Source organism: Salvelinus fontinalis, chromosome 15 (genome assembly GCF_029448725.1).
Source record: "Salvelinus fontinalis isolate EN_2023a chromosome 15, ASM2944872v1, whole genome shotgun sequence".
NCBI lineage: Eukaryota > Metazoa > Chordata > Actinopteri > Salmoniformes > Salmonidae > Salvelinus > Salvelinus fontinalis.
Genome location: NC_074679.1, coordinates 24,362,540 through 24,434,628, shown reverse-complemented (window position 1 = coordinate 24,434,628; position 72,089 = coordinate 24,362,540). Strand labels below are relative to the sequence as shown.

The 72,089-nt window shown below is 42.1% G+C and overlaps 4 protein-coding genes across 5 annotated transcripts in view; 3 read left to right on the top strand and 1 right to left on the bottom strand.

Annotated features, from left to right (window-relative positions):
* The first annotated feature begins 14,086 nt into the window (after positions 1-14,086).
* ppp1r14d (protein phosphatase 1 regulatory inhibitor subunit 14D) lies at positions 14,087-31,399 on the top strand. The gene is made up of 4 exons (XM_055863031.1): positions 14,087-14,547; positions 30,181-30,261; positions 30,737-30,769; positions 30,969-31,399. Exons 1-4 carry the CDS (start codon positions 14,359-14,361, stop codon positions 31,035-31,037), a joined length of 372 nt encoding a protein of 123 aa, XP_055719006.1. The 5' UTR covers positions 14,087-14,358; the 3' UTR covers positions 31,038-31,399.
* Positions 31,400-33,574: 2,175 nt separating this feature from the next.
* zfyve19 (zinc finger, FYVE domain containing 19) lies at positions 33,575-37,026 on the bottom strand. The gene is made up of 11 exons (XM_055863029.1): positions 36,775-37,026; positions 36,516-36,637; positions 36,355-36,408; positions 36,098-36,261; positions 35,868-36,010; positions 35,619-35,724; positions 35,231-35,458; positions 34,933-35,009; positions 34,573-34,674; positions 34,297-34,460; positions 33,575-34,163 (listed from the first exon to the last, which is right to left on the bottom strand). Exons 1-11 carry the CDS (start codon positions 36,826-36,828, stop codon positions 34,088-34,090), a joined length of 1,290 nt encoding a protein of 429 aa, XP_055719004.1. The 5' UTR covers positions 36,829-37,026; the 3' UTR covers positions 33,575-34,087.
* A 37-nt stretch (positions 37,027-37,063) lies between these two features.
* On the top strand, positions 37,064-43,477 carry bub1bb (BUB1 mitotic checkpoint serine/threonine kinase Bb). The gene is made up of 9 exons (XM_055863030.1): positions 37,064-37,412; positions 37,679-37,847; positions 38,080-38,139; positions 38,267-38,411; positions 38,516-38,712; positions 38,819-38,985; positions 39,109-39,305; positions 39,379-39,476; positions 39,704-43,477. The coding sequence occupies exons 2-9, from the start codon at positions 37,705-37,707 to the stop codon at positions 39,963-39,965; spliced, it is 1,269 nt and encodes a 422-aa protein (XP_055719005.1). The 5' UTR covers positions 37,064-37,412; positions 37,679-37,704; the 3' UTR covers positions 39,966-43,477.
* Positions 43,478-58,302: 14,825 nt separating this feature from the next.
* LOC129811593 (serine/threonine-protein kinase PAK 6-like) overlaps positions 58,303-72,089 on the top strand; it is a 35,988-nt gene continuing 22,201 nt past the window's right edge. For both annotated transcript variants that reach the window (XM_055863026.1, XM_055863027.1), the window contains exon 1: positions 58,303-58,762. The gene's annotated coding sequence lies outside the window, so the exon portion shown is untranslated. The remainder of the gene's footprint in view (positions 58,763-72,089) is intronic.

The window sequence follows — 72,089 nt, the reverse complement described above, 5'->3', positions numbered from 1 at the left end:
GTGTGAACCTGCTTTCATCTGTGAAGAGCACAGGGCGCCAGTGGCGAATTTGCCAATCTTGGTGTTCTCTGGCAAATGCCAAACGTCCTGCACGGTGTTGGGCTGTAAGCACAACCCCCACCTGTGGACGTCGGGCCCTCATACCACCCTCATGGAGTCTGTTTCTGACCGTTTGAGCAGACACATGCACATTTGTGGCCTGCTGGAGGTCATTTTGCAGGGCTCTGTCAGTGCTCCACCTGCTCCTCCTTGCACAAAGGCGGAGGTAGCGGTCCTGCTGCTGGGTTGTTGCCCTCCTACGGCCTCCTCCACGTCTCCTGATGTACTGGCCTGTCTCCTGGTAGCACCTCCATGCTCTGGACACTACGCTGACAGACATAGCAAACCTTCTTGCCACAGCTCACATTGATGTGCCATCCTGCACTACCTGAGCCACTTGTGTGGGTTGTAGACTCCGTCTCATGCTACCACTAGAGTGAAAGCACCGCCAGCATTCAAAAGTGACCAAAACATCAGCCAGGAAGCATAGGATCTGAGAAGTGGTCTGTGGTCACCACCTTGCAGAACCACTCCTTTATTTGGGGTGTCTTGCTAATTGCCTATAATTTCCACCTTTTGTCTATTCCATTTGCACAACAGCATGTGAAATGTATTGTCAATCAGTGTTGCTTCCTAAGTGGACAGTTTGATTTCACAGAAGTGTGATTGACTTGGAGTTACATTGTGTTGTTTAAGTGTTCCCTTTATTTTTTTGAGCAGTGTATATTTTGGCCTAGGACAGTTGTACTAAGCTTATATTAAGTAATATTCTTCTATGTGGCTTTACAGCAAATACTGTAAGTAACATGACAGTATTTTGATTGTTTTGGCCCATCCCTTGACACTAGGTGGCGCCCAAAGGCTTGCATTTGAAAATACTGCAAATACAACTGTGAGTGAACAGTTACTGTGCAGGTGGCATTGTGGTTTCTTTAACCTTTATTACTGTAAAACAAAAACTATCTTCTCTTCAGTAAGGGCATTACAATACAAAGTACCACTTTCAAATGAGAGCACTGTAACAAATGTTAGTCAGCTATTTTCGTCCTTCTAACGTAGTCAACACTGCTAGCTAGCCAGCAGCTAGCAGCTAGCCAACGTCTACCGTCTACCGAATAGCAGCACTGTAGAAACTATTACATTACAACGGAACGACTTGATTAGTGTAGTGTTAGCTAGCTACATAGTTGTCGTTGCTGTCTTTGTATCCAAGGTAATTGTGTAGCTTAGAGTAATTATCGTAATTACCGAGGTTAGCTAGCCAGCTATTTTCGTCCTAACGTAGGCAACACTGCTAGCTAGCCAGCAGCTAGCCAACGTCTACCGTCTACCGATTTGCAGCACTGTAGAAACTATTACATTACAACGGAACGACTTGATTAGTGTAGTGTTAGCTAGCTACATAGTTGTCTTTGCTGTCTTTGTATCCAAGATAATTGTGTAGTTTAGAGTAATTGTCAAGGTTACCTAGCCAGTTACCGAGGCTACCTAGCCAGCTACACTTTCAAACTAAGTCAACAACGCAGCCACTGCTAGCTAGCCTACTCCACCAGCCAGCAGCACTGTATCATTTTAGTCAATAAGATTTTTTGCAATGTAAGCTTAACTTTCTGAACATTCGAGACGTGTAGTCCACTTGTCATTCCAATCTCCTTTGCATTAGCGTAGCCTCTTCTGTAGCCTGTCAACTATGTGTCTGTCTAACCCTCTTCTCTCCTCTCTGCACAGACCATACAAATGCTTCACACCGCGTGGCCGCCGCCACTCTAACCTGGTGGTCCCAGCGCGCACGACCCACGTGGAGTTCCAGGTCTCCGGCAGCCTCTGGAACTGCCGATCTGCGGCCAACAAGGCAGAGTTCATCTCAGCCTACGCTTCCCTCCAGTCCCTCGACTTCTTGGCACTGACGGAAACATGGATTACCACAGATAACACTGCTACTCCTACTGCTCTCTCCTCGTCTGCCCACGTGTTCTCGCACACCCCGAGAGCTTCTGGTCAGCGGGGTGGTGGCACTGGGATCCTCATCTCTCCCAAGTGGACATTCTCTCTTTCTCCCCTGACCCATCTGTCTATCGCCTCCTTTGAATTCCATGCTGTCACAGTTACCAGCCCTTTCAAGCTTAACATCCTTATCATTTATCGCCCCCCAGGTTCCCTTGGAGAGTTCATCAATGAGCTTGACGCCTTGATAAGTTCCTTTCCTGAGGATGGCTCACCTCTCACAGTTCTGGGTGACTTTAACCTCCCCACGTCTACCTTTGACTCATTCCTCTCTGCCTCCTTCTTTCCACTCCTCTCCTCTTTTGACCTCACCCTCTCACCTCCCCCCCTACTCACAAGGCAGGCAATACGCTTGACCTCATCTTTACTAGATGCTGTTCTTCCACTAATCTCATTGCAACTCCCCTCCAAGTCTCCGACCACTACCTTGTATCCTTTTCCCTCTCGCTCTCATCCAACACTTCCCACACTGCCCCTACTCGGATGGTATCGCGCCGTCCCAACCTTCACTCTCTCTCCCCCGCTACTCTCTCCTCTTCCATCCTATCATCTCTTCCCTCTGCTCAAACCTTCTCCAACCTATCTCCTGATTCTGCCTCCTCAACCCTCCTCTCCTCCCTTTCTGCATCCTTTAACTCTCTATGTCCCCTATCCTCCAGGCCGGCTCGGTCCTCCCCTCCTGCTCCGTGGCTCGACGACTCATTGCGAGCTCACAGAACAGGGCTCCGGGCAGCCGAGCGGAAATGGAGGAAAACTCGCCTCCCTGCGGACCTGGCATCCTTTCACTCCCTCCTCTCTACATTCTCCTCTTCTGTCTCTGCTGCTAAAGCCACTTTCTACCACTCTAAATTCCAAGCATCTGCCTCTAACCCTAGGAAGCTCTTTGCCACCTTCTCCTCCCTCCTGAATCCTCCTCCCCCTCCCCCCTCCTCCTCCCTCTCTGCGGATGACTTCGTCAACCATTTTGAAAAGAAGGTCGACGACATCCGATCCTCGTTTGCTAAGTCAAACGACACCGCTGGTTCTGCTCACACTGCCCTACCCTGTGCTTTGACCTCTTTCTCCCCTCTCTCTCCAGATGAAATCTCGCGTCTTGTGACGGCCGGCCGCCCAACAACCTGCCCGCTTGACCCTATCCCCTCCTCTCTTCTCCAGGCCATTTCCGGAGACCTTCTCCCTTACCTCACCTCGCTCATCAACTCATCCTTGACCGCTGGCTACGTCCCTTCCGCATTCAAGAGAGCGAGAGTTGCACCCCTGCTGAAAAAACCTACACTCGATCCCTCCGATGTCAACAACTACAGACCAGTATCCCTTCTTTCTTTTCTCTCCAAAACTCTTGAACGTGCCGTCCTTGGCCAGCTCTCCTGCTATCTCTCTCAGAATGACCTTCTTGATCCAAATCCGTCAGGTTTCAAGACTAGTCATTCAACTGAGACTGCTCTTCTCTGTGTCACGGAGGCGCTCCGCACTGCTAAAGCTAACTCTCTCTCCTCTGCTCTCATCCTTCTAGACTTATCGGCTGCCTTTGATACAGTGAACCATCAGATCCTCCTCTCCACCCTCTCCGAGTTGGGCATCTCCGGCGCGGCCCACGCTTGGATTGCGTCCTACCTGACAGGTCGCTCCTACCAGGTGGCGTGGCGAGAATCTGTCTCCGCACCACGTGCTCTCACCACTGGTGTCCCCCAGGGCTCTGTTCTAGGCCCTCTCCTATTCTCGCTATACACCAAGTCACTTGGCTCTGTCATATCCTCACATGGTCTCTCCTATCATTGCTATGCAGACGACAAACAATTAATCTTCTCCTTTCCCCCTTCTGACCAGGTGGCGAATCGCATCTCTGCATGTCTGGCAGACATATCAGTGTGGATGACGGATCACCACCTCAAGCTGAACCTCGGCAAGACGGAGCTGCTCTTCCTCCCGGGGAAGGACTGCCCGTTCCATGATCTCGCCATCACGGTTGACAACTCCACTGTGTCCTCCTCCCAGAGTGCTAAGAACCTTGGCGTGATCCTGGACAACACGCTGTCGTTCTCAACTAACATCAAGGCGGTGACCCGTTCCTGTAGGTTCATGCTCTACAACATTCGCAGAGTACGACCCTGCCTCACACAGGAAGCGGCGCAGGTCCTAATCCAGGCACTTGTCATCTCCCGTCTGGACTACTGCAACTCGCTGTTGGCTGGGCTCCCTGCCTGTGCCATTAAACCCCTACAACTCATCCAGAACGCCGCAGCCCGTCTGGTGTTCAACCTTCCCAAGTTCTCTCACGTCACCCCGCTCCTCCGCTCTCTCCACTGGCTTCCAGTTGAAGCTCGCATCCGCTACAAGACCATGGTGCTTGCCTACGGAGCTGTGAGGGGAACGGCACCTCCGTACCTTCAGGCTCTGATCAGGCCCTACACCCAAACAAGGGCACTGCGTTCATCCACATCTGGCCTGCTCGCCTCCCTACCTCTGAGGAAGTACAGCTCCCGCTCAGCCCAGTCAAAACTGTTCGCTGCTCTGGCACCCCAATGGTGGAACAAACTCCCCCACGACGCCAGGTCAGCGGAGTCAATCACCACCTTCCGGAAACACCTGAAACACCACCTCTTTAAGGAATACCTAGGATAGGATAAAGTAATCCTTCTAACCCCCCCCCCCCCTTAAAAGAGTTAGATGCACTATTGTAAAGTGGTTGTTCCACTGGATATCATAAGGTGAATGCACCAACTTGTAAGTCGCTCTGGATAAGAGCGTCTGCTAAATGACTTAAATGTAAATGTAATGTAAAATGTAAATGTAAATTGGGAACCACACAAACCACCAACCTAGAAATCTATAAACTAGATAACCCCCCCAGTCAAGCTCTGACCTAAACACCGTGACACTGTTGATGAGTCTACAATACGTAAAACACTAAGCAAGAATGGTGTTCATGGGAGGACACCACAGAAGAAGCCACTGCTGTCCAAAAAAAACATTGCTGCACGTCTGAAGTTCACAAAAGAGCATCTGGATGTTCCACAGCGCTACTGTCAAAATATTCTGTGGACAGATGAAACTACAGTTGAGTTGTTTGGAAATAACACTATGTGTGGAGAAAAAAAGGCACAGCACACCATCATTAAAACCTCATCACAACTGTAAAGTATGGCGAAGGGAGCATCATGGTTTGGGGCTGCTTTGCTGCCTCACGGACAGGACAGCTTGCTATCATCGGAAGGAAGGAAAAATGAATTCCCAAGTCTATCATGACATTTTGCAGGAGAATGTAAGGCTATCTGTCCGCCAATTGAAGCGCAACAGAAGTAGGTTGATGCAATAGGACAATGACCCAAAACCCAGAAGTAAATCAACAACAGAATGGCTTGAACAGAAGAAAATACGCCTGACCTCAACCCGACTGAGATGCTGTGGCATGACCTCAAGAGAGCAGTTCACACCAGACATCCCAAGAATATTGCTGAATTGAAGCAGTTTTGTAAAGAGGAATGGTTCAAAATTCCTCCTGACCGTTGTGCAGGTCTGATCCGCAACTACAGAAAACATTTGGTTGAGGTTATTGCTGCCAAAGCAGGGTCAACCAGTTATTAAAACCAAGGGTTCACATAATTTTCCCACCCTGCACTGGGAATGTTTACACGGTGTGTTCAATAAAGACATGAACACTTATAATTGTTTGTGTGTTATTAGTTTAATCAGACTGTGTTTGTCTATTGTTGTGACTTAGATGAAGATAAGATAACATTTTAGGACCAATTTATGCAGAAGTCCAGGTAATTACAAAGGGTTCACATACTTTTTCTTGCCGCTGTATACATATATTTTTTATCATATTATCATATTTGTATATGTTTTATCATACTTTTATTGTGTAATAGATCATTTTTCAGGTTAAAGCCAAAGGTCATAGCTTTCTGGGGGGGAACACTACTACATCAATACAATATTGCCCCTTTGATAAATTGATGACTTAAGCCCTAGTGAAATAGTGCAAAACAGCTTTCAGCTCAAATCTGTCGTTCTGACCCTGAACAAGGCAGGCACTGTTCCCCGGTAGGCCGTCATTGTAAATAAGAATTTGTTCTTAAATTACTTGCCTAGTTAAATAAAGGTTAAATAAAAAATTAAGAAGTCCTGGATGCAATCAATGATGAAACACAGTCTGGCTTCATAAGAAACAAACATATCTCTAACGATATCAGACTAGTAGATATACGTTATTTTATTTTTAGATATTTATAAAGCATTTGAACCAGTAGAGCATCAGTTCTTCTTCTACTCCCTTATTAAGAATTTCTGTAACTTTTTCTGCAGGGCTATTAAGAGTCTATATGAATGGTAACAGCTCTATCAAACTCAAACATGACACCTCACCTAGATTTGAGTTGAAAAGAGGAATTAGGCAAGGTTGTCCTATCTCACCGTATCTATTTTTATCAGTCAACCAACTTCTAACAAATTCTATGAATAATAGTCCTGTACAAGGTATTTCCATAGCTAGTAAAGAAATTATTATTAGCCATCTGGCTGGCGATGCTACACTTTTTCTGTAAGACGCTAGTCAGATTCCCAATGTGATAGACAAGATGCTTTGGAAAATAACTTTATGTCTTAAAATGAATACATGCGAACTCATGGCTGTCAAAGATTGTGTGACACCCTCATATTATTGTATTCCAGTGGAAGAAGAACTTGCATTATTTAGGCATAACCATTACTAAGGATCAGAAGTCTAGAGGCTTACTAAATGTTAACCCTGTTATTCAAAAAACCCAGAAGAAGCTAAATCAATTGCTACACTGGGACTTATCTTTAAAAGGAAGAGTCCTAATAACCAAGGCTGAGGGTATCTCTAAACTAACATACACTGCTCTATCTTTTTAATCTTGACAATAAAGTAAGCAAAGAGATAGACCAGATGCTTTTCAACTTTCTGTTGAGAAACAGTACCCATTACGTTAGGGAAACTGTTGTAATTAACACTTATGAGTATGGTGTGCTTAATTTTCTGGACTGTTCTACCTTTAATAATACTATTGAGATCAATTGGATAACACAATTCCTAAGAACACCCACTTCTATGTGGAAATGTCATGTCTTCTCTACTTTTGGTGGCCTCAACTTCATGTTGGTTTGCAATTATAATATTGACAGTTCCAGTGAAACTCTCTGCTTTTCATTGGCAGGTTTTCTTGTCATGGTCCTTAATTTATAAGCATAATTTCTCTAAACACAGATATTAGCCTATATCTGGAATAATCAGGACATATTGTACATGTTCCAAAACAATATCCTATTGGTGAGCCAACTTGTAAATGCAGAGGGTCTTTTACTTATATATGAGGAATTCTTACCACTTTACAAGATCCTTGTAACACCTAAAGATTTTGCAGTCATTTTATATACCATTCACTCAGGTGATGCTTTATTATTCAGAAACATGTCGAGACCTGACCCTCAGAATGTACTTTTGATTACCCCTGTTGACTCATCAGTAGGAACGATATGTATTTATTTTGGTCCATACAACAACAATAGAACTACACGTGACCTGTTTCAACATGATGTTGTATCTATCTATACCTTATGTCTGTCACACGGGACTAGGTGTGTGAGGAAGAATCAGGCGCAGAGAGTGCCACAGGGAAAAGTGCACTTTAATACGGCACAAAAGCAAGCCCACAACACAGGGCGCGGAAATAAATGGACCACCCAAAACACAGGGTACCAGGTCTAGAACACGAACACACCTAAATAACGCACACACGTAACACAAGAATACAGGAAACAATCACCCACAAAACACAATAGAAAACAGGTTACCTAAATATGGCTCCCAATCAGAGACAACGACTGACACCTGCCTCTGATTGAGAACCATACTAGGCCAAACACATAGAAATATAACATACAGAACAAAACATAGAAAAACAACAGAGAATGCCCACCCCAACTCACGCCCTGACCAAACTAAAATAAAGACATAAAAAAGGAACTAAGGTCAGAACGTGACAGTGTCATGCCTTATTGGAATCGTTTTTTGATAATATCTGTTGGAAAAAATATTGGATGTTGCCTCCCACATACCTACCTATTAACAAAATTAATAATAATTAAAATTATTCATAAATATTATCCTGCCAACCACTACATTAAGAATTTAAAAAAAGCCAAACTCAAATTGTACCTTCTGTAAGGACCACCCAGAAACAGTGTTATTATATCTTTGGCATTGTATTCATGTAAAGTGGCTATTCCCAAGGGGTATGCGCAATGTTGTCGGTAGTACTCCAAATAAAACTGTGATTCACATTTTCAAAAAGTCCATTTAGATTTTTCAACTGGGCTATACGTTTGGGGGATGTTTTTTTCTCGCCTGAGTAGCCTCGTTTCACTACCCAAAATAAAATTAAACCATCTAGTGTTCAGGGAAATAACAACTAAATGTCAAATACAGGTAGCCTAGTCAAATAATTAACATCCAATCACATCTCTTGCGGGAAACCTTCACTCTTGCGCAGACATTTAGAAATGAAACATGCCAATTTGAAAGATAAGCCATGGGAGTTTTTTGAACGAGAATTAAGACGACTTTCGAGTAGTAAGACATGTATGAAAGCAACATATACCATTATTAAGAAGAGGCTAGAAGCGTCTTATATGGTGAGCTACCGAGTGGCTAGGACAGGCAAGCCCCATACTATCGTAGTGGACTTAATTCTTCCTGCTGCCACGGATATGGCTGGGACAATGCTGGGGGAAAAGGCACAAAAAAACTATACAGGTGTGTTGGTATCTGTACTGATGGCACAAAAGCCATGACAGGGAGACATAGTGGAGTGGTAACGCGCGTACTTGGGTACACTGCAGCATCCACCGAGAGGCTCTTGCTGCCAAGGGAATGCCTGACAGCTTGAAAAACGTTTTGGACACAGTGAAAATGGTTATCTTTGTTCAAGCAAGGCCCCTGAACTCTCGTGTATTTTCTGCATTACGCAATGATATGGGCAGCGACCATGTAACGCTTTTACAACATACAGAAGAAGTCCGCTGGTTATCAAGGGGCAAAGTATTGACAACATTTTTTAAATTGAGAGACAAGCTTAAATTTTCTTTACTGACCATAATTTTCACTTGTCTGACCGCTTGCATGATGATGAGTTTCTCACACGACTGGACTATCTGGGTGAAGTTTTTCTCGCCTGAATGATTTGAATCTAGGATTACAGGGACTCTCCGCAACTATATTCAATGTGCGGGACAAAATTGAGGCTATGATTAAGAAGTTGGAGCTCTTCTCTGTCTGCATTAACAAGGACAACACACAGGTGTCATTGTATGTCTGTCACGCCCTGACCATAGTTTGCTTTGTATGTTTTATGTTTTGTTTGGTCAGGGTGTGATCTGAGTGGGCATTCTATGTTGTATGTCTGGTTTGTCTATTTCTATGTGTTTGGCCTGATATGGTTCTCAATCAGAGGCAGGTGTTTTTCGTTGCCTCTGATTGGGAACCATATTTAGGTAGCCTGTTTTGTCTTTTGGTTTGTGGGTGTTTGTCTTCCGTGTCAGTGTTTGTCGCCACACGGTACTGTTTCGTTTGTTCATCGTTTATTGTTTTGTTTAGTGGAAGCCTGGTGCGTGGTGTTGGCACTGATGGTACTGGGCTGGCACGAGGAGGTGGCACCGGATAGACCGGACCGTGAAGGCGCACAGGAGGTCTCGAGTACCGAGCATGCCCAACCTTACCTGGTTGAATGCTCCCCGTAGCCAGGCCAGTGCGGCGAGGTGGAATAGCCCACACTGGGCTGTGCTGGCGAACCGGGGACACCATGCGTAAGGCTGGTGCCATGTACACCGGCCCGAGGAGACGCACTGGAGACCAGATGCGCTGAGCCGGCTTCATGACACCTGGCTCGATGCCCACTCTAGCCCGGCCGATATGAGGAGCTGGAATGTACCGCACCGGGCTATGCACACGCACCGGGGACACCGTGCGCTTCACCGCATAACACGGTGCCTGCCCGGTACGACGCTCTCCACGGTAAGCACGGGGAGTTGTTGTTGGCTCAGGTCTCCTACCTGGCTTAACACCACTCCTCGTGTGCCACCCCCCAAAAACATTTTGGGGCTGCCTCTCGGGCTTCCTTGCCAGCCGTGTTCCATCGTAACGCCGGTTCCCTTTAGCTGCTGCCTCCGCTCTCCTGGCTGCCTCCACCTGTTCCCATGGGAGGCGATCCCTTCCAGCCAGGATCTCCTCCCATGTGTAGCAACCCTTGCCATCCAGAATGTCCTCCCATGTCCATTCCTCCTTATAGCGCTGCTCCTGCTGCTGCTGCCTGTTACTACGCTGCTTGGTCCTTTTTTGGTGGGTGTTTCTGTAACGATCGTCTTCGGGAGAAAGAGAGGAGGACCAAAGTGCAGCGTGGTAAGTGTTCATGTTGATGTTTAATACAAACTCAGAACACTAAACAAAACCATAAACGATGAACAAACGAAACAGTACCGTGTGGCGACAAACACTGACACGGAAGACAAACACCCACAAACCAAAAGACAAAACAGGCTACCTAAATATGGTTCCCAATCAGAGACAATGACAAACACCTGCCTCTGATTGAGAACCATATCAGGCCAAACGACAAACCCAACATAGAAACACAAAACATAGATAACCCACCCAACTCACGCCCTGACCACACTAAAACAAAGAAAATACAAAAGAACTATGGTCAGAACATGACACCTGTTTTGTCATTGTGGGTTGTGGGTGATTGTCTATGTGTAGTGTTTGTGTCAGCACGATTGTTCATTAGCTTCACGGTTGTCACTTTGTTGTTTTGTAGTGTTCAGTTTTCCATTAAAATGACGAACACTTACCACGCTGCGCATTGGTCCTCCGATCCTTCTCGCTTCTCCTCGTCAGATGAGGAGGAGGACAGCCGTGACAATGTCATTGTATCATTTTTTGATGAACATGTAAGGTTTTATATGTAAGATGGCTAAATAAAGAGCAAAATTATTGATTATTATTATATTATTATTTGTGCCCTGGTCCTATTTAAATTTTTCTATTATTTTTATTTTACCTTTAGTTTTTTCTCATTGAGATAATATCTCTTTTCCAAGAGAGACCTGGTCCAATAGCAGCAGGGGGAACAACGTTTCAGACAAAACAACTTACATACACTAACACAACATTAAACAAAACTATTAACACTGAATCAAGTGCTCTCAGGGTAGTGGCTGAGGCCTGCATATATATAACATCACTACATTGTACCAGCTCCTTCCTAGCCTCAAAAGAAAAACAAGCCTTATGCAACTTTGTAATAAAATCCTATTCTCAGCTTGAGCTTCCTTATCAAGTTCTCTACATGCACAGTGAAGCTCATCTTATCATCAACCCACACACCCAAATACTTTGTACACTTTTCACTTGCTTTATAGTATGTCCAGCCAATGTAGCAATGACATGATTTGTAACATGCCTGGCATTTGAAAATACCATGCATTTTGTTTTACCCGAATTTAGAATCAGCTTTAAATCATACAGATTATGTTGTATGATGTTAAATGCTCTTTGGGCATTTTCAAAAGCTAAAGATAAACTACTACCACTTGAATAAAGAACAGTATCATCTGCATAAAACTGAACATCCGCTGTTTCAATAAGATCCCCAATATTGTTGATATACAAAATGAACAACAGTGGGCCCAAAATAGAACCTTGCGGAACACCTGAGCACACCTCTATGGACTCAGATTTACAACCATCCTCCATTACACGTTGTGAGAGCTCTTTGTCACTTCCCACGAGCCTGGTTTGTCACTTCCCACAAACTCATTCTTATGTTTAATAAATGTATCGTATAGTGTTTGTGTGGCAGACTTACAATGATGGCAAAAAACAACATTTGAGAGTGCGCTGACCCTGGTGCTGACCCTGGTGCTGGAGGGGGTACACAGCGGGAGGTTGAATGTTTGAAGGGGTACGGGACTACAAAAGGTTTGGGAACCACTGATATAAAGAATCTGTGGCAAGACATCAGTTGATTTACAATTGATCATATTTATGAAGATTTTATCCTATTATGGAGAGATGATGTAATACTTGGATTCTTTACCTACGATATAAATAATTTGAAACAATTTCATGTAATTCATTATTTTGGCCAAATTTCATATTCACAAATGTAAATTTACAAACAATACACCCATTTTTCTTACCTAACAAAATAAAATGTAAAACCGAAGATGTGAACAAGGTGTGAATGGAAGTATACTTAATATTTATAATAAGCTAGTAAGAATACTTTGACTTTATTACAAATTTTGCTATGATAACATTATATTTCAGTCAAAATGTTCTCACTTTTACCAAATGCTATCTGTTTATATCCACAAGATGGCAGTGTCAGACAGAAGATTATCCAGATCATCTGAATGATCAGTTTTTTGTGTGTGTTCTGAAATATTGTTGTCAGAATGTCAATGACTCATGGGCCCCTACTGTCTTATTCCTCTTTACATGAAGCTGATGCTGCATAGTGACTCCTGTACTGAGTCATTGCTGCTGCCTGAAACAAGTAATGTGAAAGTCAATAACCTTTTAAGACACATGAACACATGCACGCTTTATGTTTGTTATTGGCAAAGTGTTATGAGTAACTCACCGTTATATCCACACGTCTAGTAAACCAGTAAAAACACAAGAGCAGCAGGTGTACATACTACCTCAACTAACCAGTGCCCCCACACATTGACTCTGTACCGGTACCCTGTATATATTGTTATTTTTTACTGCTGCTCTTTAATTAGTTGTTACTTTTATCTCTTATTCTTATCTATATCTTTTTTTAAACTGCACTGTTGGTTAGGGGCTCGTAAGTAAGCATTTCACTGTAAGGTCTACACCTGTTGTATTCGGCGCATGTGACTAATAAAATTTGATTTGACTTAACTCCTTTACTAGCTCATACTGGCTTACACACTAGTTGCAGTATAAAGAGAACCAATCAAGAGCCACGTTCATGTGAGATTCAGCACTTATTTGAGGTGTGTCTAAAATGAGTTGACGGCCAGCCTTGGTCCCCTGATCCATTGGTCCCTAGCCCCAGTCCCCTTTCAGCCAGCCTGGCAATGCAGAACCAGGTTGCAGTGGATGTGATGAATGAATTTGTTTGCCTGGATAGGTGAGCTGCCAGAGGAGCTCAATAATTCAGTGTTTGTAACAGACTGTGCATCAGCAAGTGAACACATAACGCTACGGCTGATTGATACACTGCCAAAACAAAAAGCAGCATCTCATTGTTAATATTGTAATAGGATCTATGGAAACTCTACGGTGTACCCTTGTTAGCCCTCTAGTCTCAATTGTACTCGTTTGGCACAGAAAGGACAACTACGTAGTTTTGATCTTGACGAATTTAGTTGCTGGTGATATTTGACCTTGTCAAATGAAATGTGTTAGTTCAGAGCCTTATCACTGGGTTTTGGGTTTTACCCTCTGAGTGATCATTAATAGCATTTACCGGCTCTCTATTTCTTTCATCCATCATTGATGGAGGTGTAACTGAGGATGCCAATTTGGCTTCAAGGCTGATTAAACGTACATCTGATAATAGCTGTTATAAATGACATGGAGGGGAGCTAATGAACACTGGATGAAGTCTGGATCACCTGTCTGGGAGACCCAGGTATTGTGAAAAGTGTGGATAAACAGGGGCCCATAGTTTGAACACATGCTGTGATGTAGAGATGATAAACCACAGAGTAATACAGTCACTTCCTGATTAGGACACATGGGGAAATTTGAAACCAAAAATCATTTGTTAGAATTTGGGTCAATAATTAATTTCTGGAATACAAAATTATGAAAATAGAATTATTGCTAACAGCTACCATACTCCTAGCTTTGGTTCCCCCCTCAACCCTTAGTCTTTATCAATCTGTAATTGACCTATGCTCTCCCACTTGAGAGAGAAGGATAGCAAACACACCCAGACACACACCTACTGAGACACACACACACACAGAGGAGTATTTCATTACCATCCTCCACAGGCAGCGAGCTTGCAAGGTAGGGTGTGAGGGAGGGAGAGAGAGGGAAGGAGAGAACTAGAGAGAGAGAGACGAGCAGACAGAGATAGACAGAGCAAGCAGGCAAGATAGATAGGTAGGAGAGCTAGAGCAAGAGAAGAAGAAAAAGAGCGAGCACACAAGACAGCGAAGAGAGAGGGTGGGAGTGAGAGCACCAGAGACAGAGGGAGAGATAGAACGAGAGAGACGGCTCTGTGTTTCCTCAGCTGTTTTCCCGAGGCCATGGCAGGCATGGCGTCGGAGCCAGGCACCCAGTCCAGGGTGATGTTCCAGTCTGCAGACAAAACAGAGGAGCCTCCACATCGCAAACTGGGCAAGCTGACCGTCAAATACAACCGCAAGGACCTGCAGAGGAGGCTGGATATCGAGGAGTGGATCGACAATCAGCTGCACCTGCTCTTTGACTGTGAGGTAGGTCGTGCAAGGCTGCTACAGGCACAGTTAGCTAGGTCCCCGGGGCTGTATGGGTAGAGCGCAGGGGAGGTACGGAGCAGAACAGGTGCCTGAGGAGGGTTACACAACATGTGAAGAAAAAAGAGAGGGAGAGTGGAGTGTCTGAACAGAGGTGTGGCTGTGTGTGCATTGATCCAGGCTTCAGCAAATTATTTTCCCACACTGCTTTGGTGTTAAGCACAGAATATAGAGCTCTGATTGGTAGTTTTCTTGGGGGTTGTGTAACAAACTAGTGATAAGATACGCATTATATTACCATCATATTAGGATGATTATACATCATATTAAATGATTGTATACCCTTTCCTGATCGCTGAATGGACATACATACAGCATTCAAGAGATAACCAAACATTATGTAACATAAAAATAGTCATTGGCTGATACAATAACCCTTTTCCTTATTAATGAACACTACACAGACAGTACTATTGTGGCAGCAGCCTCTGTCCTCAGAAGATGAGCATCAACCCCCCTGTGACATGGGTTCAGACAGGGAGGCAAATCCCTGTTGCCTCTGGCCAGTTTGCTATCAGAACACATCTAAGAACTTGAGGTTTACAGCCTAGATCTTGACAGGGAGGCTGCCTATATAACTACTTAAGGCCAGAACTGCACACCACAAACGGAGACACTGTGCATTTGCATAATTGATTTAATAGATTATGACTGGGAGCCCTGTGTGGAGATCGTAGGACCCCCGTGTCATAACTGCACTGCTATTCGGAGGCTGCAACAATTTGCTGGGAATGCCATGGCAACAGAAGTCTGGCTCCCACATGAAGAGGAATGGCACAGCGGTGTCAGAGGGATGTCTTCAGGAGCATGGGCGTCCACCTGATGGTGGAAAAAGTACTAAATCGTCATACTTGAGTAAAAGTAAAGATACCTTTAATAGAAAATTAGTCAAGTAAAAGTGAAAATCACCAGGTAAAATACAACTTGAGTAAAAGTCTGGAAGTATCTGGTTTTAAATGTGCTTAAGTACAGTGGTAGAAAAAGTTCTCAATTGTCATACATTAAATTACAGATATTAAAGGCCCAGTGCAGTCAAAACGTGATATTCATGTGTTTTAGAAATATTTCCACAATATGAGGTTGGAATAATACTGTGAAATTGTGAAAATTATGATTATGTCCTTTTCGTGTAAAAGCTGTTTGAAAAGACCACCTGAAATGTCAACCTATTTTGGTGGGACTTCACCAGGTGGTAAATTAGTTAATTCGTTTCAAACCTCTCTGCCAATGACAGGTAGTTTTCAGTTTTCCCCTCCCCACTCAGACCACTCTCAGACCATCCTAGCTAAATTCTGGCTTGAGAAATTACTATTTGCTAAGAAGCTATTTTTGTTTATTTTGGAGCATTTTAATTTAAAACAATCACAGGAAGGTACCTAACTGTTGTCCAGAAAGGATTTGATATTGAGATAAAAAATGGCTGCATTGGACCTTTAAGCCAGCCAGACAGGACAAATGTATATATTTTTAGGAACAGACAGTGGCACACTCCAACACCGAGACATAATTTAGAAATGCAGTATTTGTGTTTAGTGAGTCCGCCATATCAGAGGCAGTAGGGATGACAACGTGTTATATTGATAGGTGTGTGAATTTGACCATATTTCTGTCCTGCCTGAGCATTCAAAGTATTTTTGGGTGTCATGGAAAATGTATGGGAGTAAAAAGTACATATTTTCTTTAGGAATGTAATGGAGTAAAAGTAAAAGTTGTCAATATAAATAGTAAAGTACAGACACCCTAAAAAAACGACTTAAGTTGTACTTTAAAATATTTTTACTTAAGTACTTTGCACCACTGTAACAGCCTCTGTTTGAAGCTGGATTGGGGTAGGTGGGGGTGGAGGAGGGTGATGTTTCTCATTTTACTGTCCTGATTGAGGAGAAACTGGAAGAGAAACTTGGGCTGGGGCTGTGAGTGACCACAGATGGTCTGAGTGCCTCCAACCAAAACATTCTCCTCCACTAACAAAAAATATTTCTGCATATGGCTTACTGACACTTCAGGGCATGAGAGAGCATCACATGTGAATGGTGTCCTTGTGAAAGTTTTAGTTCCTGAGAATAGCTATATGTAGGGCTAAGAGTTTTTCCTGACCATACTACTTGACCTGGAAAAACCTATAGTCTAGCTCGGGCACAGTTTTTCCTGGTCAGGTCATGTGGTCTGGAAAAACTCAGGGTCCTAGCTATAAAATTGAGATAAGAGGAGGAGAGTCACGGTAATGTAGTGACCTGGTGAGTTTATGATGAGGTCTAAATGAACACAGACAGCAGCATATCCTCAGTAGCAACACGTTTCCAAATAAATGCATCGAAAATGTATAGTTAGAGGGCAGCGACTGTGGCCTGTGGGCCAGGGCATCAGGTTCAACAAGATCCCATTCAACACATCATTCAATATACTACCCACCACTGCGACCTGTGTGCTACCCATCACTTGCTTCAGGTTATCTATAAGTCTTTGCTAGGTATAGCTCTGCCTTATCTCAGCTCACTGGTCACCATAGCAACACCCACCATTAGCAGGCGCTCCAGCAGGTATGTTTCACTGGTCACCCCCAAAGGTCAACACCTCATTTGGCCGCCTTTCCTTACAGTTCTCTGCTGCCAATGACTGGAACAAATTGCAAAAGTCACTGAAGTTGGAGATTTATATCTCCCTCACTAACTTTAAGCGTCAGCTGTCAGAGCAGCTTACCGATCGCTGCAGCTCTACACAGCCCATCTGTAAATAGCCCATCCAACCAACTACCTACCTCATCCCCATATTTGTTTTGGTTTTTCTGCTCTTTTGCACACCAGTATTTCTGCTTGCACATCCTCATCTGCACATCTATCACTCCAGTGTAAATTGATAAATTGTAATTACTTCGCCACTATTGGCCTATTTATTGCCTTACCTCCTTACTTCATTTGCACACACTGTATACAGATTTTTCTATTGTGTTATTGACTGTACGTTTGTTTATCCCATGTGTAACTCTGTGTTGTTGTTTTAGTCGCACTGCTTTGCTTTATCTTGGCCAGGTCGCAGTTGTAAATGAGAACTTGTTCTCAACTGGCCTGCCTGGTTAAATAAAATACATTTTAAAACACTGATATGGGAGGGAGAGACATTTATTACAGCCAGTCTGCACAGGAGGTTGGTGGCACCTTAATTGGGGAGGACTGGCTCATGGTAATGGCTGGAGTGGAATAGGTGGAATGGTATCAAATAGATCAAACACGTGGTTTCCGTGTTTGATGCCATTCTATTTGTTCCGTTCCAGCCATTATTGTGAGCCGTGCATTATTCCAGCCTCCACTGCCATTCTGGTGGCAGACACCCAGAGTCTCCACCAGATCTGGCCAGTAGAGAGCCCATGCATGTGAGCTAAGCCTGGGTGATTTTAATAAAACCCCTGTAATAGCGTTTGGCATTTTGTAAGGTTTGCATTACCCTTATTCCTAAATATATATATATTGTATTTGAGAGTCTTCAAAGTAGCCAACCTTTGCCTTGATGACAGCTTTGCACACTCTTGGCATTCTTTCAACCAGCTTCATGAGGAATGCATTTCAATTAACAGGTGTTCCTTGCTCTTTGTTTCTGGCCATTTTGAGCCTGTAATCGAACCCACAAATGCTGATGCTCCAGATTTTGAACGGTAGTATATATATATATGCACAAAGATCCCTGAAATGCGTCATGGTATACTGTTGTGGAATCTCTATGAAGTCAGTCTTGCTATTTATAATTTTCATGCCAATGTATAGAGTTATTCTTATTATTATCATAAGTATCACGTACAGCAGATGTTTTGAACATATAATCAGTACAAGACTAATGTTATTAGGTTTAACTGTTTGAGTTCCAGACTGTGCTAATTAGTCTGGGGGAATCCCTGAGAGAGAAGGCCCTTCATGACGGAGGGATGGGATCCCTGCATGATTGATGAGATGATAACAGACAGTAGCAGTAACAGTACCTCGACAGTACTCCTTTGTTATTGTAGTTATGGGGCCTGCCATATGAAACAGACCTGTTGTCTGGTAGATACAGTCTTTGTGGGTTTCTATTTCAATTGTAGCACAGCCCTGTATGGATAAAACAACATTTAAACAGTATGACTAGGGCCAGCAAGGTTTCCTGGGCAGGTCACGCAGTCAGAAAAAAACTCATGGCCCTAAGTATGTCCTACCTCTATGAGGATTTAAGGAGCTATTGTTTTCATGTCGGATTTCAGTGGTGTCTTGACAAACTCCAGTCTATCTGAGGTGGATTAGTTGTTTGGTAGACACCACCGACTGGTGTGGCCGGGGGAGACATGGTTGGTCCATGTGCTTTGGCTAATGGCATTCATTTCGCATGAACTCAGGGGAAGGCAGGTTTCGCTGTGGTTGGGTACTCTGACTCTTCCGTGTAGAAGCATTTACTGTCACCCCCCTGTATCATTACAGAGTTATTTAGAGACATCTCTAATGTATACAAGTAGCCAGCTGGTTGGGTCTGAGTGGCACTGAACCATATTGCTGACTTCACACCTTTAAAATATATATATATATTTTTTACTTTGTTTATTGGATTTTTAACACCAGCATTTACAAATAATTGCACTTGTAAGTTATTTGGTAGTAATATAAAACAACAAATCAAAGACAACAATACAGCAAAACAAAGAGTGAAACAGAAATATAACAACACAAAAAACTAAGACAAAAATATATATATTTTGATACAGTTGTTACAGGACAACTGGCACAGTCCTCCTTAACATCCCAGATACCGTGTATACACATACTAGGCCTCTTACATCACTGATTTATAAATATACATCACTCTGGAACTGCAGGGAAATGTAGTCATTTAACATATGAAAAAGGGAGCCCACATTGCATAGAATTTGTCTATAGATCCATTGAGTGTGTGTTTTTCCAACTTTATGCAATTCAAAACGGATTTAATCCAAACTGCATGAGAAGGGGGTACAGAGGATTTCCATCTAAGTAAAATGAATTGTCTTGTTAACAAAGTGACAAAGACAATTACATCCTTATACATTTTGGTCAGTTGTAATGTGGGTAAGGAAACCACAAATAATGCAATAAGAGGGTCTGGTTCGTTCTGTGTGCCGCTTAATTCTGAAAGTGTATTAAAGATGTCTTTCCAGAAACCAACAAGAGATGGGAAACACCAAAACATGTGTACATGATTAGCAGGAGACTGGTTACATCGTACACAATTCGGCTTCACAACCTTGTAAATTTTGGATAATCTTGCTTTGGTCCAGTGAGCCCTATGAATGAGTTTGCATTGAATGAGACCGTGCCGAGCACAAATAGAAGAGGTATGTACCCTTTTGAGTGCCCCTTCCCATAGTTCATCAGATATTTCCTCACCCAGTTCCTCCTCCCATGAGGATTTAATATTGTTGACTTTAGATTATTGACAAGGTGTCTTTCAGAGTAGGAAGTGGGATAAGAAATGTGTCAAACTGTGTTTCACCAGGAAGTGTGGGTAATTGGGGATCTTTGCTATGGACCCAACTCCAGATTTGTAAGAAACTAAAGAAATTATGTCTTGGGTGACCACATTTAGCTGATAATTGTTCAAACGTACTAAATGTATTGTTAATATAAAGATCTCTAAATCTTTTAATACCGAGACTAGACCATGTTGAGAAAGCGCCATCAACCATAGATGGGGGAAAAGCTGGGTTTGAGGCTACCGGAGCGAAATAAGAGGTTGTCTGAAACCCAAAGTGGTGTCTAAATTGATTCCAGATCTTCAATGTTGTTTTGACATGTGTTTTGGGTGAAGGAGTAAGGGCCTGTAACGGAGGAGTGAGGGAAGACAATGATGCCGGTATAAATGAGGTGGCCTCCATCTCTAGCCAAATTGGGGGTGGGAGTATCTCTCTGCTCTGCAACCTGTACTGAATGATCCTAAGGTTAATAGATAATAATAGAATCAATAATAGAATCTGGAACCCGGTAGCGCTAGACCGCCGTCTGGTTTGGGCCTCTGCAAAAGCTGTTTTCGTATCCTAGGGGGCTTTTTGTCCCATATAAAAGGAAGAATTAGGCTGTCGATCTTTTTGAAAAACGTTTTGGGAAGAAAAATCGGTAGGCACTTATAGAGATATAAGAATTTAGGGAGAGTATTCATTTTAATATAATTATTTATTGCGACTAAGGAGAGGTGTAGTAAAGACCAGCGTTCCAAATCACCCTTAGTACGGGTTAAAAGAGGAGCAAAGTTGGCCTGATGAAGGTTTTCAAATCTTATTGTGACGTGCAGCCCGATATAAATAAAACTACTGTGAGCAATTTTAAATAGCAAGTTATGTAAAGGGACATTTTTGGCGGCCACATTGTGCTGCATCAATTCGCTTTTACTGAGATTCAGTTTATACCCTGATAAGTGACTGAAGGATGTGAAAGTGGCAAGGGCAGCAAGAACAGAAACAGAACGGTCGGATGTGTATAATAATAAATCATCTGCATATAAAGACAGTTTGTGTTCGTGTCCGTATCTGACTATACTTATACCTATACCTACTGCAAGGGGTTCTATGGCGAGGGCAAACAGTAAGGGACATAAATGGCAACCCTGGCGTGTCAATCGTTGCAAAGGGAAGCAATCTGATTGAGAGTTATTAGTCCTGACAGAGGCTTGAGTAGATGAGTACAGAAGTCTTATCCAAGTAATGAATTTGGTGCAAAAAAGGTATTTCCATTCCACCCGGTCAAAGGCTTTCTCTGCATCCAGGGATTTAATGGCTTCAAAGGCATTAGTGACAGAGGGATTATATATAATATTAAATAATCGTCGAAGATTGAAGAATGAGTGTCTATTTTTAATAAATCCTGTTTGATCCAGAGAGATAATTGATGGGAGGACTGTTTCCAGAAGTTGACTAGAATTTTGTAGTCGACATTCATCAGGCAAATTGGATGGTATGATACACAGTCAAGAGGGTATTTGTTTTTATAAAGAAAAGACAAATGGTTGCCTGAGTGAGAGTCTGTGGGAGAGCAGCATTTACAAATGCTTAATTGTACATTTCAATTAGAATAGGGGCTATTTTGGAGAGAAGCTTTTTTATAAAACTCTGCAGAGTAGCCGCCAGGCCCTGAGCTTCTCCCGGATTGAAGGGATTTAACAGCATTAAACAATTCTTCAACAGTGATCGGCTGCTCTAATTTTTTTAAACCAAATCCCGTCTGACAGAAGTGACAGCAAGTGAATGGAAGATATCATCCAATTCCAACATATCCACTTTACTTTCAGAAGTATATAAAGACTGGTACAATCTCTTGAACTCATCACTGATCCCCCTAGGATCTAATGATATACCAGACGATTTACCAATTTTAGGAATCTGGTGTGATGATGATAGTTGGCGTAACTTGTGAGCTAATATTTTACTGGCTTTATCTCCTTGTTCGTAGTGTTCCTAGACTTGACAAGCAGTTCAGTAACCTGGTCTATTGAAAATGTGTCAAATTCTGCTTGCAAAGTTAAATGCTCCTTATAAATATCTGGAGATGGTGAAACGGCATAAATGTAATCTAATTGGGCAATACAGCGTGTTTGTTCTCATGTGCGGTGTAGGAAATAATTTCACCTCTGATATAAGCTTTCAAAGATTCCCAGAGAGTAGACGCAGAGATGTTTTGGGTTTTATTTGTACTCATGAAAAAGTATATTTGACCCAAAACAAAATTGACAGTGTTCATTACTGAGCAGTTGAGTATTTAGCCGCCAAGGCGGTCGCAGGTTGTCAACGGTTTGAAAGACCAAGAGCAATAAAAGTGGTAAAACTGCAACTGAACCATGAAAACAGCCAGACATTGGCAATAGATTAAAAAAATTAAAAAAAGATCAAGGCTTAGATCAAAATAGAATAGTAATGATACAAATTAAAAGCAATAATGTGAGTGAAATAAAGAATATATATATGCATACTGTCACGACTCTGACCGAGGCAGGCTCTCCTTCCCGTTCGGGTGGCGCTCGGCGGTCGTCGTCACCGGCCTATTAGCTGCCACTGATCTTTTTCCTCCCCCTCCTTATGTGTTCATTGGTTACACCTGTTTTGGGTTTGTTCGTAATTAGTTGGGCTTTATCTGTCAGCCGGCCCGCCCGTTTCTTTGTGCAGGATTGTTTTATTGTAAGCTTGGTGTTTGTTAGTCTGATCGTTACGTGTTTGTGTTAGTGTGCATTTTCTGAACTGTTTTCGTTCCCCGTGTCTGGGGCAGTTTATTGGGAGCACCCAGTGTCAAGTGGGGTGGCCGTTGTTTGTCAGTGGTTCATTAAATGAACGTGATCATTGTATCCTCTGTCTTCCTGCGCCTGACTTCGCACTCCGACACCCAGTCCTTACACATATCTGCATTGTATCACATTATAGTGGGGAGTCAACTGTATACTCACCAACATGGGTTGGAAATGAAAAGAAAAAAAAGAACGACATTCAAGTGTCAATGAACCCAGCAAAGTTGGCTTCGCTTGCCAACCAGTCTGCCAGCCGGCCTGCTAACTAGCCTGCTAACAAGACCAGCTAACCAACCATTTGTTCCACACCATGCGGTACAACAGCCGCTTTCACATTCTTGTTGATGAAATCGGTCGCTCGAATCTGTGAGTGGAGCCGTCGGGTAAAGTCAGACTCAGAACTGCAGAGTAGATGAGGCCGAACTTCACGCCCGGGCAGGCGCGCAGCTGGCGCTTCACAGCTCCGAAGCTATCCCGCTTCTTAGGCACAGCCGTGGTGTAGTCCACAAATATCGATACTCTTTTACCCTTGTAGAGGAGAGGAGATGCTTCTCCCGATCTCCACAGTATGTCATTGCAGACGTGAAAGAAGTGCACCCTGATGACAAATGTTTACTGGGGTTCTCCATCCCGGGGTCGGCTACGCAGGGTGCGGTAGGCCCAGTCTTGCAGCGGCTTCTCCTCCAGGCCGAGCAGCTCCTGAAGCAGCTGGGCCATGAACTCCGTTGGTCTTGGGCCCTCCACTCCCTCCGGTATTCCCAGAAGATGAATGTTGATCCTCCGCATTCTACTTTCCATATCTTCACATCTATTGTCAAGGTATGCCACCCTAGTTTTTAATGAGCCAACGTTAGCCTCGCTAATGCAAGTGCTGTGGTCTGTAGCCCCTCGCTCCAGCTCCAATACGGCAGCTCCGTAGGCGTCAAGCTTTTTCTGTATACTCTCTATAGATTTTTTCAGCTCGTATTTGACCATTGATATCTCTGACCTGAGATTGGTAGAGAGAGTACATTTTGAGGCTGCCCATCACGGATTGTAGCAGCTCCACAGTCAGTGTTCCCGTGGGGCTGACATTAGCCGTAGCATCCGGTGGTGGGGGTGAATCAGGAGAGGGTGCGTGCTTGCTGCGGCCTGCTCTTGCATACTCCGTTTTTGGCCGGGTAGATGACATTACAAATGTACATTTCTCAGACTTGATCTGAATTGTTTAGAGGTCTCTTCAGACGCCTGACCAAACAGAAATATATACAATTTTGCAAAGTTAAATATATACATTTGGTCACTAACTCAGGAACGATAGGGAAACGCGTTCTACATCCTTGGCTTCCAACAGCGCCCCCGACTTCACACCTTTTAGGAAAATAGTTGCAATTCTTAATGATGTGACAAAACACTCATTCAAGAGTAGGGAAAAAGATACTGAAACACACATCAAATGAACATATTGTCCTTTACTCTTTATAAATATAATTCAGAGTGCAGTTGGGTCATTATTAATTTACAAATGTAAGTCAATAAGGCTTGTATTTCAATGTATACAGTACTACATTCTAGATGCCTCTTTAACTCGTTACGGCCTCTGCACAATGCAGATGACCTCAGATTAACAATCTGCGTATGACTTGTTTTGGTATATTTTGATTGGTCGGCAGCACAAGCCTCTTAAATCAATCTTGTCTGACTTCCACTTATTCTCTTTTCAGAACAACATGGTTCCTGGGAAAGGTTTCCTTTAGATATCTGAGTATTATCAACTAATAACACTGATTGGTTTAGGTAACCTAGTAGGACTGCCCATCCATGATATCGAAAGTATTGTTTTAAACATGGTATGAGGCCATACCGTGTTGGTTAACATTTACAATGTTTACAAACATTGAAAAAAAACAAGCTTATATTTAGGGTTCTCATGGAGCGTGACAGTTGAACTTAGCTCATGAGGCATTTATAAGTTATATTCTAAAAGAATCAATGGATATATACAGTACCAGTCAAAAGTTTGAATACACCTACTCATTCCAGGGTTTTTCTTTATTTTTTACTATTTTCTACATTGTAGAATAGTGAAGACATCAAAACTATGAAATAACACATATTGAATCACGTCATAATCAAAAACGTGTAAAACAAATCAAAATATATTTCATATTTTAGATTCTTCAAAGTAGCCACCCTGTCATGGCCATCGAAAGAAGTGGACCAAGGTGCAGTTCAGTGTGGTGAGCGTACAATTCCTTTTATTATAGAATGTTGCCAACAAAACAAGAAACAAGATAAACGACCGTGAAGCTTCCGAGGGCTATAATGCCACGAACAAAGATAACTACCCACAATCACAGGTGGGGAAAAAGGTCTGCCTAAATATGATTCCCAATCAGAGACAATGATAGACAGCTGTCCCTGATTGAGAACCATACCCGGCCAAAACAAAGAAACACAAATCATAGAAATAAAGGACATAGAATGCCCACCCAAATCAAACCCTGACCAAACCAAAAAGAGACATAAAAAAGTCTCTCTAACGTCAGGGTGTGACACACCCTTTGCCTTGATGACAGTTTGCACTGTGATGCAGTGTCTTAGACCGCTGCGCCACTCGGAAAGTTCCATCCCCAAAGTTTTTAATGCTTATCAATTAACTTGCACAAAGTATGAAAATTCTAAAATAGTACACAGGACTCTTAAATAATTTAAATGTGAATCACAGAAACAATGAGGAAAATATGGAAAAAATAAATAAATAATGAAATGTTAATTATATAAAGCAGCCCGTGTAATAATCTGGCAAAGAGTAGCCCCAATCGGCCCGAGCCCCAAGTAATATATTCGGGCCAGATAACTCTCACTGGACTCGGCCCGAGCCCCATGTACAGTAATATATATATTTGGGCCAGATAACTCACACCAGAATCGGCCCGAGCTCAATCCCCGCATCCTAGCCATAAGTAATACTGCTGAAGGTGGCCCAGACTCGGGCCACAAGACGTCGGCCGAGTCTGACTCTCAGCCGAGCGCCCTGACTCTCAGCCGGAATCGGCCCAGATCCACTGTGCTAGCTGGGTAGCGACTCCTGTGGCAGGCCAGACGCATGCACATTGACACTGTGTCACGCTCGTTGATGGAAGGATCGGACCAAGGTGCAGCGTGGTAGGTGTACATCTTTCTTTTATTGATGACACCGATAAAACAACAAATACAAAACGAAACGCTCAGTTCTGTAGGGCTGGAAAGTAAAAGTACAAAAACAAGATCCCCAAACTAAAGGTGGAAAAAAGGCTGCTTAAGTATGATCCCCAATCAGAGACAACAATAGACAGCTGCCTCTGATTGGGAACCATACCCGGCCAACAAAGAAATAGAAAAACTAGAATGCCCACCCAAATCACACCCTGACCTAACCAAATAGAGAAATAAAAAGGCGCTCTAAGGTCAAGGCGTGACAGTACCCCCCCCAAAGGTGCGGACTCCGGCCGCAAAACCTGACTCTATGGGGGAGGGTCCGGGTGGGCATCTAGCCTCGGTGGCGGCTCCGGTTCGGGACGTAGACCCCGCTCCGCTCGCTGATCCCTCCGCTTCCGTGGAACTGGACCGTGGATCGTCGCCGGAGGAACCGGACCGTGGATCGTCGCCCGAGGAACCGGACCGTGGATCGTCGCCAGAGGCTCCGGACCGTAGACAGTCGCCGGGGGCTCCGGACCGTCGATCGTCGCCGGGGACTCCGGACCGTAGATCATCCCCGGAGACTCCGGACCATAGATCGTTGCAGAAGGCTCCGGACTGGGAACTGTCGCTAGAGGCTCCGGACCGCCGACCGTCGGTGGAGACTCCGGACTGCCGACCGTCGCTGTAGACTCCGGACCGCCGACCGTCACTGGAGACTCTGGACCGCCGACCATCGCTGGAGACTCTGGACCGCCGACCGTCGCTGGAGACTCTGGACCGCCGACCGTCTCTGGAGACTCTGGACCGCCGACCGTCGCTGGAGACTCTGGACTGCAGACCGTCGCTGGAGACTCTGGACTGCAGACCGTCGCTGGAGACTCAGGACTGCAGACCGTCGCTGGAGACTCAGGACTGCAGACCGTCGCTGGAGACTCAGGACTGCAGACCGTCGCTGGAGACTCCGGGCCATGGATCGTCACTGGAGGCTTCGGGCCATGGATTGTCACAGGAGGCTTCGGACTGCGGAGGCGCACTGGAGACCGGGTGCGTGGAGCAGGCACAGGGCGAACCCGGCTGGAGAGACGCACTGGAGGCCGGGTGCGTGGAGCTGGCACGGGATATATTGGGCCGTGGAGGCGCACTGGAAGTCTGGAGCGTAGAGCTGGCACAACCTGTCCTGGCTGGATGCTCACTTTAGCCCGGCAAGTGCAGGGCACTGGCACAGGACGCACTGGGCTGTGAAGGCGCACTGGAAACACAGTGCGTAGAGCCGGCGCAGGATATCCTGATCCGAGGAGGCATACTGGAGACCAGGAGCGCTGAGCCGGCACAACCCGTCCTGGCTGGATGCTCATTTTCGCACGGCAAGTGCGGGGAGCTGGCACAGAGCGCACCGGGCTGTGAATGCGCACTGGAGATACAGTGCGTATCATCGCATAACATGGTGCCTGAACGGTCACACGCTCCTTAAAGCGAGTGCGGGGAGTTGGCTCTGGTCTGAAACCTGGCTCCGCCAACCACCCTGTGTGCTTCCTTCGTGGTCGCGAACCCCGGTGTCGTCGTTGTTCCTCCCTCGCTGCCTCCATCTGCTCCCATGGAAGGCGATCCCTTCCGGCCTGGATCTCCTCCCACGTCCAGGATCCCTTACCGTCCAAGATATCCTCCCATGTCCCGGATGTCTGCTCCTCCTGGCCACGCTGCTTGGTCTGTTTGTGGTGGGATCTTCTGTCACGCTCGTTGATGGAAGGATCGGACCAAGGTGCAGCATGGTAGGCGTACATCTTTCTTTTATTGATGACACCGAAAAAACAACAAATACAAAACGAAACGCACAGTTCTGTAGGGCTGGAAAGCAACAGTACAAAAACAAGATCCCACAAACTAAAGGTGGAAAAAGGATACCTAAGTATGATCCCCAATCAGAGACAATGATAGACAGCTGCCTCTGATTGGGAACCATACCCGGCCAATAAAGAAATAGAAAAACTAGAATGCCCACCCAAATCAAACCCTGAACTAACCAAATAGAGAAATAAAAAGGCTCTCTGAGGTCAAGGCGTGACACACGGTCACCAGGTGTACAGTGTTTCCTCTGACATACATTTTTTTGGGGGGGTGAATGTGTATAATTTGTATGCATAAAATGTATAATAGTAATATTTAAAATTACTAAATCGGGTAATTTTGTATACATTTATTTAAATTTGCATCGGGCCGCTTCTGGGGGGATTTTGGTAGATGCCGGCAAAGTCGGCTGAATTCCGGTAGACTGAAAGGACCCGATGTACGTGGGCCGATTCTGGGCAGTCATTAATTTTTCTTTCCAGGCCGAGTCCGACACCCAATTCCAGGCCGATTTCAATCAGTTCCGGTCCCCCGGAAGAGGGCTGCTTCTGGGCCAATTCCTCATTGCTAGCTGGGATCCCCAACCCTGTTCATCAGTGCCCAAAATCACTTGCCAGCTAGCTAGATTCCAACTTTGTGTTAGTAAATGAAGCTAGCAAGTAGTAATATGCTAAAAACAGTTACAGAGTTTAATGGCTGTGATACGAGAAAGCTGAGGATGGATCAACAACATTGTAGTTACTCCACAATACTAAACGAAGGAAGCCTGTACAGAATAAAAAATATTCCAAAAACATTAATCCTGTTTGCAGCAAAGCACTGCTGCAAAGAATGGGCCAAGCTCAATTAACTTTTTGTCGTGAATACAATGTGTTATGTTTGGGGCAAATCCAATACCTTACTGAGTACCACTCTCCATATTTTCAAGCATAGTGGTGGCTGTATCATGTTATGGGTATGCTTGTAATAGTTAAGGACTGGGGAGTTTTTCAGGATAAAAAAGAAACAGAAAGGAGCTAAGCACAGGCAAAATCCTAGAGGACACCCTGGTTCAGTCTGCTTTCCACCAGACACTTCACCTTTCAGCAGGACAATAACCTAAAACACAAGGCCAAATCTACACTGGAGTTGTTTTTTATTTTTTTTACCTTTATTTAACTTGTTAACCAAGAATGTCCCCGAGTGGCCAAGTTATAGTTTCAACTTAAATCTACTTGAAAGTCTATGACAAGACCTGATCAACAACCGATTTGACAGAGCTTGAATTATTTTTAAAATAGTAATTGGCAAATGTTGCACAATCCAGGTGTGGAAAGCTCTTAAAGAATTACCCAGAAAGACTCACAGCTATAATCACTGCCAAAGGTGCTTCTACAAAGTATTGACTCTGGGGTGTGAATAAGGTATTTCTGTTTTTCATTTTCAATACATTTGCAAAAATGTCTAAAAACATGTTTTCACTTTGTCATTATGGGGTATTTCTGTAGATGGTTGAGAACATATATATTTAATCAAGTTTGAATTCAGGCTTTAACACAACAAACTGTGGAATAAGTCAAGGGGTATGAATACTTTCTGAAGACACATTAGGCCTAGACTAATCTGCGCAGGACATTTGCCATGTAAAGGAATGAGCCCAGTATAAGGAAGCTGAAACTCTTGCAATCTTATGTCATAAACATTTAAACCGGAGTGATTCTTACTTTATTGGTTGAGCAAAATGCCAGCTGGGTAAATCATCCATGAAATTGGCGGTTGCCTGTCCTTCGCCCCTGGTCACTTGTTCTTGCCTGAATGCTTCTATCATCAATCTCATCATTGTTAGTAATATAATCATTATTATTTTTATACCACTATGTAATACCAATGCAATAACATCCACAACTAAGTTGTAGTCTTGTTGACTATAGTCTTGTAGATCTACTTAGAATACATTGACGACCTTTAAATGTGGAAAAATTACAATTTGACGTAATTTTAGGTTTCACGTAAATGATTGTTGTAGTGGTACATCATGCATGGCTTTTAAACGTGGTACTTGGAGACTCGTTTTCTTTGGTACCGTTAAGAATGAAATATGTTAAACTGGTTTGTAAACACTGTGGGGTAGCAGAGAGCCCCAGTCATCTATGTCTGCATGGCTGGTAAAAAAACAATGTTCCAGTGTCTGTCTGTGGTGGTATGGGTGTGTGTATGGGGCTCCAAAGATGTCCATTGTCTCTGACCACTTTTTTCCCCTCCCTCCCTCCCTCCCTCCCTCCCTCCCTCCCTCCCTCCCATCTGTCTGTCTGTCTGTCTGTCCAGGAGGAGGAGATGCCAGAGTTAGAGATTGACATAGATGAGCTGCTGGAGCTGTCAGACGTGGAGCAGAGATCCAGACTGCAGGTTAGTACACTACAGACAGGTTGCCCTGGGAGGAGCTCAGCTCAGGCACCAACACAGTGTTGTCAGTTAGCCCCGCCCATCATTTACTCCAGAACACAGAGACATCCAATCTGACAAATCCAGAGTCATAGTTATCCAATATGAGATAAGATATTATTTCAGTAACTTGTTTCCGCATACATTTGTCTTGAGCAGTATAAAACAATCTCGTTAAAAGAAAAACATAGACTGGGAAAACATACTGCAGACATTTTCCAGTCAAGAGGCCATTTTGTGGGTCACAGTATGAGCCAATACTTACACTTCAGCCATGCCCTTGTTTATACTTTACACATAAACCCAGGAATATTCAACAAAGTAGGGTAATTGCTTTACAAGCACTTGACCCCAGTTGGTGTGCTTGCACAATATTTGATGTGAAAGAGCAATGTCCACATCAGTTACTGAGGCCATGTTTGTTTCTGACCATTTACAGGAGTTACTGCAGGAATGTGGCAAGCCTAAAGAGGTGAGATACAACAAGCAATCATTATAGACTTGGTCATGTACTCGAAAACGAAACAAAAGTCTGCTAAGTGTACATTTGTTCTCTACAAAGAAATAGTTGCAATTCAATGGTTCACTGCTCTTACACAGTCTCAGAAAGAGTTTTACAGTCAACTGCTTAAAGAGGTAGCGTTATCTAGTTTTTTCTTCCTCCCCCTCAGGACTTTATTAATGGGCTGCTTTATCGGATTAAGGGCCTACGCAAAATGTCAGGACCCCTAAAGAAATAATGAGAGGTCAAATCAAGAATCAAGACAATGTAAAGCTCCCTCGCCATTACCTTGTATTCTGGATGTCTGTCTGTGCAGTTACATGTTGATGGGACCCTCTCTCTGCACATGTGGGTCAATGTTGGTCTGTAAAGAGAACAGTGGGTTTTGATTAGTGTTTTATATTACTTTGTTTTTGGACCGTCTTAACGTTTTGATTCTCCTCAATACAAATAATGCACCAGTAATTAAATGTATTGTATATTACCCACATGGAAAGTTTTTGTGTAAGACTGTATATTTTTGTTTGCCTATTTATGTACATATATTTTTGTTCTGTTAACAGTGTTGTATGTCAATAAAACTTAACATTTTCAAGACAAGGCTTTGGATGTCTACCTATTGTATATAGCTGACTTGTCATTTTGTAGAAGGATAAAGCTAGTCAGTGTATAATAAATATCAAAACAGCATTGTTCTAAAAGCTACACGCTTCACATTGAAAACTCTATAAGAGACGAGAGGAAGAGATTGAATAGTCAATGGCAGCAGAAGTAGGGCAACGGGAATGGCAACCCCCACAGCCCTAAGGCAGTTTTGCTACACAATGGTACTGCCAACCTTTCCATTACTGTTTTCACCCATCAAAATATAATTCCACTCAACACCAGTGGATAAATCAGCAATATTGAGGGGTAATGTTACTTTTTAAGCACTCTAAAATCGCTCTAACAATTCTGCATGTTTGCACCTTAACACACGGATGTTTCTACACATATTACACAGATATTCATGTTTTTTTTTGTTAATTTACATTACTCTCCCTCCTACGCATATGAAGTCATACATATTCTCATTCTCACTGTGAGTCTTAAATTCCTTTTTTTGTGATCAGAGGTAGTGTCTAATTGAAACATAGAACTTGACTGAAAATGACAGCATGTCAGCAGCACAGGCAACAACTATAGCATAGAGGTGGTCCATTATCTCTATCTGCATCCATTACGACTGTCCATTTCCTTCCTGTGGCCACTGTGTGGGATAAGCAAGGTAGGCAAACACAGAGAGGGCCTTTATCTGGGCCTTAATGGACCAAATCCCTGGAGGTGAGCTTCATTTTGGCTCTCCAGAGTGAGCCAGACAGTAATGCACCCTGATAAAACTGCACTCTGCCTCTCTCTCTCTCTCTCTCTGTCATACACTAAAGGTAATTTGGCAAAGGGCTCCATTAAAGTAATTCTCCTGATTTTTCATCCTCCTCACCAACCTTTCTGAAACTGTGGCTGTCCTAGTGTAAGATTGGAGAATCCCTTGAGGGGTATGCCCAAAGAGATCCTGTTAAATTCCACTGAGTATACCAAACATTAGTAACACCTTCCTAATATTGTTCCCCCCCCCCCCCCCCCCCCATTTCTCCCTCAGAACAGCCTCAATTCACTGGGTTATGGATTCTATAAGGTGTCAAGCTTTCCACATGTATGCTGGCCCATGTTGACTCCAATGCTTCCCACAGTTGTGTCAAGTTGGCTGGATGTCCTTTCAGTGGTGGACCATTCTTGATACACACAGGAAACTGTTGATCGTGAAAAACCCAGCAGCGTTTCAGTTCTTGCCACAAACCGGTGCGCCTGGCACGTACTACCATACCCGTTCAAAGGCACTTAAATCTTTTGTCTTGCCCATTCACCCTCTGAAAGACACACATACACAATCCATGTCTGAATTGTCTCAGGGCATAAAAAATCATTCTTTAATCTGTCTCTTCCCCTTCCTCTACACTGACTGAAGGGGATTTAACAAGTGAGATCAATAAGGGGATCATATTTTCACCTGGATTCATCCTGGTCAGTCTGTCATGGAAAGAGTTCTTAATGTTATGTATACTCAGTATTCTAATTCCTAATTCTATGGGTATGCCAAAAGAGTGACAATGTTTTGTGGTTATTTTAGTGGTGGGAAAAGTAGGCCACACAGCAAAAAATCCAACAGGAAATCACTTTTCATCAAATCAAACTTTATTTGTCACATGCACCGAATACAAGTGTAGACCTTACCGTGAAACGCTTACTTACAAGCCCATAACCATGAAAGAGTTAAGAAAATATTGACCAAATAAAGTAAAGAATAATTACAAGTAAAATAACGAGGCTATATACAGGGGGTACCAGTAACGAGTCTATGTGCGGATGTACAAGTTAGTCGAGGTAATTCACTTCAAATCTCTCAGACATTGTTTACATCACTTATATCTACATTACACGCAGCTACAGGAAACAACAATAACGTCCAAGACTACCCTGCCTGCCAAAAGAAAACAAAGCCCTCACTAATCCTTTTATAGTAGCTCCTCTGTGGGCCTCTATTGAGAAGCTGACATCATCCCAAATGAGAAACTTGTGTTTCTGCGACATGTGTGCATGTTGTTATTGTCCCCAACTCAGCATCTATCTCAGTATCATGACAACAAATAAGATATCTGCAAGCCAATTAAAGTGCATTATCAAATCAAACCACACTGCTCATAACTAAGCCTCTGAGACAAATGAGGTAGCACCACAAATAGCCCAGACACCTTTATTTAATTGGACCAAAATCCAAAGGGTAACATATAAAATACAATAATGTTTTACATTGTGAGAGTAAGTTAGACTTACACAACATATTAAAGGGAAATTGATATTACACAGATACTACATATTATTGGCAACAGTCCACATGTGAATGACTGATATTGCTTAGACATTACATCATGTGAATCTACAATAGTTATTCTGTTGCTATCTTAAGCATTGAATTATGCTGCTGCAACCCCATAATGTTACCCCCTAGAATAGCCACTTTGAAGCAATCTTTAACTACACTTGATAGATTGCTGCGTATTACACTAGATTAGCAACATAATCAGGGTTTCTTCTTGGTCTCTTTGTAAGACAGGTAGTAATGTTTGGATCAGCCTTCGCTTTGTGATCTTGTGAAAGAAAACTGAAGAAAACTGTCCAGCCTCTTAAAGATATAGTACACATCTCTCAGGAGTGACCATCCAGATAGTAGTGGTGCCAGCCCCTGCAGTCTCACGTCGTCTTCTTCTTAGGTGCCGTGTAACTAGCTGTGCGGTGCTCTTTCCTGACATACTTATCATGGCCCTCCCTGGGAAAAAACATTACAAAAACACCAGGATGAATCGCAGGGAATCTAACTTTCTCGTAAATCACTGCATAGATGTCAATGCAATGATTTGCTTGAGTTATGTGGCCATAGTAGTAGTAGTATTGTGCAGTACCTGAAGCAGCGGTTGCAGTACAAATCACCATCACAGGTGTGACAGCGGATGGAGGCGTCCTGGTTACAGATGCAGCACCAGGGAAGCTCATCCTCGTCACTGTCTAAATCCTGACAGGTTACGACAGCTGCTGGGGTTCTCGACGACGTTGAAGGAACTGGTGTCTATAACATAGATTAAACAAATATATATTTAATTTTGTTCTTTTACTATCTGCAATTTATTTGTGGAATTCTATGAAGTGTGTGTATTCAAGGAGGACTGCAGGTTTATTACCGGTTTCATGTGAGCGTCTGTCTTCTCTATGTTCCTAGGACCGCTGTGCTCAGGAGGTATGTTGTAGCCACTGGCCTCATCTAATGCAGCTTCTTCCGTGAGCTGGGAATGAGTAAACAATGACCACAGTTTTCTTTATCATTTATATTCATCTTTACCAGATCACAGCTTCAATTGTCTCTTTCAATTATGACTATTATAAGTAAAATTGCAAAACATCAGCCCCATGTGGTTATGAAAAGTAGCACTATCTTAAAAGAGGTTGATATGCATCGCCACTATGTGTAGGAATGTAAAAGAACAAGGACTCCGTTGAGATAAAGTACATATTCAAAGTAGGTTCTGCTTTTAGTTGCAGACCTTTTTCAGTATCCTCGTCATGGTCTCTTCCTCAGTCTCGTCCTCGCTGTCAGGGTGTTGGAAGTCTTCCATTGTGACTGAAACAACATAACAGAACACTGTTACAGCACATCATTACAACACAGATGACACATCACATAAACAAGAAAACAGATTTGACCACACTGATGCATTCCAGTGACTGTTGAAATATGGTTTCCTCTCCTCTCTTTCTCTCATAGCTATGGTGTGATTCTGTATGAAGTATTTATATGGAGGAAGGGGGGGGGGGGGTTAATATCTACATTTAGTAATTTACCCTTGTCAGGGTCCTGTCCCTTGAGCTGGGCCAGCCTCTTGGCCATCTGTAGAACCTGTTCCTGGGAGCAGCGGTCCCGTCTCAGGTCCTCCATGGCGTCGGCCAGCAGGCGGTTCTTTTTATCCTCCAGCTGCCTGGCTGCATCCTGCAGCCCACCCCCATTATCCAGGTTCTCCTCCAGCCTGTCCCCCTCCTGCTTATTCAAGTTGTTCATGGGACCATCCACACCTGGAATGGAAACATGGTTGGAAAATAGATTCAGCATTTACAACAGCTTGATAGAGTAGGAAGCCATTGAATTGTTATCTTTGAATAAAGACTAATCTACAGTAATATCTCACTTTTTCATTAAAGTTGGTATAGTTACAGATGGGAAGAATCCAAATACCTTCAGGATTTGGTTGTTGGGTGTCTATGACAACTTCCTCTGACAACTGAGTGATCAGGTCATTGGCTTGTTCTGTCGGGGTCCGAACATCAGGGGGCTGGTGTACCTGCACAGAGCCACAAAACTAACTTATTACAATAATGATACTTCACTAAGATCTGAAGAATTTGGATACAGTATGAATGAGGTCAAATAGCAGCAACACAGAAAGTTTTTGCCTAATATGTGTAGTCTAATGCTCAGACTCACAGGTAGAAGGGCTTGGGAGGGAGGAGGTCTTCCCTGTAAGGCTGCCAAGCGGTCCTCCATCTCCCCTGCAGAGGGTACAGGCTGGAGAGGAGCCTTCAGGGCAGCCAGGCGGGATTCAATCTCTTTTTCTGACGGGATGGACTCTAAACAAAAGGTTGGCCACAGATATAATTTCAGGTATCAGTAAAGATATAGGCCTATTGGAACATAGTGTGTTAAACAATGCTCACTTGGTTGGGTGTCCTCTTTCAGCTTTTGCAGCCTCTCAGCGATGGCCAGGTCCTCTTTACTCAGACGTTTGGTTGGAATGAGGCCTAGTTTGGCATTTCTGCTGCCCCCTGTTACAGGGGGTGGAATCGGTTGTCCTTGTTTGGCCTCAAGAGCAGCAACACGTCTGCGCAAACACAATATAAAAGGCGTTATGATATCTACCGATAAGCGACATATAGCAAACAGTCGACTGACTCATCAACCTACCTTTACTCACTTTTTGTAGTTTTCAGGAGGGGACCATCTTGTGGCATTATTTTGGTTTTCTCCACTGCCAAAACAGTATTCAGAGAGCAAGCAAAACCAGCGCATCAAATACCATGTTATTGAATAGGCATAATGTTTTGGTAGAAAAGCAAAACTACATTATCACTCCACCTTGTGAGATTCCCATGACATTGCTTGCAGACCTTCTGCTGGGTGTTGCCACAGCGAGGCACCACTGCGTTGAAAGTCAGGCAACCCGAGCAAAATGAACGCCCACAGTTCTTACAGCCCAACTGTAAAAGATGACAATCAAAACATAAAACAAGGAGTTCGAACCTGTACCAGATGATTTGACAATTATAGGCAGTAAAATATTCAGATAACTACAGCAACTGAAAATGAGTAACGTTACTAGGGGGTAGAAACAAACCTCCTTCCTGAAGAGAGTGAACTTTGATGCACAACAATAGCAACGGTTGTCCATTTCGCCGGATTTAGAGTAATGTAATCTGGTTGAACGGCCACTACTGCTATCGTCTTGCCAACTACGTATGATACAGTCATTTGTCAAATAAACATAAAACTAACTATTTCATAGCTAGATTTGTTTAGACTATCCAGGAAAAAATCCATTGATCAATCAGGAAGTCCACCGGAAGTTGCATGTACATTAAGTCTAGGTTCAAAATATAACTGGCCATCTTCAACCTAGCATTCCTTGAGCGTGCAGCCACATGATAAATGTAGTCCTAAAGTATAAATGTAAAGCAAACATATTTTTATGGAAGATATTATATTTGAGTGGTTTTGGATTCCACAGTAAATAATATACTATCAGCGAAAAATACATTTAATTTTTCAAAAGAGTTTCTCGTTTACTAACGTATTGGTGTGACCATCCAATCAGCTTTGTTCATATCTTCTCGCGGTTCGAGTTCAAAATACACAGAGCAACCAGCATGAAAAGGACAACGACCCAGTCCAGTGTTGTTTAACTTTGACAAAAAATATACATATTTTATCAAGAAAGTTGTTGAAGAAAAAATAGATACCTAGCTATCTAACAGGGTAAGATATTTTTGATATAACGTTAGCCTAATACGATTTGGAAACCTAGCTTTGTAGTAGGTAGCTAACCAGCTAGCTACTGTGGCTAACTTGGCTAATGCTAGCCACCTAGCTAGTTATTGTTATGTAACTACTGTAGCTAGTGCTTTTACAAAAATATTTCAAAGCGTGATACCTTGCTTGTTACTTGCCTTGTAAAATATTACAAGTTGTCCAAGAGATGTACTTGTGTGGCTTGTAATTGTTTGTGCCTGCTGTTATTGTAGCTAGCTAGTTGACTTACAGAAACAAAATGGCAGAAGGTGGAGAGGCAGACTGGGAACTTTGCAAAGAGAACATCCAGCCCTTGAAGAAAGGTCGGGCCATATCAGTTTTACACCAGGCACTCAGTCAACAGCAAGAGGGTTCGAGCTCTGCCACCAACCAACACAAACAGTAAGGATGCCTTTATTAAAGTACTTAACAATCTACAAACAGGGATTTGAGTGCTGTGCTTGGGATGGGAGGGAGAGACAGCATAAAGTGGGACTTTTGCTTACTAGCTACCTAACGTTAAATAACCAGTTTTGGGGCAGTTCCACAAGGCATTCTGGTTCTTGGCTTGGCTGAATGGTGTGAATTTACAGTGCTGGCAAAATGCAAAAAGGCCTATTGTTTTTGTCTTCAGGGCTTTTGAGTCTGAACTGAGAGTGTATGATGGAGATGACCCCCTTGATGTTTGGGATCGGTAAGATGAAAAGGATTACTCTGGCCAAGACTGTAATCATACCTGAAGGAGTATTACAGTGTGAATGTCTTAATGTTCATTGATAATGTCATTATTGTAGCCAGATAACATGGTTCCTTTTGAACAGGTATGTTAAATGGACAGAGCAGACCTATCCACAGGGAGGAAAGGAGAGTAACCTTAATGTGCTTTTGGAGAGAGCTGTGATGCGCTTCACAGAGGAAAACAAATATCACAATGACAGCCGTTATGTTGACCTATGGATCAAATTTGTAAGTAACCCGTGTCCTTTGTTCAAACAGCTTTAACATGTGACAAGTGTCAATCAAACAAGTTGTATTCATGACTATGTATGTACTCTGTCTTCCTGTATTAGGCGGAGAGCGGTCACGAGCCTTTGGATATCTACACATATATGCGAGCCCAGGGAATAGGAGTACAACAGGCTTCCTTCTACATTGCCTGGTCTGAGGAGTATGAGAATCAGGGTAACTCTCGAACAGCAGACAGTGTCTACCAGGAGGGCTTCAAGCGTGGGGCTGAACCTCTGGAGAAACTCCTGCAGTTTCACAAGTATGGATCTACTTTAATATTTTTTTTTACTGGATCTACTTCCATGCTGTTTGAGGTGGTTTTAGTTTTCCTAGCATGATTCAATGTTTTGTGTCATCTGTTGCAGGGCTTTGCAGGCGCGTGTGTCCCGGCAGGTGATGTCTGGAATGGTGAATGACGAGGAGGAGGAAGCTGAGGCAGCAAAGCCTGAGCGGGTTTCTCTGGTGGATCTAAAACACAGGGGGAAGAAAAAGGCTGTTGCACCCATTAGTAGAGTTGGTGCAGCACTGAGCAGTAAGCACATGTCTCTTTTCAAAATTATAAATCATTCCAGGTTAAAGTGTCATGTTGGGTTATGTAATGTCATAAAGAAGAATATATTTATGATTTTTGACTCTATATTACTTTTGTTCACAGGTAATTCACGAAGCCTACAGTTACAAGGCCCACCAGCTCTGGCCAGCAGTGGTCAAAACAGTCGCCTTGTGATCTTTGATGAGAACAAGGCTGTCAGTGCTGAGCCCTCTGAACCAAAGTTGGAATCTTGGATGGCCCCACCCCCATCGAGATCCAAGGAGAACGAGCAGAGGCCTGAGAAATGGAGCAACGTAAAGGTATGAGACACACAGTAATGGGACTTAAGGCTTGTTATAATTTATGACTGAATTTGTGTGTGCTCTATTGTAGATGCCAATGAAGTCCAGGTTTGGTCACAGTGTTGTGGCTCTGCCCATCAAGCCAAACTTCCAGCCCTTTGTGGAGGAGTCGGATCAGCCTCCAGCTATGTGAGTGTAAACTGAGATCATCTTAATCATAACTAACTGAATTAACTACTGCGGCTGGAACAGTAAAGATCCATTTTTCTATTCAAAGAAATGTAGGTCTAGCAATAAATTATTTCAAAATTGTGTGACTTAAACCCAGCAGTAACCCTGAGCTGTATGCCTTTGGCATAGTTTGTTTCTGCTCCAGCTGTGTTTTAGTTATTTGTTCTGACACCTTATTCCTCCAGGACACCGTGTAAGATCAACCCAGCTGTGAATTCAGTGTTGTCTGCACGAAAGCCCTGCAGGGATGAGACTCCTCTGAAGAGACTGCAGCAACAGCAGCAGGAAGAGGGGAAAGCTCTGGAGCATAGCATGTACTGCAAGGAGCTGCTGCTCAGTGGCGCCTCCGAGTTCTGCTTTGAGGAACTGCGGGCTGAGCGCTACCGACAGAAGAAGGCAGGGGGCAGTGGCAAGGAAGAGCAAGCGGTCTCTGGTCTTCCAAACTGACACATTTCCACAAGGACATGTTCAGTGTTTTATCATTAGGTAGCAGACTATCAGTGTCATCATGTATGTATTTTAGCGTTTGTGTATATAAACAGTTTGAAACTTGTCCCCTGTGGGAGTCAAACCCACAACCCTGGTGTTGCAAGCGTCATGTTCTACTAACTGAGCCAGACGGGACCACTAATAACACACTATGTATCTGTCTTTCCTCTTTATTATTTATTTGTCTGCTTCATGTAACCTCCCAGTGGAATGAACCTTTCAGTGGTGTAGGCAGGGTGTGAGAATGACTGAGAAATCCAAAGGTGAGAATGACAGGGTTCAATTCATATCGATGCATAGCTGTCACTCCTGTGTATATATACAGTACCAGTCAAAAGTTTGGACACACCTACTCATTCAAGGGTTATTGTTTATTTTTGCTCTTTTCTACGTTGTAGAATAATAGTGAAAACATCAAAACTGAAATAACACATGGAGTCATGTAGTAACCTAAATCGTCAACATACACTACTGTTCAAAAGTTTGGGGTCACTTAAAAATGTCCTTGTTTTTGAAAGAGAAAAAAGCATATTATATGTCCATTAAAATAACATAAAATTGATCAGAACTACAGTGTAGACATTGTTAATGTTGTAAATGACTATTGTAGCTGGAAATGGCAGATTTTTAAAAATGGAATATCTACATAGGTGTACAGAGGTCCATTAGCAACCATCACTCCTGTGTTCCAATGGCACGTTGTGTTAGCTAATCCAAGTATCATTTTATAAGGCTAATTGCGCAGAAAACTCTTTTGCAATTATGTTAGCACAGCTGAAAACTTGTTCTGATTAAAGAAGCAATAAAACTGGCCTTCTTCCGACTAGTTGACTATCTGGAGCATCAGCATTTGTGGGTTCGATTACAGGCTTCACAGAACAGCGCAAACTGGCTGTAACCAGAATAGAAAGAGGAGTGGTGAACTCCGGTGCACAACTGAGCAAGAGGACAAGTACATTCGTGTCTAGTTTGAGAAACACGCCTCACAAGGCCTCAACTGGCCGCTTCATTAAATAGTACCTGCCAAACACCAGTCTCAATGTCAACAGTAAAGCGGTGACTCCGGGATGCTATTTCATAGTTTTGATGTTTTCACTATTACAATGTACAAAATAGTAAAACTAGAGAAAAACCTGGAATGAGTAGGTATGTCCAAACTTCTGACTGATTCTGTTGGTTTAAATGTACCCCCACAGGTCTTGTGGTAATTGTTGCCTGATGAACTGGAGCTTGTCATATGACTCACTGTCAGTACAGGGCATGCATAAGGAGTTCTAGACCGCAGAGTTCAAATATGGGCTACTTTGCATGTTTTTCATCTGAGGTTATTTGAACCTCTAATTGAATATGAGATGAGTATTTGTATTTATTTGATATGGATCCACATTAGCTGCTGCTACTCTTCCTGGCATCCAGCAAAATGAAGGCAGTTATACAATTTCATAAACATTACAATTACATTCATAACAGATTTCACAACACTGTGTGCCCTCAGGCCCCTACCCCACTACCACTTATCTACGACACAAAATCCATGTGTACGTGTGTGTATAGTGCATATATTATCATGTGTATGCATGTGCCTATGTTTGTGTTGCTTTACAGTCCTCGTAGTTCCATAAGGTGTATTTGATTCTACTGCTTGCATCAGTTACCTGATGTGAAATAGAGTTCCATGTAGGCATGGCTCTATGTAGTACTGTGCGCCTCCCATAATCTGTTCTGGACTTGGGGACTGTGAAGAGACCTCTTGTGGGGTATGCATGGGTGTCTGAGCTGTGTGGTAGTTGTTTAAACAGACAGCTCGGTGCTTTCAACATGTCAATACCTCTCACAAAGTAGTGATGAGGTCAATCTCCTCCACTTTGAGCCAGGACAGATTGACATGCATATTATTAATGTTTGCTCTCTGTGTACATCCAAGTGCCAGCTGTGCTGCCCTGTTCTGAGACAATAGTAATTTTCCTAAATCCCTCTTTGTGGCACCTGACCATACGACTGAACAGTAGTCCAGGTGTGAAAAAATTAGAGCCTGTAGGACCTGCCTTGTTGATAGTGCTTTTTAAGAAGGTAGAGCAGCGCTTTATTATGGACAGACTTCTCCCCATCTTAGTTACTGTTGTATCAATATGTTTTGACCATGACAGTTTACAATCCATGGTTACTCCAAGCAGTTTAGTCACCTTACCTTGCTCAATTTCCACATTATTTATTGGGAGATTTAGTTGAGGTTTAGGGTTTAGTCAATGATTTGTCCGAAATATAATGCTTTTCATTTTGAAATATTTAGGACTAACTTATTCCTTGCCACCCATTCTGAAACGAACTACAGCTCTTTGTTCTGTGTTGCAGTCATTTCAGTTGTCATCCGCATACATCGGCACTCAAAGCCAGTGGCATGTCGTTAGTAAAGATTGAAAAAAGTAAGGGGCCTAGACAGCTGCCCTGGGGAATTCCTGATTCTACCTGGCTTCCATTAAAGAACACCCTCTGTGTTTTGTTAGACAGGTAACTCTTTATCCACAAAATAGCAAGGGGTGTTTTCTTTTAGCAGATAATGTCAAAAGCAGCACTGAAGTATAACAAAACAGCCACCATAATATTTTTATCATAAATTTCTCTCAGCCAATCATCAGTCATTTGTGTGAGTGCTGTGCTTGTTGAATGTCCTTTCCTATCAGAGTGCTGAAAGTCTGTTGTTAATTTGTTTACTGTAAAATAGCATTGTATCTGGTCAAACACCATTTTCCCCAAAACTTTACTATGGGTTGGTAACAGGCTGATTGGTCGGATATTTGAGCCAGTAAAGGGGGCTTTACTATTCTTAGATAGCGGAATGACTTTTGCTTCCCTCCAGGCCTGAGCGCATACCCTGCTGGCTTGTTGCTAGACAACAATAATTTTTTCACTTCTTCCACACTAACTTTACGGAATTCAAAATTACAATTCTTGTCTTTCTGAATTTGGTCAGATATACTTGGATGTGTAGTGCCAAAGGGTGTTCTCTGTTGCTGGCATGTCATGGCTAAGTTTGCTAATCTTGCCAATGAAAATATCAATAAGGTAGTTGGCCATATCAGTTGGTTTTGTGATGAATGAGCCATCTGATTCAATGAATGCTGGAGCTGTGCCTTTTTTACCAAAATTTTGTTTAAGGTGCTCTAAAGCTTTTATCTTTGTCTCATAATGTAGTTTATTATTTTTATTCAGTTTAGTCACATGATTTCTCAATTTGCAGTACGTTTGCGAATCGGTTGTGGAGCCAGACTTATGCCTCATCCCTCTCAACCATAAAATTGTTCAATTCCTCATTGAGTATACTGCTCTACACAAGCCCTTGTTGGAGGCTAAAGGAGTAAACACTCTGCAACGAGCTGCACTGTCAAACTGCCATAAACTAACTCAGTTCACTATATTTGATGAGGCCACATATATCTTAATTATTAAAATGAAAATATGACATTCTCTAACTGGAGGATGTTCTTGCATTTTTTTGTTATGGAGAACGCCCACAATGGTATAGCTACTTGTCATATTGTATCACAGCCAGAATCTTAATTTTAACTTCATATTTTCTTAATTGTCCGAGGGAGGTCTAGTCTGACCCTACTGATATAGTAACAAGTAATCCACTGTGATGATGGGATACATGGCTGCTCAGAGGGCAGATTTGATGACTGGGTGGGAGATAGGTGACTAATTAGCAAGTTAAATCCAGCCTCCTTAGTTGGGTTGTGTGAGCAGCAGAGCAGGCCTAGTCACTCCCATGAGACCCCTACCACCAGGTTGCTGCTGCTACACCAAGGAACTAGAGGGAAGGACATCCTAAATCACATTTACTGCTGGAGGAATTCACATAGAAACCCACCCTGAAAACACTGTATGGACCTCACCCTTCATTTTGACTGGATCTGAGTGCCTCTCAACTGGTGAGTCCCCGAAAGTAAAATGTTAATTTTGTGAGAATAGATACACATACAATGTTTAGTGTTATTGCAATTCTGTATCTTAGCTGAATCATTTGTATTCCTATTGGCATGTTTGCTGCAGGACTTAGTTCTTGATGCAGAAAATCCATACCTCTCTCTTCTTAAATCCCGCTGTGGAGAGGCTACTATCTATGCTTAATAGGGTTTTGCAAGGCCCTAGGAGGAGGACTTTTGTCTGGCCTGGTTAGTTTGATAGGCAAACAGTCAGGCTATTTTGACCATGTCTCACAGCTGGTGCTTTTAAACTATGTCTGTTTTTATTTACAACAGCAGTTAATAGCAAAATTCCTGTCCAAGCCATTACTTCACTTAGCAGAAGTCCTTGTAAGACCTGGCGTAGCCCATTGTAGGGTTATGCTGAACTAGCCATAGAAAAGGGACAGGTGTATGACAGCTAATCATTTCAGAATAATGCCATGTCATGCTTGATAATGACATGTTAGGATGTGGGCTCAGAGGCTGCTGCTCACTCGGAGGTCCTCAGGTCATAGAATTGATGTGGACTCTGACCACTCACTGATGACCACTCACTGAGTCAACCACAACCACGGTCAACACTAAAGTCCTGAGGCGCTCTCCCCCATTCTTGAATATTGCCCAGGGCAAATCCTGAGTAACCCTACTAAATGTCAATGAAATTGAAATGCAAGCAATTTACGTTGTCTCTTATGAAGAGAAAGGCTTCCATTGAATTACTATAGCTACAAAAGGTTAAAAAGGCCTACTTTGCAATGCGTGTATCATTACCCCCAGTTTATCTGGTGACTCATTATTTTAATCAGAAGCAGTAGCAGCCTCATCAAGCGTGACAATGCATGACAAACAACAATATATGTGTACTGTTCAGCCTCTGGCTAGCACAGCAAGTCACTGTCGTTATTGCTTAAATTCAATGTGTCAGTCTCTTTGACGAAAGTCACATTTTGAGGTTTGTATTGCCTCTTGTTTGATTTTGAATTATATTACAATCTTAGCCAGATAAATAGCATAGAGGCCATAGACAGAATGCATATTGTTATAAATAAAGGGAGGATCGCTACTCTGACTTTTTTTAACCCAATCAAGCCAGGTTCCTCACACTGTATGCAAGATGTCACACAGAAGGATAAGGGGAACAAGCAAACAAACTGGTGTCTATAAACAAGCAGCAAAAGAACCAGAGACCTCCAGATAGCCTAAGCAAACAGAGGCATTTATTTGTGTTATTGTGGGATATTAGTAGGACACCTGTGCTATGGGATGAGGCTGTATAACTGCCCTGCCCACCCAATATGACCAAAAGCACCACAATAGTACTAACAGAAGAGACCCAGCAGTAGGCAGAACAATCAATATCAGCAATAACAGCGATGACAACAAAGAGAAAAGCGAAGGGGGGTCACATCTGCCAAGCCCCCAAGTGGCCATAATCTGGATCATTGTTATGCAAATTGTTGAGCCTTTTGCCTGGGTTTATTTGATGTGGGGGTTAAATAACATTATTTACAGTTGTTATAGAGCCTATGCAATGGTATTTTCAAATCAAATGACCATGTATTACAGTGTTCTAAATGACCGTGTATTACAGTATACTACATTTATTTATTTCACCTTTATTTAACCAGGTAGGCCAGATGAGAACAAGTTCTCATTTACAACTGCGACCTGGCCAAGATAAAGCAAAGCAGTGCGACAAAAACAACAACAAAGTGTTACACATTAACAAACGTACGATAAAATGACCATGTATTACAGTGTTCTAAATTACTGTGTATTACAGTGTTCTATGTGACAATGTATTACCGTGTTCTAAATGACCGTGTATTACAGTGTTCTACGTGACAATGTATGACAGTGTTCTAAATGGCCATGTATTAGTGTTCGAAATGACCATGTATTAAAGTGTTCTACGTGACAAAACATTACAGTATTCTAAATGACCATGTATTGCAGTGTTGTGAATGACCATGTATTACAGTGTTCTAAATGACTGTGTATTACAGTGTTCTAAATAACCAGGTATTACAGTGTTCTAAATTACCATGTATTACAGTGTTCTAAATGACTGTGTATTAAAGTGTTCTAAATGACCAGGTATTACAGTGTTCTAAATTACCATGTATTACAGTGTTCTAAATTACCAGGTATTACAGTGTTCTAAATTACCAGGTATTACAGTGTTCTAAATTACCATGTATTACAGTGTTCTAAATAACCAGGTATTACAGTATTCTAAATTACCATGTATTACAGTGTTCTAAATTACAGTGTTCTAAATGACCAGGTATTACAGTGTTCTAAATGACAACGTATTAGTGTTCTAAATGAACATGTGTTACAGTGTTCTAAATGACTAGGTATTACAGCATTCTAAATTACAGTGTTCTAAATGAACATGTATTACAGTGTTCTAAATGACCAGGTATTCCAGCATTCTAAATTACAGCGTTCTAAATGACTGTGTATTACAGCGTTCTAAATGATCAGGTATTAGTGTTGTAAATTACCAGGTATTAGTGTTCTAAATGACCAGGTATTACAGTGTTCTAAATGACCAGGTATTACAGTGTTCTAAATTACCGTGTATTACAGTGTTCTAAATGACCAGGTGTTACAGTGTTCTAAATGACCATGTATTACAGTGTTCTAAATGACCAGGTAATACAGCACTCTAAATTACAGCGTTCTAAATGACTGTGTATTACAGCGTTCTAAATGACCAGATATTAGTGTTCTAAATGACCAGGTATTAGTGTTCTAAATTACCATGTGTTACAGTGTTCTAAATGACCATGTGTTACAGTGTTTTAAATGACCAAGTGTTACAGTGTTCTAAATGACCAGGTATTACAGTGGTCTAAATGACCAGGTATTACAGTGGTCTAAATGACCAGGTGTTAAAGTGTTCTAAATGACCAGGTATTACAGTGTTCTAAATGACCAGGTATTACAGTGGTCTAAATGACCAGGTATTACAGCGGTCTAAATGAACAGGTATTGCAGTGGTCTAAATGACCAGGTATTACAGGGTTCTAAATGACCATGTATTACAGGGTTCTAAATGACCAGGTATTACATGGTTCTAAATGACCAGGTATTACAGTGTTCTAAATTACCATGTGTTACAGGGTTCTAAATGACCAGCTATTACAGGGTTCTAAATGACTAGGTATTACATGGTTCTAAATGACCAGGTATTACAGTGGTCTAAATGACCAGGTATTGCAGTGGTCTAAATGACGAGGTATTACAGGGTTCTAAATGACCAGGTATTACAGGGTTCTAAATGACCAGGTATTACAGGGTTCTAAATGACCAGATATTACAGGGTTCTAAATGACCAGGTATTACAGTGTTCTAAATGACAGTGTACTACAGTGTTCTAAATTACCATGTATTACAGTGTTCGACGTGACAATGTATTACAGTGTTCTAAATGGCCATGTATCAGTGTTCTAAATGACCATGTATTAAAGTGTTCTACGTGACAAAACATTACAGTATTCTAAATGACCATGTATTGCAGTGTTGTGATAGACCATCTATTACAGTCTTCTAAATGACTGTGTATTACAGTGTTCTAAAAAAACAGGTATTACAGTTTTCTAAATTACAGTGTTCTAAATGACCAGGTATTACAGTGTTCTAAATGACCAGGTATTACAGTGTTCTAAATGACAACGTATTAGTGTTCTAAATGAACATGTGTTACAGTGTTCTAAATGACCAGGTATTACAGCATTCTAAATTACAGTGTTCTAAATTAACATGTATTACAGTGTTCTAAATGACCAGGTATTACAGGGTTCTAAATGACCAGGTATTACATGGTTCTAAATGACCAGGTATTACAGTGTTCTAAATGACCATGTGTTACAGGGTTCTAAATGACCAGGTATTACAGGGTTCTAAATGACCAGGTATTACAGTGTTCTAAATGACCATGTGTTACAGTGTTCTAAATGACCAGGTATTACAGCATTCTAAATTACAGTGTTCTAAATTAACATGTATTACAGTGTTGTAAATGACCAGGTATTACAGTGTTCTAAATTACAGTGTTCTAAATAACCAGGTATTACAGTGTTCTAAATTAGTGTTCTAAATGACCAGGTATTAGTGTTCTAAATTTCAGTGATCTAAATGACCAGGTATTACAGTGTTCTAAATTACAGTGTTCTAAATAACCAGGTATTACAGTGTTTTAAGTTACAGTGGTCTAAATGACCAGGTATTACAGTGGTCTAAATGACCAGGTGTTACAGTGTTCTAAATGACCAGGTATTACAGTGGTCTAAATGACCAGGTATTGCAGTAGTCTAAATGACCAGGTATTACAGTGGTCTAAATGACCAGGTATTACAGTGGTCTAAATGACAACGTATTAGTGTTCTAAATGAACATATGTTACAGTTTTCTAAATGACCAGGTATTACAGCATTCTAAATTACAGTGTTCTAAATGACCAGGTATTACAGTGTTCTAAATGACCAGGTATTACAGTGTTCTAAATTACAACGTATTACAGTGTTCTAAATGACAACGTATTAGTGTTCTAAATGAACATGTGTTACTGTGTTCTAAATGACCAGGTATTACAGCATTCTAAATTACAGTGTTCTAAATTAACATGTATTACAGTGTTGTAAATGACCAGGTATTACAGTGTTCTAAATTACAGTGTTCTAAATAACCAGGTATTACAGTGTTCTAAATTAGTGTTCTAAATGACCAGGTATTAGTGTTCTAAATTTCAGTGATCTAAATGACCAGGTATTACAGTGTTCTAAATTACAGTGTTCTAAATAACCAGGTATTACAGTGTTTTAAGTTACAGTGGTCTAAATGACCAGGTATTACAGTGGTCTAAATGACCAGGTGTTACAGTGTTCTAAATGACCAGGTATTACAGTGGTCTAAATGACCAGGTATTGCAGTAGTCTAAATGACCAGGTATTACAGTGGTCTAAATGACCAGGTATTACAGTGGTCTAAATGACAACGTATTAGTGTTCTAAATGAACATATGTTACAGTTTTCTAAATGACCAGGTATTACAGCATTCTAAATTACAGTGTTCTAAATGACCAGGTATTACAGTGTTCTAAATGACCAGGTATTACAGTGTTCTAAATTACAACGTATTACAGTGTTCTAAATGACAACGTATTAGTGTTCTAAATGAACATGTGTTACTGTGTTCTAAATGACCAGGTATTACAGCATTCTAAATTACAGTGTTCTAAATGAACATGTATTACAGTGTTCTAAATGACCAGGTATTACAGTGTTCTAAATGACCAGGTATTACTGTGTTCTAAAATGCCAGGTATTACAGTGTTCTAAATGACCAGATATTACAGTGTTCTAAATGACCAGGTATTACAGTGTTCTAAATGACAACGTATTACAGTTTTCTAAATGACCATGTTTTACCGTGTTCTAAATTACCAGGTATTACAGCATTCTAAATTACAGTATTCTAAATGACCAGGTATTACAGTGTTCTAAATGACCATGTGTTACCGTGTTCTAAATGACCAGGTATTACAGCATTCTAAATTACAGTGTTCTAAATGACTGTGTATTACAGCGTTCTAAATGACCAGGTAATAGTGTTCTAAATTACCGTGTATTACAGTGTTCTAAATGACCAGGTATTACAGCACTCTAAATTACAGTGTTCTAAATGACCAGGTATTACATGGTTCTAAATGACCAGGTATTACATGGTTCTAAATGACCAGGTATTACAGTGTTCTAAATGACCAGGTATTATAGTTGTCTAAATGACCAGGTATTACAGTGGTCTAAATGACCAGGTATTACATGGTTCTAAATGACCAGGTATTACATGGTTCTAAATGACCAGGTATTACATGGTTCTAAATGACCAGGTATTACAGTGTTCTAAATGACCAGGTATTATAGTTGTCTAAATGACCAGGTATTACAGTGGTCTAAATGACGAGCTATTACAGGGTTCTAAATGACCAGGTATTACATGGTTCTAAATTACCGTGTATTACAGTGTTCTAAATGACCAGGTATTACAGGGTTCTAAATGACCAGGTATTACAGGGTTCTAAATGACCAGATATTACAGGGTTCTAAATGACCAGGTATTACAGTGTTCTAAATGACAGTGTATTACAGTGTTCTAAATTAAAATGTATTACAGTGTTCGACGTGACAATGTATTACAGTGTTCTAAATGGCCATGTATCAGTGTTCTAAATGACCATGTATTAAAGTGTTCTACGTGACAAAACATTACAGTATTCTAAATGACCATGTATTGCAGTGTTGTGATTGACCATCTATTACAGTCTTCTAAATGACTGTGTATTACAGTGTTCTAAAAAACCAGGTATTACAGTTTTCTAAATTACAGTGTTCTAAATGACCAGGTATTACAGTGTTCTAAATTACCGTGTATTACAGTGTTCTAAATGACCAGGTATTACAGTGTTCTAAATGACCATGCATTACAGTGTTCTAAATGACCAGGTTTTACAGCACTCTAAATTACAGCGTTCTAAATGACTGTGTATTACAGCGTTCTAAATGACCAAGTATTAGTGTTCTAAATTACCAGGTATTAGTGTTCTAAATGACCATGTGTTACAGTGTTCTAAATGACCAGGTATTACAGCACTCTAAATTACAGCGTTCTATATGCCTGTGTATTACAGCGTTCTAAATGACCAGGTATTAGTGTTCTAAATGACCATGTGTTACAGTGTTCTAAATGACCAGGTGTTACAGTGTTCTAAATGACCAGGTGTTAGTGTTCTAAATGACCAGGTATTACAGTGTTCTAAATGACCAGGTGTTACAGTGTTCTAAATGACCAGGTATTACAGTGTTCTAAATGACCAGGTATTACAGTGGTCTAAATGACCAGGTATTACACTGGTCTAAATGATCAGGTATTACAGTGGTATAAATGACCAGGTATTACAGTGGTCTAAATGACCAGGTATTACAGTGGTCTAAATGACCAGGTATTGCAGTAGTCTAAATGACCAGGTATTACAGTGGTCTAAATGACCAGGTTTTACAGTGGTCTAAATGACAACGTATTAGTGTTCTAAATGAACATGTGTTACAGTTTTCTAAATTACCAGGTATTACAGCATTCTAAATTACAGTGTTCTAAATTAACATGTATTACAGTGTTCTAAATGACCAGGTATTACAGGGTTCTAAATGACCAGGTATTACATGGTTCTAAATGACCAGGTATTACAGTGTTCTAAATGACCATGTGTTACAGGGTTCTAAATGACCAGGTATTACAGGGTTCTAAATGACCAGGTATTACAGTGTTCTAAATGACCATGTGTTACAGTGTTCTAAATGACCAGGTATTACAGCATTCTAAATTACAGTGTTCTAAATTAACATGTATTACAGTGTTGTAAATGACCAGGTATTACAGTGTTCTAAATTACAGTGTTCTAAATAACCAGGTATTACAGTGTTCTAAATTAGTGTTCTAAATGACCAGGTATTAGTGTTCTAAATTTCAGTGATCTAAATGACCAGGTATTACAGTGTTCTAAATTACAGTGTTCTAAATAACCAGGTATTACAGTGTTTTAAGTTACAGTGGTCTAAATGACCAGGTATTACAGTGGTCTAAATGACCAGGTGTTACAGTGTTCTAAATGACCAGGTATTACAGTGGTCTAAATGACCAGGTATTGCAGTAGTCTAAATGACCAGGTATTACAGTGGTCTAAATGACCAGGTATTACAGTGTTCTAAATGACAACGTATTAGTGTTCTAAATGAACATGTGTTACAGTGTTCTAAATGACCAGGTATTACAGCATTCTAAATTACAGTGTTCTAAATTAACATGTATTACAGTGTTCTAAATGACCAGGTATTACAGGGTTCTAAATGACCAGGTATTACATGGTTCTAAATGACCAGGTATTACAGTGTTCTAAATGACCATGTGTTACAGGGTTCTAAATGACCAGGTATTACAGGGTTCTAAATGACCAGGTATTACAGTGTTCTAAATGACCATGTGTTACAGTGTTCTAAATGACCAGATATTACAGCATTCTAAATTACAGTGTTCTAAATTAACATGTATTACAGTGTTGTAAATGACCAGGTATTACAGTGTTCTAAATTACAGTGTTCTAAATAACCAGGTATTACAGTGTTCTAAATTAGTGTTCTAAATGACCAGGTATTAGTGTTCTAAATTTCAGTGATCTAAATGACCAGGTATTACAGTGTTCTAAATTACAGTGTTCTAAATAACCAGGTATTACAGTGTTTTAAGTTACAGTGGTCTAAATGACCAGGTATTACAGTGGTCTAAATGACCAGGTGTTACAGTGTTCTAAATGACCAGGTATTACAGTGGTCTAAATGACCAGGTATTGCAGTAGTCTAAATGACCAGGTATTACAGTGGTCTAAATGACCAGGTATTACAGTGGTCTAAATGACAACGTATTAGTGTTCTAAATGAACATATGTTACAGTTTTCTAAATGACCAGGTATTACAGCATTCTAAATTACAGTGTTCTAAATGACCAGGTATTACAGTGTTCTAAATGACCAGGTATTACAGTGTTCTAAATTACAACGTATTACAGTGTTCTAAATGACAACGTATTAGTGTTCTAAATGAACATGTGTTACTGTGTTCTAAATGACCAGGTATTACAGCATTCTAAATTACAGTGTTCTAAATGAACATGTATTACAGTGTTCTAAATGACCAGGTATTACAGTGTTCTAAATGACCAGGTATTACTGTGTTCTAAAATGCCAGGTATTACAGTGTTCTAAATGACCAGATATTACAGTGTTCTAAATGACCAGGTATTACAGTGTTCTAAATGACAACGTATTACAGTTTTCTAAATGACCATGTTTTACCGTGTTCTAAATTACCAGGTATTACAGCATTCTAAATTACAGTATTCTAAATGACCAGGTATTACAGTGTTCTAAATGACCATGTGTTACCGTGTTCTAAATGACCAGGTATTACAGCATTCTAAATTACAGTGTTCTAAATGACTGTGTATTACAGCGTTCTAAATGACCAGGTAATAGTGTTCTAAATTACCGTGTATTACAGTGTTCTAAATGACCAGGTATTACAGCACTCTAAATTACAGTGTTCTAAATGACCAGGTATTACATGGTTCTAAATGACCAGGTATTACATGGTTCTAAATGACCAGGTATTACAGTGTTCTAAATGACCAGGTATTATAGTTGTCTAAATGACCAGGTATTACAGTGGTCTAAATGACCAGGTATTACATGGTTCTAAATGACCAGGTATTACATGGTTCTAAATGACCAGGTATTACATGGTTCTAAATGACCAGGTATTACAGTGTTCTAAATGACCAGGTATTATAGTTGTCTAAATGACCAGGTATTACAGTGGTCTAAATGACGAGCTATTACAGGGTTCTAAATGACCAGGTATTACATGGTTCTAAATTACCGTGTATTACAGTGTTCTAAATGACCAGGTATTACAGTGGTCTAAATGACCAGGTATTGCAGTGGTCTAAATGACGAGCTATTACAGGGTTCTAAATGACCAGGTATTACAGGGTTCTAAATGACCAGGTATTACAGGGTTCTAAATGACCAGATATTACAGGGTTCTAAATGACCAGGTATTACAGTGTTCTAAATGACAGTGTATTACAGTGTTCTAAATTAAAATGTATTACAGTGTTCGACGTGACAATGTATTACAGTGTTCTAAATGGCCATGTATCAGTGTTCTAAATGACCATGTATTAAAGTGTTCTACGTGACAAAACATTACAGTATTCTAAATGACCATGTATTGCAGTGTTGTGATTGACCATCTATTACAGTCTTCTAAATGACTGTGTATTACAGTGTTCTAAAAAACCAGGTATTACAGTTTTCTAAATTACAGTGTTCTAAATGACCAGGTATTACAGTGTTCTAAATTACCGTGTATTACAGTGTTCTAAATGACCAGGTATTACAGTGTTCTAAATGACCATGCATTACAGTGTTCTAAATGACCAGGTTTTACAGCACTCTAAATTACAGCGTTCTAAATGACTGTGTATTACAGCGTTATAAATGACCAAGTATTAGTGTTCTAAATTACCAGGTATTAGTGTTCTAAATGACCATGTGTTACAGTGTTCTAAATGACCAGGTATTACAGCACTCTAAATTACAGCGTTCTATATGCCTGTGTATTACAGCGTTCTAAATGACCAGGTATTAGTGTTCTAAATGACCATGTGTTACAGTGTTCTAAATGACCAGGTGTTACAGTGTTCTAAATGACCAGGTGTTAGTGTTCTAAATGACCAGGTATTACAGTGTTCTAAATGACCAGGTGTTACAGTGTTTTAAATGACCAGGTATTAGTGTTCTAAATGACCATGTGTTACAGTGTTCTAAATGACCATGTGTTACAGTGTTCTAAATGACCAGGTATTACAGTGGTCTAAATGACCAGGTATTACACTGGTCTAAATGACCAGGTATTACAGTGGTCTAAATGACCAGGTGTTACAGTGTTCTAAATGACCAGGTATTACAGTGTTCTAAATGATCAGGTATTACAGTGGTATAAATGACCAGGTATTACAGTGGTCTAAATGACCAGGTATTACAGTGGTCTAAATGACCAGGTATTGCAGTAGTCTAAATGACCAGGTATTACAGTGGTCTAAATGACCAGGTTTTACAGTGGTCTAAATGACAACGTATTAGTGTTCTAAATGAACATGTGTTACAGTTTTCTAAATTACCAGGTATTACAGCATTCTAAATTACAGTGTTCTAAATAACCAGGTATTACAGTGTTCTAATTTACAGTGTTCTAAATTACCAGGTATTACAGTGTTCTAAATGACCAGGTATTAGAGTGTTCTAAATGACAACGTATTACAGTGTTCTAAATGACAACGTATTAGTGTTCTAAATGAACATGTGTTACTGTGTTCTAAATGACCATGTATTACAGCATTCTAAATTACAGTGTTCTAAATGAACATGTATTACAGTTTTCTAAATGACCAGGTATTACAGTGTTCGAAATGACCAGGTATTACAGTGTTCTAAATTACAGTGTTCTAAATAACCAGGTATTACAGTGTTCTAAATTACAGTGTTCTAAATGACCAGGTATTACAGTGTTCTAAATGACAACGTATTAGTGTTCTAAATGAACATGTGTTACAGTGTTCTAAATGACCAGGTATTACAGCATTCTAAATTACAGTGTTCTAAATTAGCATGTATTACAGTGTTCTAAATGACCAGGTATTACAGTGTTCTAAATTACAGTGTTCTAAATAACCAGGTATTACAGTGTTCTAAATTACAGTGTTCTAAATGACCAGGTATTACAGTGTTCTAAATGACAACGTATTAGTGTTCTAAATGAACATGTGTTACAGTGTTCTAAATGACCAGGTATTACAGCATTCTAAATTACAGTGTTCTAAATGACCAGGTATTACAGTGTTCTAAATGACCAGGTATTACAGTGTTCTAAATTACAACGTATTACAGTGTTCTAAATGACAACGTATTAGTGTTCTAAATGAACATGTGTTACTGTGTTCTAAATGACCAGGTATTACAGCATTCTAAATTACAGTGTTCTAAATGAACATGTATTACAGTGTTCTAAATGACCAGGTATTACAGTGTTCTAAATGACCAGGTATTACTGTGTTCTAAAATGCCAGGTATTACAGTGTTCTAAATGACCAGGTATTACTGTGTTCTAAATGACCAGGTATTACAGTGTTCTAAATGACCATGTGTTACCGTGTTCTAAATGACCAGGTATTACAGCATTCTAAATTAGAGTGCTCTTAATGACTGTGTATTACAGCGTTCTAAATGACCAGGAATTAGTGTTCTAAATTACCGTGTATTACAGTGTTCTAAATGACCAGGTATTACAGTGTTCTAAATGACCATGCATTACAGTGTTCTAAATGACCAGGTTTTACAGCACTCTAAATTACAGCGTTCTAAATGACTGTGTATTACAGCGTTCTAAATGACCAAGTATTAGTGTTCTAAATTACCAGGTATTAGTGTTCTAAATGACCATGTGTTACAGTGTTCTAAATGACCAGGTATTACAGCACTCTAAATTACAGCGTTCTATATGCCTGTGTATTACAGCGTTCTAAATGACCAGGTATTAGTGTTCTAAATGACCATGTGTTACAGTGTTCTAAATGACCAGGTGTTACAGTGTTCTAAATGACCAGGTGTTACAGTGTTCTAAATGACCAGGTGTTAGTGTTCTAAATGACCAGGTATTACAGTGTTCTAAATGACCAGGTGTTACAGTGTTCTAAATGACCAGGTGTTACAGTGTTCTAAATGACCAGGTGTTAGTGTTCTAAATGACCAGGTATTACAGTGTTCTAAATGACCAGGTGTTACAGTGTTCTAAATGACCAGGTATTAGTGTTCTAAATGACCATGTGTTACAGTGTTCTAAATGACCATGTGTTACAGTGTTCTAAATGACCAGGTATTACAGTGGTCTAAATGACCAGGTATTACACTGGTCTAAATGACCAGGTATTACAGTGGTCTAAATGACCAGGTGTTACAGTGTTCTAAATGACCAGGTATTACAGTGTTCTAAATGATCAGGTATTACAGTGGTATAAATGACCAGGTATTACAGTGGTCTAAATGACCAGGTATTACAGTGTTCTAAATGACCAGGTATTACAGTGGTCTAAATGACCAGGTATTACACTGGTCTAAATGACCAGGTATTACAGTGGTCTAAATGACCAGGTGTTACAGTGTTCTAAATGACCAGGTATTACAGTGTTCTAAATGATCAGGTATTACAGTGGTATAAATGACCAGGTATTACAGTGGTCTAAATGACCAGGTATTACAGTGGTCTAAATGACCATGTATTGCAGTAGTCTAAATGACCAGGTATTACAGTGGTCTAAATGACAACGTATTAGTGTTCTAAATGAACATGTGTTACAGTTTTCTAAATTACCAGGTATTACAGCACTCTAAATTACAGTGTTCTAAATAACCAGGTATTACAGTGTTCTAATTTACAGTGTTCTAAATTACCAGGTATTACAGTGTTCTAAATGACCAGGTATTAGAGTGTTCTAAATGACAACGTATTACAGTGTTCTAAATGACAACGTATTAGTGTTCTAAATGAACATGTGTTACTGTGTTCTAAATGACCATGTATTACAGCATTCTAAATTACAGTGTTCTAAATGAACATGTATTACAGTTTTCTAAATGACCAGGTATTACAGTGTTCTAAATGACCAGGTATTACTGTGTTCTAAAATGCCAGGTATTACAGTGTTCTAAATGACCAGGTATTACTGTGTTCTAAATGACCAGGTATTACAGTGTTCTAAATGACCAGGTATTACAGTGTTCTAAATGACCAGGTATTACAGTGTTCTATTTGACCATGTGTTACAGGGTTCTAAATGACCAGGTATTAGTGTTCTAAATGATCAGGTATTACAGTTTTCTAAATGACGAGGTGGTACTGTGTTCTAAATTACCATAATTTACAGTGTTTTAAATGTTGTTTGGCAGGCTATTTCTGCTATGCATTTCATTTTCTCATTCTTCTGCTTTTTTCTGTTACTATAGTCTTTCTCCTTTTTTCACAGATATGTTGTGTTTGATTAAAATAGTCGATCTTTATGCTTATATAGCTGGGGCTGAATATGTATTATTAAATGCAATGGAGTCTACAGCTAGGTTAGAAATTGTGCAGAAGAGAATAACGATAATGGTAATCCTAAATGATTATGCTGACATGAGGATTTCCCTCACCGTAAATTTAGTGTTAACATGTTAATCCTTAGGTCATAAATTCAGAGAGAAACGGAGATTGGATCATATTTGAGATTAGGATGAGTCATAATAACCAGCCACACAAATAGCCCTCTCTGGTCACGCTCCCATCTCTGACCCTGTCATTAACATGGATAATGCATCCGTTGACCGGGCAGAAAGAAAACGTCACCTTCGGTTACTGCCACTGTTATCCTATCACCCCCTCATGTGGGGCAGAAGGGCAGGGGGGCCAGGTGGATGAAACGTATCCCAGATGATGTATACAGCAGCTCTCCTTTCTTTTCAGTCATTGGAAACCAGCCTAAACAGACACACACGGCACACTGCTATCAATTTTGGGCCACTGCAAAGACAGCCCAATGAGAGGGTGGGAGGAGGGAGGGAGGTGATAAAGGGAGCGAGAGAGAGTGGGAAGGGGTGTGTGTGTGTGTGTGAGAGAGAGCGAGAGAGAGAGGGGGGAGGGAAGAAGCTCTCTGTATGGCTGTGATAGTCTCTCATCCTGGATACTGCCTTTCCTCTCTGGTTTTGTCCCTTTCACTGGCCACCCTGTGTCCCCAGGAGCAGGCAGCGGTGTAGCGGCACACGGACAAGTTGTTAGCCACGGATGAAGCTGGGGATGAATCATCCCCAAAAAAGAGCTATTGAGATGGCAGTGTGTGCGTCTGCCTGGAGGGAGGAACGCGTCAAGCTTTCTCAAGCAAGCAGCAGCCTGCAGTGTGTGCCTGCTTGAGAACCAGCCCTCCTCGACTGTGTGTGTGTGTGTATATTCCTGTGTGGGGGTTTGTGTGACGGGTGTGTATAACGAGTGCTTGTGTACAGTGTATGTGTGTGCGCACTCTTGCTCGCAAGCCTCTTCCCTTCCTGGAGGAGAGGCTCTCCTTTTCAGCGAACCGCAAGGTAAGGAGTCTGCTGTTTTTATAGCACTAATTTCTCCCTCCACAGACCCTGTGTATTCCCTCTGGGGAGGGGGATGGGGGCATTGGGGAGAAAAAAGAAAAAGAGGCTTAGCTCCATTGATAAAGAGCGGGCTACTGTGTGTGTGTGTGTGTGTGTGACGTCTGCAGGCAACAGCGTTGGTGGAGGAGATGCAAATACAGAGGGAGAGAGTGACAGAGAAAGAGAGGGGGAGGGAGAGAGAGAGAGATAGATATATATATAGAGAGAGAGAGATAGACAGAGCAGAATGCAGTATGCCCATGTGGTAATAAGGGAGAGAAGAAAATACTATGAAAAGCTGATTGGGTGATGTGTTGGATTCTGGGAAAGGCTGCATCTCAGAAAGGAGCTGCTTTCACCTTCTGCCCACCCACCCCACGTTCTCTCTCTCCCTCCATCCCTCTCTCTGTCCTCAGCTTCTGTTGAAAAGATGTAACCTCAGTTTAGCTGGTGAGCAAACAGAGTTTTGACAGAATTAATCATGTGAAGATAATACAGACAAAGCTATAGCATTTAATGCTGATTACATGTATGCACTGACAATAGAGGTGCTTATTGTTGTCACTATGCATCTGTCCTTATCTGTGACTGTGAGCTGAGTGCTCAGGTGAACTCTATAGCTTTATATCAGACGAACACTGAGTTGAATTGGATCCAGCTGCTGCATGTATTGTTATGCTTACGTGGATGCCGAGGGAAGGCATCCACATAAGCTTTCTTTTTCTGCTCTGTGAGAACATGCACAAAACGTGTTCCTTTTGTGAGTCAGGATGGTTGTACTGTACTGTCACGCCCTCGCCTTAGTTATCTTTGTTTTCTGTAATATTTTGGTTCGGTCAGGGTGTGACAGGGGGGATGTTTGTGTGTATTTGTCTCGTCTTGGGTGGTTGTATGGTATAGGGGATTTTGGTAGAGTGTATGGGTTTGTGTTGAGTGTAGGTGTCTAGGTAAGTCTATGGTTGCCTGAATGGTTCTCAATCAGAGACAGCTGTCATTCATTGTCTCTGATTGGGAGCCATATTTAAGGCAGCCATAGGCAGTAGGCTATTGTGGGTAATTGTCTGTGTAGTGTCAGCACTATTTTGTTTGATATAGCTTCACGGTCGTCTGTTTGTAAGTGTTTATTTGTCTTCATTAAAGAATATGTATTTCTCTCACGCTGCGCCTTGGTCCACTCTTCCTCAAAGTTACGACGATCGTGACATGTACACAGTGCTTGACTTGGGCAGGAGCTCTGCTGAGGACCAGCACCTCACATTTTCTACTGCTTGAGCTCCTGTTCCTCTTATAGAATATTAGCTCACTTAAATATAAACAGTACCAGCACCCAAAATGAGTCCCGGCACCTATTTCATTCCAAGTCAAGCACTTACTGTACAGTACTCTGTGGAATTGATGACACAGAGAATACATATTCAGTCAAAGGCAGAGACCCAGTGGCAGACTGACAGTTTGTCACGGCTGTCGTCCTCTTCTTCCTCTGAAGAGGTGTAGCAAGGATCGGACCAATACGCAGCGTGGTAGGTGTCCATGTTTTAATAGGGAAAACTGAACATGAACACAAATACAAAAACGTGAACAAACCGAAACAGTGGCACAAACACTGACACAGGAAACAATCACCCACAAAATACCCAAAGAACATGGCTGCCTAAATATGGTTCCCAATCAGAGACAACGATAAACACCTGCCTCTAATTGAGAACCAATCTAGGCAACCATAGACTTACATAAACACCTAGAATGAACACAACCCCATAAATCTACAAAAAAAAACTAGACAGTACAAACATCCTAGACGAGACAAAAACACACAAACCACCCTCGTCACACCCTGACCTAACCAAAAATATAAAGAAAATAAAGAATACTCAGGTCAGGGCGTGACACAGTTAAACAGTCATGTCATTTCACAAGGTCTTATACTGTAGATTGCATTATTGTAATAGTCTACGCCATACTAGTCTTGTTTTAAGTAATTAAATCATTTCGAGAATATAATGTTATATAGTTTTCATGGGATTGCTGGTACAGTCAAACATTGATGGATTTCTCTTTACTGTGACCAGTGGTTAGGACTCTAACTACATGCCCTGGAGGGACACACTGACAATTATGTCTTAAAGTAACTGTCCAGTGTTTCCAGATTTCTCTGAAATATGACCTATAATTAATTACAATATAGGTTAAAAAAAGAAGTACTTTTTATTTTATGTTACAAAGCAGCTTTTTTAAGTTACAAAGCAGCTTTTCTGTGTTGAAATGGTGTGAGCGTACCCAAACAACAGAATTGTCACGCCCTGGCTATAGAGAGGTTTTTTTTCTTCTCTATTTTGGTTAGGCCAGGGTGTGACTAGGGTGGGCAGTCTATGTTCTTTTTTTCTATGTTGTTGGTTTTCTATGTGTTTAGCCTGGTGTGGTTTCCAATCAGAGGCAGCTGTCTATCGTTGTCTCTGATTGGGAGCCATACTTAGGTAGCCTGTTTTCCATTTTGAGTTGTGGGTGATTAATTTCTGTTTAGTGTGTGTTGCACCTGACGGAGCTGTTTCGGTTGTCACTTTGTTGTTTTGCTTTTTAGTGTTCAGTTTCGATTAAACATGACGAACACTTACCACGCTGCGTTTTGGTCTTCACCTTCTTCCGACGACAGCCGTGACAAGAATGGCGTGGGCATATACCGGTAATTCAAATGGTAATGGTAATGTCTTCCTCAGGAAGATGACATCATCCTCTATGAGGAAATAGCAAGCATTTTTTAAACAGACAGTTTGTGGTTGGGTTTTTTAAGTGTTTGTTTTACTTTCAAATTATGCTTTGGCCACAAATACATTATTTGGGTATGAGTTAACAGAATATTAACTTTTAAAGTGAGATTTTCACTGGACAGTTACTTGCGGCTAGGTGTCCCGCTAGCGTTCCACTACGACAACATCCTGTGAAATTGCAGAGCGTGAAATTCAAAATACATAAATCGTAATATTAAACATTCATGAAAATACAAGTGTCTTACATAATTTAAAAGCTTAACTCTCAGATTTCAAAAAGGCTTTACCGCGAAAGCATACCATGGTATTATCTGACGACAGCACCCCACATAAAAATACTTTTTCAAACCAGCACAGGCGTCACAAAATCACAAATAGCGATAAAAGAAATCACTTACCTTTGAAGATATTCCTCTGTTTGCAATCCCAAGGGTCCCAGCTACACAATGAATGGTTGTTTTGTTTGATAAAGTCCTTCTTTATATCCAAAAAAGTCTGTTTAGTTGTCCCCATTGATTTCAGTAATCCACTCATTCAACATGCATACAAACGAATCCAAAAAGTTACCGGTAAAGTTTGTCCAAACAAGTCAAAGGATGTTTCTAATTAATCCTCAGGTACTCTAATATCTAAATAAATGATCATAATTAATACGGAGAGTAGTATGTTCAATAGGGAAGATAAATAACGAAGAGTGCGCACCTCATTCACGCGCGCAACAAGACTACTTTTCTAATGAGGGACACCTTGGATAAACTACATCTTCTTGCTAGTTTTTCAAGAAACAAGCCTGAAACCCTGTCTAAAGACTGTTGCCATCTAGTGGAAGCGATAGGAAATGCAATCTGTGTCCTTTTTGCATATCCCATAGGCTAGCATTGAAATGGCCCGTGACCTCAAAAAAGAAATGTCCAGATGGACTTTCCTCGGGTTTTCGGCTGCCATATCAGTTCTGTTATACTCACAAACATTATTTTAACAGTTTTAGAAACCTCAGCGTGTTTTCTATCCAATGCTACCAATTATATGCACATCCTAGCTTCTGGACCTGAGTAACAGGCAGTTTTACTTTGGGCACGTCAGTCATCCGGAATTCAGGATACTGCCTCTCGCCTTAAGAGGGTGTATTCCCGTCTGTCTGCAGCAGTATGACATACAGCACTTACCTCTCACACCATAAATAAAGTTGTGAGTAGTTGACCCCGTTTGACTCAGCTCAATGGCCCCTGTGCACATGCAGCACAGCACAGGGATGTGTCTGTTACAGTTAGGGTCAGTTAGAGCCATCAGTCAGGGAAGCGCTGCTCTGGGACAACAGATCTATAGAGCTCAGCTCCCCCAAACCAGAGAAGGTTAGGAGTGGCAGAGGCTCCATTCCTAGGTGCTGGAGGATTAATTGAGGTTAATCAATAATCAGCACTCATGCAACTTGATCAGTCATTAATTTACCCCATTCTACATTTTGTAAGTATGTTTAATTCATTGGTGGTGGAGGTTACAGCTTGGTCACTCTGTATACCACAGCCAGCGGTAACGAACACGCCATGTGTTTGTGTCTCAGGTTTCTCACTGATATTCAAGAAGGCCAGGGAGGGAGGGAGAGAAAGAGCAGATGAAAGGAGAGTTTTAATATTCCACACAAAGCCAGATGGACATACAGTATGTTAGCTGAGGGTGAGTGACGCGTCATGCACACTCATGGGTCCTCTTCTCACATCATTACTCCTTTTGGAGCCTTTTTTATCATTTTTTCCTTCACGGTCTAGCACTGCCTTAGAGTGCTGTCAGAGCGATGACAAATGATCTGGCCTGTCTCAGGTACAGCTGGGAGGGTGACAGACGGACCCCATGGAGAAGCACACAGGTGCTGCTGGGACATACTTCTTCCCATACTGTATGTACCCTTACCATACAGCCCTGCACTGTGTGCACATGTTGGCCTGCCAGGAGAATGCTTGCTTAGCAGTCATGTCCGCTAGGGGAGAGGAGAGGAGATAAAAAGATAGGATAGCTGAGGAGAGGAGAGTGGTTATTAAAAGCTTACTGTGGCCAATGGCCATGACCAAGTAAAATGAGGACAGGGTGCCCAGCAGTCACATTGTGTGATGAGACAGCGGCCATACTGGATGAAGGAAGAAGAACTGAGCTGCCGCAAATTGACAACATGGGAGATTAAAAAATCTTTGTCATTTTGTCCCTGGGAGAGGAGCGCTGCGGATGGAGCGGTGAAAGATGAATCATGGCTTCATAGGGAGAAGGGTGTACAGTAAAGCTCGCTAGGGAGGCCCAATGCATCAATAAATTAGACCCCTGAGAGGCCATTTGACCTGTTTCATTGATCCGGCCAGATGACACGACTTTATCTGCTGAGAGTCAGATTGTTTAAAGGACTGGTGGAAGCCAGGAGCATCATAAATTAGACAGAGTGCGGGTCAGTAGTACACTTTACTTCCCTACTGCCTATAGGCCTGTGGTACAGTTAGAAGTACAATATATGGCCAGGCGGTTTGGGGGCTAGGACTCATTAGAGCACTCATTTGGTACAGGCATGTGTCAGCAGCATCCCTGTAGACATGCAGTGAATAGCACATCAGAGATGAAGACTTGAGAGGTGGTGCATTTACAATGTCATTATGTCAAAGTTCTTGCGGTAGATAAGAGCTAACTTTTAATGTACATGACTCGTACATGTTAGTGTTTCATCGACTCTGGCCTAGTGGAGAACAAAGCCATTTTCTCTCATATCTACTGGGCCTGGAGAATCTGTGCCAATCTAATTCAGGCAGAATGATTTATATTCTTTGTCAAGCTCCCCGTGCTCTTCTCAAATCCCTCTTATCACGGCTTGTTTACAGCCAGCGAAGCCAGTCAAGGTTGACCTATAAAGACATTGAGTCTCTTGGTGTTGAGGAGGGATGACAACATGCAGCAAGATAATAAAGTGAGACAGCGAAACAAGTGAAACGTCAGTGGCAGGCGACAGTGACAGCCCTCACTCAATACCCCCCTTCCCCTCTCGTTCTCTCTCTCTTTGGTCTGTTCCTTCTCTCAGACTATTCCTCCACTCCATACTATGAACATTCAACCAAAAGTGATGTGCAGTCATGCACTGTGTCTACCCTACAAGCTCAGAAAGCACAAAGTTGTTGGATAAGGACATTTATGTATTGTTCTGTCTCTGGCTCCATATTCATTCAGTGACTAAAAACATGATGAAAAATCATTCAGGTTTTTTCTATCCAGAATTTCCGTGGTTGATGCAGTCTAATGACGAGTGACCTCATGGGTGGAATGTTTTTCATATGTTTCATAATTAATAAACAATAAAAAAATGTAACACAGAAAATACAGTGTTTCCATGTCAAACGTTTTTGTTATATTTCAGTCTTCTGTGATGTATATAAAGTGTAATATTGGGATGCAAACTCAAAATGTAATACATTTCAACACTATATCTGACATTGTACAGGTGTCTTGTTTTTTTTAGGCCCATAGCCATGTGTGGGAGGTGTATACTTTGGTTTCAAAGTAGATTTGTTTAGGACTACCAAGAAACAATGATTTAGCTCACTGATTTAGCTCACTGAAGGTTGAAACAGTTATGACTTTGTCACGTTCCTGACCTATTTATGTTAGTTTTTGTGTGTTAGTTGGTCAGGACGTGAGGTTGGGTGGGCATTCTATGTTATCTGTTTCTATGTTGGTTTTGGTTTGCCTGGTATGGCTCTTGATTAGAGGCAGGTGGTTTGCGTTTGCCTCTAATTAAGAGTCATATTTAGGTAGGGCATTCTCACTGTTTGTTTGTGGGTGATTGTCTCCTGTGTCCGTATGTTATGTTCGTACCACATGGGACTGTAGCGTTTGTTTGTTTCGTTTTCGTTTCGATGTCGTCTGTTTCCTGTACGTAAGTTTATGTTTAGTTATGTAAGTTTATGTTCAGGTCTCGTCAACGTCGTTTTGTTATTTTGTAGTTTTGAAAGTGTTTTGTTTCGTTTCGTGTTGCCATCTTTATCGTTGTTCTAATAAAGATGGCTTATTTCCCGCAAGCTGCGTTTTGGTCTTCAGATCCCTCTCTCCTCACCTCATCCGAGGATGAGGAGAGCATCACCCGTTACAGAATCACCCACCAAGCTAAGACCAAGCGGCAAAGGGAAACTAAACGGAGTAAAGGACAGGAGAGAAAGGAGCAATGGACATGGGACGATGTTTTGGATGGAAAGGGTGTCTACACATGGGAGGAGATCCTAGCTGGTAGAGATCGCCTCCCATGGGAACAGCTGGAGGCACTGAGGAGAGCGGAGGCTACCGGAGAGAGGAACCGGAGCTATGAGGGAACGCGTCTGGCACGGAAGCCGAAAAAGCCCGTAAGTAATTCCCAAAAATTTCTTGGGGGGGGGCTAGGAGGTGGTGGGCCAAGGGCAGGTAGGAGACCTGCGCCCACTTCCCAGGCTTACCGTGGAGAGCGGGAGTACGGGCAGGCGCCGTGTTACGCAGTAGAGCGCACGGTGTCTCCTGTACGAGTGCATAGCCCAGTGCGGGTTATTCCACCTCCCAGCACTGGTAGGGCTAGATTGAGTATTGAGCCAGGTGTCATGAGGCCGGCTCAACGCGTCTGGTCTCCAGTGCGTCTCCTCGGGCCGGCATACATGGCACCTGCCTTACGCATGGTTTCCCCGGTTCGCCTACATAGGCCGGTGCGGGTTATTCCACCTCCCCGCACTGGTCGGGCAACCGGGAGCATTCAACCAGGTAAGGTTGGGCAGGTTCAATGCTCAAGAGTGCCAGTACGCCTCCATGGTCCGGTATTTCCGGCACCACCTCCCCGCCCCAGCCTAGTACCTACAGTGTATACACTACGCACTAGGCTACCAGTGCGTATCCTGAGCCCTGTTCCTCCTCCACGCACTCTCCCTGTAGTGCGTGTATCTAGCCCGGTGCCTCCAGTTCCGGCTCCACGCACTAAGCTACCAGTGCGTCTCCAGAGCCCTGTACAAACTGTATCTTCTCCCCCTACTAATCCTGATGTGCTTGTCCTCAGCCCGGCGTCACCAGTGCCGGTACCACGCATCAGGGATAGAGTAGGCTTTGAGAATACAGTGTGCCCTGTCCCTGCTCCCCGCACTAGTAGGAAGGTGCTTATCATTAGCACGGTGCCTCCAGTTCCGGCACCACGCACCAGGTCTACAGTGCACCGTATCCGGCCAGAGCCATCCGTCTCCCCAGCGCCATCTGAGCCATCCGTCTCCCCAGCGCCATCTGAGCCATCCGTCTCCCCAGCGCCGTCTGAGCCATCCGTCTCCCCAGCGCCGTCTGAGCCATCCGTCTCCCCAGCGCCGTCTGAGCCATCCGTCTGCCAGGAGCCTGCAAAGCCGCCCGTCTGCCATGAGCCTGCAAAGCCGCCCGTCTGCCATGAGCCTACAGAGCCGTCAGCCAGACAGGAGCCGCTAGAGCCATCAGCCAGACAGGAGCCGCTAGAGCCGTCAGCCAGACAGGATCTGCCAGAGCCGCCAACCAGACAGGATCTGCCAGAGCCGCCAACCAGACAGGATCTGCCAGAGCCGCCAACCAGACAGGATCTGCCAGAGCCGCCAACCAGACAGGATCTGCCAGAGCCGCCAACCAGACAGGATCTGCCAGAGCCGCCAGCGAGCCATGAGCAGCCAGAGCCGTCAGAGAGCCATGAGCAGCCAGAGCCGTCAGAGAGCCATGAGCAGCCAGAGCCGTCAGAGCGCCATGAGCAGCCAGAGCCGTCAGAGCGCCATGAGCGTCGAGAGCCGTCAGAGCGCCATGAGCGTCGAGAGCCGTCAGCCTGCCATGAGCGTCGAGAGCCGTCAGCCTGCCATGAGCGTCGAGAGCCGTCAGCCTGCCATGAGCGTCGAGAGCCGTCAGCCTGCCATGAGCGTCGAGAGCCGTCAGCCAGCCATGAGCATCGAGATTCGTCAGTCAGCCATGAGCTGCCCTTCAGCCTGAAAAGGCTGGATACCCAGAACTGCCCATCAGTCCAGAGCTGTCTCTCTGTCCGGAGCTGCCTTTCAGTCTGGAGTTGCCCCTCTATCCTGATCTCCCTCTCTATCTTTATCTACCTCTATATTCTTATCTATCCCTCTGTCTTGGTTTATCTCTCTGTCCCGGTGTTGTCATTATTAGATATGTTATTAAGAGGATTTTGTGGGGGAAGAAAGAGGGTGGACATTCTTGGAGGGAGGAGGCTAGGATGGATTATGGTGGGGTGGGAACCGCGCCCGGAGCCTGAGCCACCACTGTGGTTAGATGCCCACCCAGACCCTCCCCTAGACTTTGTGCTGGTGCGTCCGGAGTTCGCACCTTGTGGGGGGGGTACTGTCACGTTCCTGACCTATTTATGTTAGTTTTTGTGTGTTAGTTGGTCAGGACGTGAGGTTAGGTGGGCATTCTATGTTATCTGTTTCTATGTTGGTTTTGGTTTGCCTGGTATGGCTCTTGATTAGAGGCAGGTGGTTTGCGTTTGCCTCTAATTAAGAGTCATATTTAGGTAGGGCATTCTCACTGTTTGTTTGTGGGTGATTGTCTCCTGTGTCCGTATGTTATGTTCGTACCACATGGGACTGTAGCGTTTGTTTGTTTCGTTTTCGTTTCGATGTCGTCTGTTTCCTGTACGTAAGTTTATGTTTAGTTATGTAAGTTTATGTTCAGGTCTCGTCAACGTCGTTTTGTTATTTTGTAGTTTTGAAAGTGTTTTGTTTCGTTTCGTGTTGCCATCTTTATCGTTGTTCTAATAAAGATGGCTTATTTCCCGCAAGCTGCGTTTTGGTCTTCAGATCCCTCTCTCCTCACCTCATCCGAGGATGAGGAGAGCGTCACCCGTTACAGACTTTCTTACTTTACAGGAGTCTTTATCTCTTGCAGGGACAGATGACGTAGTTCAGTGAATTTTACATTCTCACTTTTCTTAAATATTGTTCTTTTTAGAGCCACCAAGACTTTACTTTAATAAACTGCAGCGTGAATGTGAAATGAATCTGGTTCTGCTCCTAAGTGTGGTCTTTAATTGAGCTAGCGATACAGTAATACGGTTAGGAAATGCTGTTGTTGTAGCACTAGCTCAAATAAAGACCACACTTAGGAGCAGCAAGCACAAATTAACCTTCTTTATTTTCATAGCATTTTATTTTTGGCCAGCTCTTATACCACGTTTGATGTGTGTAATTCATCTCCTTGAATATGCTGTATTTTAGTGTCCTGTGCCCTCTGCTCAAATAGCTCCTGTTATATTGAGTAATTGTAACATGATTATTGATTATCAGAAAATAAAATCCATTTTCCCTCTTTGAGGAAGGTCTGTCGCTAGTGACTCTACTGTCTAGCATGCTATAACACGGCTGCTGGGAGCACAGTCACACAGTCACACTCTGGCAACAATTAACTTAGTGCAGGTTCTATAGCGTGTCTCGCTTTTTGCTTGCACACGACTTGCATGATACATCAGACCACCTATTAATGAAATATACATGTAGGGAGTCTGTCTTTTTGTCTCATATGAATCTAGCTTCATTACACCTGTTAAACACAATAATCATCACGCTATTGCATGTTGACTCATCTCTGTTATTGCCTCTAGAAGTGACTTTTTAGAAAAAACAGGCAGTCCTACTGAATGAAAGGACAGCATCAACCACAGTCATAAACACTGAAATTGTGCCGTCCAGTCACGTCCAGTTCTTGTTTACCTTTCTCTTACCCTCAGAGTGTGTGTGTGTGTGTGTGTGTGCGTGCATTCGTTCGTGTGTGCATTGGTTCGTGTGTGTGTGCGTGCGTGTGTGTGCTGAGAAGACAGACCCCTCCACCCCCGGCCCCCTTGAGGAACAACACAGTCTCATTACACTCAAAGGGCAAAATGGTCATCATAATGAAGCTGATAGAAGAACACGGCACAGATCCAGCTGTGTTATTTAGCCTTGCGTTTGGCTTATTTCTGCATTGACAAACAGAAAGAGGATTACCTTCTGTCCTTTCTCCCACCCACACCTCAAAATTTGACACAAATCTTGTGCACAACAAACATGCGTCAGGAGAAACTGTGTCCTAAAATTGGATCAGAGGAGGGCTGAACACACGCTACTAATCCTACAAGCATAGTTACCTACACTCCATACATCAGTACAAGCCTGCCAAAACAAGATAGAAATGAAATCAGGGCAAAATAGGGAAAACGTTCACTTGAGTTTGGCGGACTCAAATCCAATACCTCTCTTATCTCTCTATCTCTTTCTACCCCCTCCCACTCAACATCTCCAATCTGGCTGATATATCTACGGTAGGGGGGTGCATAAGCTATCCCTCACCAGCCCTGTCCATAATGGATTGATGGGATAACTGAGAGGCTTGTCTGCCTGTTAAAGCTGCTCACAGGGAGTATGGCTGTTGTTAGATCTGGAGATGAGCGTAGGGTGTGAAGGTATGTTTGGGGTCTGAGGTATGTTGTTTACAGGGCCACTGACATGCTAGAATTATAGGCTGTCTGTTTGAAAAATGGGGCTGTAATTCATACAAATTAGAAGTGAAAAAGGCTAAATCTCAGGAGTGATTATTGGTCAGACTGTCACTGTACTACTAGAGTAAGTATGCCTTCTAACCAAAGTAGGCCAGTACGACTTCTAAAGATTTAGCATGTGTCCCTTTGACAAGTGATTTTAAATGATTGTTTGTTCTGAGCCATCAATCGTTTAAACGTAAATTGTCAAAGAGACACGTGATTGGTTCTGTGTTCATGGCAGATATTTGGATTCATGCTATATTGCTGGTGTGTTCATGGAGTTAGAAAGAAATAAACCAGTGTAGCACAATTTAGAATTGCCTCATCCTCTTTGGCTTTTGATATCCTTGACAGCACCTGCCGAAGTTTTGCTTCAGCACTTTGGTAGGATTCAAGCCAAGCTGCTGAGGCATGAGGTCAAGTCCCTGTAGTTCAGAGGTATGTGACCAGAAACAATTATTACAGCAAGTGCAAGTTTAGCTCCACATGCATGTATATTTCTTTTCCTATGGGCTGAAAAATCTACAAGATATTGCTATCTGGAGATTCATAAGTTTAGTAGATTTTGAGAGGTCGGTATAAGTGCAGATGCATGTTATTACAGCTTGTAAACCAATATTCAGCTCCTACTTTTCAATAAATTTTGTTGAACATGAATCAAGATGCTGTGTTTTTTTATTTGGGTCCAAATACTTGGTTCTTTACTTTGTAATGTCCATGTATTCCGAATGGAAACACATAGAAGGAATACAGTGATCTATAATGAATGCTGTTGTGTTCTGTTATCTGCAGGTCTGCATGGCAATGATGCCTCATAGAATAGCACAGAGCAGTGAGAGCAGCTGTTCTGTTTATGACGACATCATCCCATTATCACTGGCATCGGATGACTGTAGCAGTTTGCATTTCACTCATCAGTAAATATTGATTGATCTGCTTGTACAGAAACACAAGCGTAGTGTATAAATATTTGGCTCAGTACTGCCAACATCTGCACTTCACAGTGCTGAACAGACACAGAACCAGAGAACCGGGCATATGGAGTGAAAAAAACAAAAAGACAGTTGTGTATTTTCTGTCTATTTCGAGCCTTTCGTTACTCAAACTCAAAAGACAAACAGGCCTTAAAAGCCTTTTCATGTTTTAGAGTGAAAAACTAGGTCCATGTCTGAAACCACAGCCAGGTTTACCCTGCTCTGTGGTCCCAGCTCCATCCTCCATATCACCCACTCACACCTCCCGACAGCCTCCCTCACGCCATAGTGTCCCTGTCAGATGGAATTAAATTAAATTCCTTCTCAGCTCCACAGTATGTACATAGGGAGAGCACAGAATGATACGCTTATGCAACACTTAGCACATTAGCCTTCTGATGGAATTATCCTTGGAGGGGGACATTGCTCCCTCCCAGCATTGCTACTCTACTCCCTCAACCTTGTCCCCACCTTCCCCCCCATCTCTCCCTTTATAAATCAGGTTTATCTGAAGTGTGACTGGGGGCCTCTCCACTCTGGTGCCAGGGTGAAGACAGGGCTGTTGGCATGCAGTGGTTAGTCATAACGGGGGTCACTACAGCTGATTAGAGGGCTGTCTGGCGGAGGAGAGCAGAGGAGGCTGGCAGTGGGATTGCATGCCGAGTTGGAGAACGCTGCAGTAGTGATTTCCTCAACTCCCACAATGCATCACGGCAGATGTTGCGTATTCTACTGATGGCATCTTTGTTGTGTTACATGTGATGGCGTGTCATGAGAACTTGTTACAGTGGGCCACCAGCCATGTTCCCATATGATGTTCTGACAAACATTCATCAGTTCTCCAACAAGACTTTATCAAAGAGCAGCTCATATGCAGCATTATATTTTCAACTAATTATGGACACGTAAATGTGGGTGAATTATGTCCAAGTACAGCTAAGGAAATATGTAATATAGTCCGAAATTATTGACTCTTGATAAAGATGAGCAAAACTTATGGTATGAAATAAATCATTAAAATACTGAGCTCTTTTGTA

What these genes read in the sequence shown, in the direction of transcription:
- ppp1r14d (XM_055863031.1), top strand. Translation starts at nt 14,359, where the DNA reads ATGGCAGGCATGGCGTCGGAGCCAGGCACCCAGTCCAGGGTGATGTTC. An exon ending in AGCAGAGATCCAGACTGCAG is followed by an intron (nt 30,262 to 30,736) that starts GTTAGTACACTA and finishes GACCATTTACAG; the next exon opens with GAGTTACTGCAGGAATGTGG. An exon ending in AATGTGGCAAGCCTAAAGAG is followed by an intron (nt 30,770 to 30,968) that starts GTGAGATACAAC and finishes CCTCCCCCTCAG; the next exon opens with GACTTTATTAATGGGCTGCT.
- zfyve19 (XM_055863029.1), bottom strand. Translation starts at nt 36,828, where the DNA reads ATGGACAACCGTTGCTATTGTTGTGCATCAAAGTTCACTCTCTTCAGG. An exon ending in CCAACAACCAAATCCTGAAG is followed by an intron (nt 35,459 to 35,618) that starts GTATTTGGATTC and finishes TTTCCATTCCAG; the next exon opens with GTGTGGATGGTCCCATGAAC. An exon ending in GGGACAGGACCCTGACAAGG is followed by an intron (nt 35,010 to 35,230) that starts GTAAATTACTAA and finishes ATGTTGTTTCAG; the next exon opens with TCACAATGGAAGACTTCCAA.
- bub1bb (XM_055863030.1), top strand. Translation starts at nt 37,705, where the DNA reads ATGGCAGAAGGTGGAGAGGCAGACTGGGAACTTTGCAAAGAGAACATC. An exon ending in CCCCTTGATGTTTGGGATCG is followed by an intron (nt 38,140 to 38,266) that starts GTAAGATGAAAA and finishes CCTTTTGAACAG; the next exon opens with GTATGTTAAATGGACAGAGC. An exon ending in TCGGATCAGCCTCCAGCTAT is followed by an intron (nt 39,477 to 39,703) that starts GTGAGTGTAAAC and finishes TTATTCCTCCAG; the next exon opens with GACACCGTGTAAGATCAACC.